This window comes from Accipiter gentilis, chromosome 6 (assembly GCF_929443795.1).
Source record: "Accipiter gentilis chromosome 6, bAccGen1.1, whole genome shotgun sequence".
Taxonomy (NCBI): Eukaryota; Metazoa; Chordata; class Aves; order Accipitriformes; family Accipitridae; genus Astur; species Astur gentilis.
Genome location: NC_064885.1, coordinates 24,249,692 through 24,321,780, shown reverse-complemented (window position 1 = coordinate 24,321,780; position 72,089 = coordinate 24,249,692). Strand labels below are relative to the sequence as shown.

Genomic DNA, 72,089 nt, shown 5'->3' with positions numbered 1-72,089 from the left:
ACATTTACGTTCTAGCCTCTTTTTGTTGCTATACTAGAATAAAGGGAACAAACTAGTTAGATTTGACCATCTCCTCAGTGTCCTCAATCACAGGGGAATTTCATAGGAGATTTAAAAGCTTCTCAAATAGTGGAATGAGCCAGGGTCACTACAGAGACAAAAAGCCACTCTTGATCCCTAACTGAGGCTGTTAGTTGTATCTTAGCAGGAACTGAGGCCTGAACCCATAATAGTTTAGAGGATGCGTCTGCTGTAGCCCTTGCCACGCACAGTCTGGATACAAAGGCAAGTCAGTCTGTCGTGTTTTTGTTATAGCCTACTTTGTTCAAACTTAGCCAGCAAAGCATATTTGGACTCACTCTAAACCCCGTACTAGAAGTCATCACTTATCTGAAATGGAGCAAAAAACCCCAACAGTTTAAGCAAAGCTGAGTACTGATAGCGCTGAACCAAGCAGGTTCAGTAGAAGTGGACCACAATTAACAACAGGGAAAGATTTAGAAAAGGCAAAGCAACTTTGGTCGAAACCATGTCTATTCCAGGTTATAGTTTCATATCTTCTCTGCTGAGAAATTTTCAAAGAAGGGTTCCCAGGCAAGAAAGGAGCACAGAGAATAGCAAACAGCCTTAAGAGTTCTTAGTGCAACTCAAAGTAAAGGGGGAAATGGAAAGCAGACCCTGAGCACAATTAAAAATGCTGTTTCTTTTTTTAACGAAAGGGCTCTCAGAGAAAGGAGCACAGACGTGGCTCTGTTCATAAAATGACAATGTATCCTCCCTGTATTCTCACAGGAGGCTGGGAAGTTCCCAACAGCATTGTGGAGGCTGCCTAGTGTTTCTCATTAGGCTCTTAAGAAGCCTTTGCTAGTGGAATCCCCAAGGAAAAATTAATAAGGCTGCTTTTGGTTAGACAGAGAAATTTAATTCTGAACGGATCCTTCGGTGGTGTGTTACCAGATCTCCTTGACTACAGCTAAGTTCTGTTCATGGTACACCCTGTAACCTATACAAAACTTTTTCTGTATATCTTAGCAAAGATCTGCTAGCAAAAGAAGGCTTTGTATCACTAAGGAGCTGAAGACTGCCAGACTCTTATGCAAACTACTTGGTGATGGAGCTGGACTTAATGCTTCCAGACTTAAGGCTGGTCTTAATGCTGCTTATTAATTTTCTCTTGCTTTGTCTTCTAAAGCACAGTATCTTGCCTGCTTACACATGAAAAAGGGTCTCTCCTCTGTCCTTTCTATAACTCCTGTGGCATTGCTTTCCCACACACTTGTCTACAAAAAAGAGTGGTATTTCTCTATCAGACAAGAATGGCCCCACAGGCCAGCTCAACCCCCTGTTCCATTGGTCTTCCATAGACACAGTAATACCAGTAAGCAGCCAGGATCCAATGGCACATGAACTTGAGGGTTCATACTTTTGGAGGCTCGACTCTTGAACCTGCCAAAGCTAAGACAGCACTTAAAAGGACTGACCTCTGGAGAATTTATTCAAGTTTCTTTAATTCTTCCTATAACTTGTATGAATGAATAAGTTTCTACTGTGTATTTTGCCCACAGAAAGACCAGTAATTCAGGCACTGCTAAAGCTCCCTCCAAAGCACTTCTGAAGATCATCTGTTTTCCTTTTTTCAATTAATGGGTATTAGACAAAGCTATATAGTAAATTTTGAGAACAGAATAAACTTGCCCCTTCCCCTCAGGAATGGGCATCAAAACAAGCCCACTTCCTTTTCCTCATCTATAGACAGCTTACACCCAATTTCAAATGCCTACTGAGTCAGGAGGAAGCTTGAGCTTCAAGTGTAGAAAGAAAATAGAACAAGAAAGCCACTATAAAAGAAAGTCCTGTTATACAAATCCTCAGGATTAACTATATGACAGATGGACCACATCCCTTTCTAGATGTGCACATGGCTACCGAACTGGGCTATGTGAGGCTTTTTTCGTTTGGTTGGTTTGGGGTTTTGGTGGGGGTTTTTTTCTTTTCTTTCTTTCTTTTTTTTTGTTTTGTTTAAGTTGTCATTGCTTATACAAAAAATGGGTAGAATTTAATTCCTTTTTATGTACCAACTATTCCACATTTGGCTGCTGCGCAAGAGATTAGCTGCTTGTTCCTACTGCCAGAGTTATGTGGAGGAGACACGTGGCCCTTAGCCAAGGTCATGAGCAACTACAATCAGATACTAATCCCAGCTGTCTATCCTGTAGGAACAGAGATGGGTAAGTGAAGCCTTTTATTCATGCACATAAGCAATTTTACTACAGACTGTCCTACATTCAGCCAAGTCTATAAAACAACACTGTATGTTTTAATCCACAGTACTTGATCTGATGGCTGATGAGAGAAATGCAAGTTTAATGTGCAAATGATACATCATTAAATCAAAGCTCTGGAGGTCAAGAATAATCAGAATCGACTGTTTCCATTCACCATATCAAATGACTTGTTCGAGCTCCAGCTCAACAGAAGAGAGTGATTTAATACTTTATCTGGCTCTAGAGAGAATAACCTTCAATCAGGTAAGTAACTTCATCACAGAGTCACTGAAAAATACTACAACAGCCCAGCTATAACCATGACCAAACAGCACAATTCCTGTAGTTTAGTGGCTTCAAAGGGGAACCTGTGTTGTGATTAAACTTTCATTTTAAGAATACAAAAGAGGAAGGCGCTACCAAACTCCAGACACTCCTGCAGGGGTCTGGAAGAGACTAGAATCCTCAAATGACACTGTGAAGCTAAAGGGCAGAAGCGGAGGAAGAAAAATTGATGTACAGGACAAATAAACAGTACAGTTATCGAGGTATAGCAGCAGCTCAGATGGCAGAAAACTTTTAGAAGATGGTGGCAACTCTGAATTGCTTGGGAGGAAAATAAGAGAGACATAAGGAAAATAGCATACAGTTACGCAGCAAGCAGCAAGAGAAGGTGTGAGATGAGGTACAGAAGTTAGAGATTCTGTGCTTGCTGTGTTACTCTCACCAGCCAAAGCTAGTCCTGCTAAGAAATGCCAGGCACCCAAAGGATGCCTCAGAATCTTTTAACATGCCAGTGGGGACTGGATGTCCACAAGTATTTGCTCCTTAATGCGAGGGGTCTGGGGTTTTGGGTTCCTCCATGACCACCCCATTTTTAACTTGTCTCTGAAATAGGAACAAATTTCTAGAGGTCAGTGAAAAGTTTCACATATTCAGGAACACAGACCTTCACCTTTCGTATTTGCAGTGATACACGCAACCCTGGGTCACTAAGGGCTGGCTCCAGAGCTGTGCCTTCCTTACGGCACACAGTCCCAGCTCCCGTTGATGCACCCCGTGCCCCTCAGATGTGAGCCGTTCTGGCATAGGCAACCCAACAAAGGCAATCGGCCCCAAGACAGAAATGGGACACAAAGGCCTTTACTGAGAATTCATACATAGGCTGCCGCAATGGCATTTCTGACTTTACACTTACTTGTTTTCAGATTGGCTTTTCCAGTTTTTCTACTTACTGTGGGGTGAGGGAAACTGTGGGTTTGGCTTTTATTTCATTTGAGATTTTGCAGATGAGATTTTCCAAGGAAATGAAGCTCTTCTACCAAAAAAAAAAAAAGAAGGTAGTAAAAAATAGTCAAACACCCCCCCAATCTAATTTTGATTTTAAAACTTTTTTTTTTTTTTACATAGTTTTTACATACATTGGGTGATGCATCATTAAATTTTGTTTGGACAAGAGTCCTATCCTTGCAATAATAAAGAACTATGCACCAAACTCTAAGTGGTCTTCCACGTGGAAATGTTAATGCCCGGACAGTTTCACCCTGATCATTTGGTTTTCTTTCTGTTTTCCAATGTACCAGCATGTCGTGAAAAGTACAGAGGAATCTGCCTTCTTGTCTGTAGCTGAATGAATCATAATCACCCTCAACAAATAAAGCAGGCTAACTTTAGGCGCATAAACACAAACTTGCAATGAATTAATTTACTTGTATGTTGCACAAGATTAAATGACAAACAGAAGAGAATACATAGAAGTGACAATGATTCTTTAAAAGCTTTAAAAGGATTTGGGCTGAGTTGGAAACAACACTGATTCTCATGTCAACATCTTATTTATTTTTCAAAAATGTCCGTATTTTGACTTGCTATAACCCGAGAACTTCTTGTTATGATTTTTTTTTTTTTTTTTTTTTAACTAGAAACAATTAAGTGATAATTTTTTACAATGGTGTGGAAGATTTAGATGACTTCTATATCTGCAGTCTCTTTGGCTGGGTAAATAGTTTTCCATCTCTGCAGGATTCTTCCTCCTTATAAAAAGACCTCTTCCCAGTTGAAACAGAGCAAATGTAATTTGCATCCTGCAAGGCTACATATTTCAAGATTTTCTTAAAGTTGTCTATTTTTATAAAAATGTATCAGAATTATGACCCTATTATCAGACTGGTTTTTTTCCCCTAGAGCTAAAAGCCAAGTGTCAGTGAACAAAGTATATGTATATGCAAGGCTTCGTTACCAGTCTTCCATGCTAACTAGATAAGAACAGATGAAAGTCTTGATCCTAAGATGAGGCAATTAGGAAACTCTAGGTGAATCACAGCTGATCTTTAGCTTGAAGGTTTAGGTGAGTAACTGCTTTTTACAAATTCCTTGATTACTGAGTTACCCGAGGTACAGATCAGTGTCCTGGATTATTTATCAGTAACAGCACAGGCACAGGAGAAAATCACCCACTTCTACCTGAGGTAAGGAAAAGAAATAAGATTCCTGCCAAAACCACCCCCAAGTCAATGCAGAATGGCTGGCAGTTCTTTAAAACATTACTGGATGTAACATGAGTTTAGAGGGAGGCACGAGAGGAAAAAAAAAATAATCCAAAAATGGAATAGCAAGCACCTTTCTTTACAGAGTTATTTCATCTTGTATAAGTATATGGCTTTTCCCCGTCAGTCTTTTATTACCTCCCTGTTCCTCACATTGTCTGGTTGGAATTACGTTCAAAAAGATTTGAATCAAACACTGCATATGAGTCAAAATTATTAAAGCCTCTCTATCCTTGCCGCTTATACTATATAAGAGCATGTATGTCAGCTAAAAGGAAAAAAATGTCTTTTCTTTGCACAGAATAAGTTCTTTACACAACCTAACATCTCAGTGAGTCAGAGACAGGGCCTGGGCTGTCCCAACAATGATGAGCCAAGCCTTAGATATCATGTCACCACTACACATTAGCTGATATAGGATGTAGCATTGTGTGTCAGATCTGCAGCTTATTCATATGAATCCCACAGAGCTAAACCAATTTATAAGCTGACAGTCTTGGTCCATGTTGTTTTTTCCTTCACATGAATACTATAGTATGGAAACATGACATGCTTAACTTAGAGTAGTAGTAGTGAATTGTTTCCTTTCCTGCTTAATATTGAATGGCAAGGGACTGGTCTTTCATTGCAACATTAACCACAATACCACATGATGAGGATGTGCAATGTACAAACAGCAAGTCCTTGCTGGTATCTTAATCTAACATAGCACTGCGGAGATGAAACACTCTAAGCACCTTGTGTTACTAAACGGGTTGACCAAAAATACTAAAGAAAAACAAATGCCTGGCCTAGCCAAAGCGAGCAAAAGGAGCGCCATGGTCTGAGCAGGCATAAGGAATCTAAACACTGCACGTGCAAAAGGTCTGCCCTTCGGCTATGTTACAGGGATGACAGATTTCACACTGAGTGCCTCAGTTGGAGGGGCAGCTGCACAGGGTGATGCAGACCTGAGTCACATTCTGGAGCTGCCCGCTCTCTCCAGTAACTAGGAATCTATGCTCCAAACTTTAGCACCTCCTTTAAACCAGCTGAGGGAGTTGTTCTTCCCCATATGCAGAGACACTCGAATGAACTTGTTCAGAGCCAGCTCAGACACAGTTTCACTGCAGCTTTGTTGGTACAGAGCTCTGTCCTGGCTAATTTACGTTGCATTATGCAGATCCCAAAGATATCCAAGAAACCAAAATACAGGATCTTTAACCCTTGCAACCTTTCTGCCAAGGAACCATGTATGTAGAAATATCCAACTCTGCACAGAGCAGCGTAGACAAACATAATCATTAACAGATACCTTATCTGTTAGCACAGATCCCTTGCCCCAAGTGCCAGGGAGGGGTGAAGAGTACCGTACAGCAGAGCACCCGCAGCAGGGGGGCACCATCTGGAGACCCGCAGCTACTCCTGTAAAGCAAATTATAGATGTGGCTGCAGAGGCTACAGATACTTTTATGAACCACTGTAAGACCCCCCCCCCCCCCGCCCCTAAATATGTGAAAGCATCTTCTGCTCTTAAGAGAAAGCAGCTTTGAAGTTCTAAGCCAGCTGCTGGACATACTCCAGGGCGTAGTGTCACACAGACTTTTGCAGCAGCTGATTGTCAGCACAGTTTTGTGTCCAGGGCTTGTCCCAGGATGACTGACCGGTTTAAATGCAGTCGAGACACAAGGTCCCGCACAGCAGTGTGGAAAGGGGTACTTGTCACCTGACAGGTGTCTTCCTGCAAGACATCTGATGGTAGGAAGCAGCATTCTCTGTATAAAAACAGTAGGATAATGGAGATAGGACATTGGGGAGGCGAAGAGAAAGCTGCAGCTCGTGATCAAGTCTTTGTAAATCACTGTTTCACACTGAGAAAATAACTGAATGGATTATAACACACCAATGTTTTGTTGTAAGTGATCAGACTAGCATAATATCAGAGCTCTGTGGCAAAGACACAGTCCTTTTTCTCCGAAATGCCTGTGCCTTCTCTTCCCCCACTTCTCACTTCCTTCTGATGCTGTTTCCAATGCATGCAACAAACAAGAGAGGCCTCCATGGAGAGCTTGCTCACTACACAAATTGCTTATCTCAAAGCCTGGCTATCTTCTGCACAGAATGATACCAGAGCCCTACAGAAATCCCTGCGGCAGCTATGGAACGGAGTATCTAAAGGCGTCAGCACAGGGAGGTGAATTGAGGTTGTACAGACCTAGTTATAAGAAATGAGAGTATTCAGAAATTTTTGATAGTATTCAAGACATAAGTGCCAATATTTAATAATAAAATTATTGCCTGACTTTCTTCCTACTTTCTACATGTAAAACTCACCACACTTTTCAGAGAAGGGAAATAGCATCAGTCCATTTTATTGCAGGGAAACTGAGAAACAAAGCAATAAAAAGATTTGTCCATAGTAATCCAAAAGACCCATGACAGAGCTGGGCATTATCCTGAATCCTACCTTGTCCTTTGGACATCAAGTCTAGGCTGGGCATGCCAAGAACACTCCGAGTCTCTGGGTTTTAGTGCTTGGCCAGCTGCATCCCGACTCCATGTCCATGCAAGACCTACTGTACACACCAGCCACACTACCGTATCTTCATTTCCACCAGAGGAGGAGGTATGCAGTTCGTTGGGAGCTGTAGGACAACTATAGGCTGAAGATCTCTAACATAGCACACCCCAAATAAGAAATACTGTCAATAATCTCAAAATTAAAAGTAGAAGAAAGCAACAGAATCCTTACTCAGAAAAAAAGAAAAAACATGTTGAAAGTGAAGTCCTGCTGGTCACCCAGGTAAAAATATTACCATTGTGTACAGAAAAGTAGAAATATACTTTATTATTAGCAGTTTCTGGGAGGCAGCTGTGTAAACTTTCTCCTGATTACTGATAGTGGGTTGAGCAACAGTTTGATTTACAACATTCAAATTTCCTTTCGGTTGTCCACTCCATTATATATACATCAGAGAACACCACAGAAAGATTCTGGCCTGTCTTCAATTTAAACTATTAGAGTAATACTTTGACTCATGTCTCTCACACTATAAATGTTTTGCTAATATGATACAATGTTCAAGATGAGGATAAATCGTGTCTGTAAGAAGAATTTGCATTCCACTTCCAGAATCACCCTTTGACTATCCAGACAGCTTTTGTCATGTCATAGGTCACTATTCTTAGTAAAAACTAATTTAATAAATGCAAATCTATTATTAAAACCAGGCAAAATGTAGTATGAAGATGTTCCCTTTCTCCTTGTTTTTTTCATCGTGTCAGGGACAGAACAGAGGCTATGATTACTTTTCTGCTGCTCTGTACACCAGTTTGTTTCACACATTGGGACACTGGGACTTTGAACACCCATGGAACAGGAATCATCAACTGATCATCAGTGATTTAAGCACAAAATTGAAGCAGTCACAAACAGCTGAAAAACTCAAGCTATTATTCAAAGCTCAGTCTTTGTCCGTTTTGATCTGAACTGAAAAAGACAGCTGGTTCTGGGACCAATTCAAAATAGTTTGGCCTAGAATGGTGCTGGAAGCAGGAGCTGGCTTGCTAACAAAACTTGTTTTTCCACAGAAAAAATAAATTGTAGAAAATTTTCCAAAGCTTCTGAATGCATTGCTAGAATAGCTGGATTACTTTAAGCCATTTCTATTATTAACAAACTGTTTCATTAGCTTCAGAAACCAAGACACTTTCTAAAGTATTTATTTAACAACCATATATATATATATATATATATGAAAGAGAAAAAAAAAATTCCTCCCTACTTCGCTATCTCCTATCCAAACATAAACTTAATTTCCCTCCCTGAGTAGTATAGTTTTTCTGTGAGATAGGAAAACATTGGTGGCTGGTCACAAGTTGGGGTCTTGGTAACAGCAGAAGTCAGCATTAAATCATCTGAAAGCAGCTCGACTGACCCAGCTTGAACACATTCATTAAAGATTTATATAAAACCATCTGCATTCAAAACATGAGCCAAAGGTTCAATTAAACTGGATAAAACCAAAATGTAAGTTTACTGAAAGTTATTGCAGAGAAGGAATTTGACTGATTGCTTACATAGGGTGAACACGGCTCCTTTCAGACGCAGGGTCATGATACTGACCTTAGGACTACCTGCAGTACTTGCAGCCTGCAGAAAATCAAGAGAGGCTGGCTTTGATTCTTTAGGCATCTTGGATGAATTTTAGGAACGCCTATATTCATACAAAATTATGACTACATCCATTTCTTATAAAAATATTCAGATATATAGTTTGCCTAAACAATATGTTGGATATTTAAGAAATCTGCAATGTTTTTAGCTCTTCAGAAGAAATTAGCTGTGGGCTTCCAGCAGTGTTATGCTTCAAGCCACTATAGTCTAGTACACGTCCTTCAAATTCCACAGCCCGTAGTGGATACGCTGAATCAGTATTTTCCAAAACATCAAAGTCTTCACTAGAAAGCCTTAGTCCTGTAACAAGTTGACATTACCCACATCAGAGTATTGAGAGAACTTTGCACCCCACAGATCAGATCAAATTGTGCTTTCAACCTGAGACTGAAAAGGAGCCTTTTTTTCCAAGTAGGAGAAAAGTAAACTCAATCCTATCCCTGGAAATTTTTCTGGAAATATTGGGTTCCTTCTGCCCCCTAAAAAAGGCAAAAATACTTAAGCTGTGTTTAAAGAGTACAGCATTTTGGAACTGCCTCTTTAAGCAGGTGCACTTTCAGACACACTAAATATCCACAGATCTAGCTGAAGAGAAACGCCATCTCCTTGTGACATCGTGTTCGCCTTTCACTCCCATGGCTTCACATTCACAGCTTTATCTTTCACCTTTCGGTAGGTTGTTTACCAGTAGGTTTTACTGTCGGCATGGCTTGTGGCACGTGGTCTTCCTAACCAAGGTCTAAAGAAGACATCCAACAGTCATATATTCAACTTGGTGACTTTCAGGCTCAGAACTGAAAAGATCAAGCCAAGTCAGCTTCTTTGATGAACTCCATGCTACAAATGCTGAGTCTCTTAGGAAATCCGAGTACTGGTTTTGGTGCTCAAAATAAGTTCTTTAGATTATCTTCTGTGTGACTGCTACATAGGGAAAAAGTCAGTTTTAGCTCTTAGCATACAATCTTCTAAGTAGATGAGCCTCCAAGTAAAGAAAGATATGAATCATTCATTCTGAATCTAAACATGCTTGGACTTTGGGTAACTGATTGGAAATTAATGCCTCAGATTTATTTCCAATTAAAGTAAGGCTAATTAAATTCCACAGCTCCCTGTGTTTATTCTTCCCAGATCTATGTACAGTGTAGCAAACAGCTACTTTAAACACTTCCAAGTAGCTGTGGTATGTTTGTGGTTGTCTACTGCAGCTCAGAACCATAAAAGGTATAATGCAGATTCTTTTCCTTTTTCCAGTTTTCAATTTTTTTTTCTCTCTGTTTGGCACATGTTAAATAAAGGGATTTTATCTTGCAGTTGCTACTGCTTATTTTCGGACGCATCCCTGATCCCACCACAATTAACTAGAGTGTTTGTTTGTCTTCTGCCTCCACACAGCATGAACAACAAGGCAGGCCCAACAGGAGGAATAGGGAGGAATAAAACAGTATTAAGCAACAAGCTATTTTAAGTGTGCAAAGGGATAAAGTCTTACGTGCTACAAAGTCTTGTCTCAAGGGACTGCTGGTTGGAGGAGAAATGAAATCTTCTTGCACTTCTAGAAGATACACTCAGCAGTCTTGCAGCCACCCATTAACCATGCTGCCACTGAAACACGTGTATTTCGCAGTGGCAGAGCCTGTGCAGTCATAGACCAAGTCACCCCAGTTCCAGTCTGTCTGTAATTCCATACTCCTCAGACAAAGACCATGCCTCTTGCAGGGACATCTTTATTGCAGGCTCAACTTGAGGATCTCTCTTCACAGGAGCTTATCAAGTTGCATTGCCTGCAATAAGAATGACAGAAGCAAGAGTTGGTCTCTGAATTGCAACTTCTTCGAGTGATAAATTTTTCCGTCCTTCATTCAATTTGGAGAGAGAATCTTCCCAAATGAGGCTGTGCATGGAGCTCGTCCACCAACTTCAGCTGCTTAAAAAGAGATGCCAAAGCTCACTGAATCACCCTTAATTTGCTGCCTCACTTTAAGGCAAAAGGATTAGCTACGGCTTAACTGAATTCTAGGTAGGCAGCTGACAGACTGGAAAAGACCCTGTACAAATCCTTTAGGAGCAGGGGGGTTCAAAAGCATTAAACTGTTAATCCAATAAAGAAGAAGGGACTACACTAGTTACACATGCAATCAAACTTAATATAACTACACTCATTTTGAGGGAATGACTAACCAGTGAAAGCAAGGATGTGAATTTGCATGACAAGTGCCTAGCTGCCATCCCTGAGAGAATGGCTGGCTTCACACCTACTGTGTTCCTAGAGGCACAAGAGAGAAGAGCTGTATTTATCGCTCTGAATGTTACTCATGCACACACTGATTTATGGTTATACTTCTTCCAACAGCTTGAGCTATGTTTTGATCCAGGATAGATAGCCAGAAGAAACATGAAGTCAAAATCAACTAAAACTGAATATAAACATATGTTCACAAATGTCTGATCAAATTTATGATTTTCATTAAGATGTACTTCATTTTAAGTCTGCTTTACAAGGAAATTGCAAAGCAAATACTGAATTGTTTAATGTATTTTTATTTTCCATGACCTCCGATATTGCTGCACTGCAAAATAAGGTCTCAAAATTCACCATTTCAGCACACGGGAATCTGAAAGAATTTCACCTCCTTTCCAGGTGCTATATTTAAATACGTATACCCTGCATAATATTTCCAGAGGCAAAAATAGACATTCTCATTATTAATATGTATAGCAATAATGTTTGTATCTGTTTATATTTTTTACTATACAGAGAAAGCAAGGAAGAGTAAAATTGCTTGTAAGTACAGCTGCACAGAATAAATCCTGTTTTGAGGGGATTTTGCAATATGTTGAATCTTGGTTTCATTGTGACTGGAAATTCTCCAAAGGAATGTTTTTCCATAGGAAAACACTGACTCATCAAAACCAAAGGATTTAGCAATAGTAAAAGGCCAACTACAGTGGAAACCTATCTTCTATTGGAAATATGCCTAGGCTCCTGCCACCTTGCCTGAGGCTCTGTGTTGCACATATGGGAAACCAAATCATCCTGAAACTAAAAATAAGAGATTTGACATGGAGATAAGATCATGCAAGGCCCATTAGCTCCTGTTTCCAATGTCCTAAATTTCCAAGGTTTCTCGTTCTGACACAATTCACCCAGAGGATTACTAGGCTAGCAGTGAAGGATTCAGGGTCCTGAGAAGGTAGATGTCTATAGTCCCCAGGGCCAGGAGATCCCACTGCTCCCAGCCTGCTTTTTCCCCGTTTGCCAGCCAGGGTGACAGAGCTCAGGAGCTTTGGTTTATGAGAACACCGTAAAAACCCCAAAGCTCCTACAGAGCACAAAAGATATCATTACCACTACTTCTGAAAAAAATGCTTCTCTAAACTTTCTTTTGCCCCCCAAAATGCTTCCAACTCTGTAAAGCATCACACTGAGATATAATGTGTTACTTCTATGATACTCCTTACTTGGACACTCAGACCCATTCCCTTTATCATTAAATACTTAAAGTGCCAGAGAGAGAGACAGATCTCCCCAAACTGAAGAATATTTGGTATTTCTGTCAAGTGGGGAAATTTTATTAAATATTGAATCAATAAAATTAATTGAAAGGACCAGTCAAATATATCAAAGTATAAGCACAGGTCAAACTACCACAAAAATCCCCAAATTCATACACCAGGGAGCTGCAGGTGCTTAGTCACCCTGAAAAGGGCCCAGGTCTCAAACTTGCCACACGGTTCTGGAAACTCCAAAAGTACAATTACGCTCCTCACCGCCCCACAAACATCAGTGCACTCACTCGCACTGATAGAAATAAGAATGAGACTTGGCTCAAAAAGTTGCTGCTTGAAGCTTTTGTAGTCTAGGAAACTATAACTTCTGGAATAAAATTTACAGAGAAGGTCATGACAAGACAGGTCTCAAAATCTAGCTGACTGTTAATCTAGATAGAGAATCTATGGCAAAGGGCTTGCACTAAAGGATGATCTCCTCTTGCTAATAAATGCAGAAGCAGTGTCCATGTTATGGTGATGAGATCTGCCAGCCAGTACTCAGGTGAGAGCACACCTGCTCAGCAGATCATTATGAACAACTTTCCTTTTACCTGACCAGGTCTTCTGATGCATAAGTGCTTCTCAGGACACTGGGCTGTCACAGACTGCTATTTGGTCATTGTTCCCTGCTCCACAGGGAAGGATTGAACAATTCTCAGCATGCCAAGAAATCCAGCTCTATCTTCCCACTTTATTTAATTTGGACAATTCTATTCAGAGCTGGAGCCAGCAGCAATAGGGGGCTACAGGAGTGCCAAGTGGGTGATGCTCAACCTAAGCAAGCCAGAGACAATGCCAGCTCCTTCAGGTGTAGGATTGCTATTATGGGCATGAGTGTTTTTAAATCAGTGGCAACTTTAGATATCTCTGTAAGACAGGTATTCAGTGCAGATTTCGGAAAGCGGAGTTGACTGCTCACTAAGCAAATCATCTTGCAGGGAGCATGTGACTTTGATGCTCCTGAATTTGAACCAGCTGCCCCCTAGCCTTGGTGGGACAGGAGAAGCATAAACTTTCAAAATAGAAAGAAAAATTCAAACACCAACTAAGGATGGCATACTAATGACTTAACTGAAATTTCCTACAAAAGTTGCAGTTTCTGGCTTTGTTTTGCAATTAGATCATGTTTTATCATTTAGATGCACTAAAAGATGTAATAATGGGAATTACTGTAATGGAATTATACATAGTTAATAACCCACTAGCCTGTATCTGGGAAAGCATCCCACAAGTGTGCAGCTCTCAGTATGAAGCTGAGATATAGGCTAGAAAGTACTAATAAATCCATTATATATCTGAAAATTGCCATATGTATTATTAAACAACTTACTAGTTGCTCCTCCTAGCAATGGGACCTGCAACTTCTAATGTGGCATTCAAAATACAATGGCTTAATTGCCAGTTCCTCCTTTTCCTTTGTATCTCTATTTTTGAGGTAGGCTTTTATGCTTGCCCTGTTCCAGTATTCTGGATTCTTGCCTTTCCTCCCAGACATCAAAGACATTCCCTTATGGCTATCTCAGAGGGGCTGGAGCAAAATATTTTGGAGCTCTTAAGACACTGTGAAACTTCAGACCCACAAGATGACCATTGTATGAAGAATCATAGTCTGCCTGTAACAAAGAAAAGCACCACTGCAATGGCATGAAGCCCTTCAAGTCAATGTTAGACTCCCTCTGTGGCCAAAAGAGATTCCTCTAGAAAACCCTCTTCCTCTCTTAGCCATGTAGTTTTCAACTGAAGAAAAAAAAAAACCACCAAAACTTCTCTTTTTCTCTACTGACTAGAGAATGAGGGAACCCCTATACTTGTCCAGCTGTAGTTATTCTTTGTGAAATTCCTTAGTGGAAGCCAAAAGGATAATGGATATTACAGAGATAAGGAACACTTCAAAGATTCAGGGAATCTTATCAGAATTTTGTGCAGCCAGAACCACACAGTGAAGACTACAGATTTCAGTTTTCAGTTAACTACAGTACCTTCCATGAGAGTTAGTTGCCACTGATCTCTACGAAGAGCACTACTGAGCACAAAATGCTGGGACATGAAAGGGACAATAGCATCTAATAAAATCATAACGTAGGATTTCCACTGCTCTTTTCTAAACTTGTCTTATATCAGAAAGTTTGACCTTTGGAGGATTGCTTCTTGGAACAACTCGTTCTGGAGCACACAGGGGAAAGGATGTTCTGACCTTTGTCCTGAAAACATATGAGCCTGGCTTGGCACAGCTCAAGAAACAGCTCTAGTAGAGCTGTTAATGAACAGTTACCACCATATAATCAAATGCAATGTTCTAGAGGAAGAAATCACCAGGGTGGGGGATATATCAAAGGAACATTCAATCTAGCAGAATAACATTGAACTCTAGAAAGAGAGATTTTTTTCAAAACTTAATTTTGTTAAAGACACCCTGAAGCATAAATATACAAATTGAGGTACATAGCAAAGATTTATTTGAATCAAAAAATCCATCCATTAGAGGAGAGAAATCCAGCCCCAGCTGCACAGTAACCTTAAGTAAACTAGCAATAAGAAATAAATTGACTTATAATTAAGGCCACAGTATTCCACATGACTCACAGACAGTGATCCAGAAGAGTATGATTATCATAAAACTTCAATATTAAATGAAGTTCCCTCTAAGCCTGTAAAGTCCCAAGTGCTAATATCTCCTTTGCTTGTTCAGCTAGGTTGTCCAGGGTATAATAGAGCGGAGCTCAGTTTTACTAGTTATATACTGACATAGGCAAGAATAGCCTAGCAAGTACTTTAAAGCATATGTGAACTTGAAAAGGACAAAAAAAATGAGACATTATCAATGAGTTTATGAACTTGACTCTCATGCATACAATTTGAAAATACATAGTCTAGTGTATAAGAAAGATTTTATTTTCTAAAGCAATGGAAAGTTTGTGCAAAAAGTAGCAAACAAGAAAGGAACTTATTCAGTAAATAAAACTGTATTATAGCCATCTACTAGAGGGTTTCCTCTAAAGACAATCAGATGGTCCTACTATTTGAGACAGGGAGCTAATTAGGGGTGACTACAACTATCTCTTTATGCATAGATGTAAAGATGTGCCCCTAGCATCAATACTTACAAGGACAGCAGAAGGCCAAAAAGCCACACTATCTTGCAATTTTATGCGGGATGTTATGGGACAAAGTTTCAGGTTTCTCAAGGCTGCAGAGTATCTCTTTCTGTTGAGTACAAGATACGCTGATGTCTTGAGATATCTCCATAATCACCTTCCTCTATAATCCTCTTTTACAAAGGTTCATTTGCTTATGTCCAAAGTCTGCTCCGATAGCACACAGCTGTATGACCTTGAAGCAGAGTTCCATAAAAACAGGGAAGGTGGGAGAAGCAGGACTGTTCAAAGTCTCATCTGGGCTTTCCACTCAGGGACCATCTGCCCACTGGACGGAGAGATGCATTTGGACCTTCTCTGAACTATATGATGGGTACATCATACCTGGCTCTGTACCTTGCTGAACTTTCACTTTGCTTTGACTTCTTCACTTGACCTCGGACCTATCTTGTCACCAGACAAGTCTGGTGATCGCTGGACCCTTGTCTAGACGTGGCTATACTCACTGGACCCGCTGTGTCCTCATTCAGGTGCTGCGGGTCTAGGCCGTTGTCAGAAGTTGCTGCCTGCGTGCCACGCTGTCACTCCTGGCTCCCCTTCCTTTGCCAGTCACCTGGCTCCATAACACTTCACCATTGCCATTCCGAGCATCTGCTGAACAGCACCTCTGTACCAGCTTATGTGAACAGCCTAGCATTAAACATCTGCAGGATCGATATTTTAAATGAACTTCTAAGTGTCAATGCTGTGGTTGCCTCATCTTGGGAAAACTAGAGAGAGTTGGACTGATGTTCATGTTGTGATGGAAAGTTCTTTGGCTGACTTTGTGGGGGGTGGTTTCCATCCCTTTGTGGAGCCATGGTTTATTTTGTTTCTTGTTTTGATTCTTGGTAGCTTGCCAGTGTCCTCTGGGATAGATTATTCCTCAGCATTTTCTGAATCTCTGTCAGTATAGTCCAATGCTTCCTCCTCCCAGCTCTCATACATGCAATGACTCAGCCCTGGCTCTCACTTTCCCTTTGTTGAACTTTGTGACAATTTTTTCAGCTGCATTGCTATGTGGCCAAAAGAAGTATGTATACACTGTGCCAAAAAGGAGTTTCAAACAACAGAAAGAGCAAGAAAGCTATTTGTTTGCTTTGTATTAGAAGACCTCTGTGTTTTAGGTCTCAGAACAATATGTGTAGGGACATTTGCATTTATCTACCCAGGACTGGTATGACACATAAGATGCTCAACAGCTGTTGCTAAATCTGCAGAAAGTTTTAGCTGAAAAGTTTTGAATAATGCTTTCTTGTTTCATAGGTCTCATATCACATTATCATCAGAGGACACTAACAAGACACATTTGAGACTTGAAAAAGTTAAGTGATAGAATGAACTGCAGAGATGAAGTCATGGACATACAAAGTGGATTAAGACACAAGTCTCTTTGAATTACAGGCCTAGAATTGATTGCAGGCAAAATAAGTTATTATTGTTGCTAAAGGCAAGGACAACAGAATTAATGCCTAGAACTTCATAGAGAAAGACTGCAAGGAGCTGGTGATGTCCCCAGTGGGGAAAAAAAAAAAAAAGGGTAAGATGGGTAGAAAAATTGGGACCCACTCTAAGACAATTTTCAATTTACCTTTAAATGGATAGAAGTGGATAATAAAGTCCTTGTTCAGATAAGCTTGACCTTCTTTTCACAATTCAATTCCAATTAAAAACATACAAGGAAGGAAAATTCTTAACTAACATGGAATGATGCATGGTACCTTGAGGGGCAGGGAAAGCAATACAAGTACTGTGATAAGAGAAATCCTTAATCCTGCCCCCCCCCCCACAAAATAATGATTTTAAAAAACTGCTATACTGCGCCATGTCACTGCATAGTTATTAAAAGCTTGATACACCAGTGTTTCCTAACATGGAATAATTAACTCCTCTGTGAAAGGGGTCTGAGGCACAATTAAATTCCAAACTGAAGTCTTAACTCTGTCTTACTAGAATAGCCTGAACTTTTCCCAAGTTTCAAAATTTAGGGAAAAACTTACAAATTAAGTAGAAGGATTTGATGAGCTGTGCATGCATTTTTCCTTCTCTTTCTCAGACTAGTTTTGTTAGAGCTGTGCTCTGCTACAATATTTTACTCCATTTGCTGAGTCGCAGTAACCGACATTGATCTGAGTCAAAGCTCTGCCTCAATTGATTTTGTAAGAACTCACAAACCCAGAGATCAAGCCTTTGCCTTGGCATAAGAGCTGGAAGGCTTTTGTTTATTCAAGAATTATTAGTACCAGTTGCTGCTGGCCAAGGGTTACACAAGACCCCCCACCTTCGCTGTATTCTTTTAGACTTTGTTCTCTTGTAAAACTCCACCAGTATTCAGATTCCTAATTCAATGAAGACTTGTAAACAACTCCCCCTATCAGCATCTTTTCTAGGTCACAGTCAGGCTTTCAGAGACATCTTCCCCGAGGGGGATGTGTTGTTGCCATGGCCTTTCCTTAGGATATCACTTATATAACAGCGCGATCTCTGCAGTGACGCAAGCCTCTCGCATTCCCGGCCACAGCAGGACAGTGTGTGAAACATGCACCCTCCAGGAAATAATGCTCCACTTGGGATCTCAATCTGGGGATGGGCCTGAGCTAAAACAGCAGACAGATGCACGTATTCTCTGAAGATCATGCTCATTTGTATGTACACAAAGAATTACCAGGGTTACTACAAGGTTTTTCTTCTACCTCCAAAACAATCTGCTCCCAACTTGCCAGAATCCATTTCTGTGCCACGGTTTAGGCTGCTCAGCCTTGAAAACAAGAACTTTTCCATTAGTACAAATTTCTCTATCCTTCAGGTTGGCTGTGGGGAAGGGCTGGAACTGTGAAGACAGAAATATCTCTGGTCCGTTATTTCACTGTCAAATTGTTTAGGAACCAATAAATACAGATTCTGTTCCTGCCTTCTAGCATTCAGAAAAAAAGTTAAAGTAAATGAACAAGAAGGAGGAAAATGGATGCAACTCCTTCCCATTCTAGAAGCTAGCTAACAGACAAGCTTACATTGTACTTACTGTGACTAAATGGTATGGTTTGTCTCCTTCATATAACCATTAATAGTCTTGAATGGAACAAAAAAAAAAAAGAGGGTCAAGAAACTATGAGGTTTATACCAAAATGCCTTGTTCTTGGTAAAGCATGTTGATTTTGATAAACAGAGTAGTTTCAGTAAACTCCAACATTATATAGAAGCTGTTCTTTTCTGATTTAAAAAAAGTATATTATGATTCATAGCACTCTATACAGTCATCTTATAGCATTGTATGCTATGGTTTAATAGAGATCACATTCAAGGAAGTTAAATATGTGTTTGTTAAGCTATGGATAGGCACATCCACATTAGGCAGGATTCTCTGAATTTTGTCTGATTTTTGGAGTTTAATAATATTTGGCTGGGAGATTCCTAAAATCCTGGGTACCCTATGCACAAGTCAAGCAGGTCAGCAGTTCGCAAACATAAGACCACAGGACTTGGATGAGCTGGTAGACTCCACTCTGCCTCAGTGCCAATCCTGAGCTAATGGATTGGGGGGAGGGGGGGGGGGAGAGACAACAGTGAATAAAGGACTGTGTTAATTACACAGACTGCACACACACATATACAAAAAAAGATGTTTGTGGTGTGACAGACACAGAAATGATACTAAACACTCAGTGTGGGAACTTCTTGTCTTCACATAAAGGATTAATTCTGGCTTCCAGTTTATGCATTAGGAGCATTTGGGGATATTATTAGCTGCAGTTTTGAGGGAGTTGGTTGGGGTTTTTTTTCTAAAAAATCTGATGCATCTTCATAAATTCTATTAGATGATATGAAGAGAAAGCAGAACAAGAAAAGGGAAACTAGAGAGAAGTTAGACTAAGAGTACAAGATGGTGCTATGTTAGGAAAATCATTTATCTTCATCTGATGGAATAAGTTATTCCCATTTAGCTTGAAGATTATTTTCCTCCTAGCTCTGCATAAAAAGGGCTGATCTACATTTTAGGTGACTATTCAGAGCAGATTGGCATCATTTTCAGGCACAACAAAAGAGAGAATGGTGAGAGAAGGGTAATTCTGTTCTATTCAGACATGAAAGAGTTAGAAAAAGAAATCCACTAAAATTTTACAATTTACTATATAAGATTAATAAACTACCAAATAAGTAACATAAAGACTATTACTCTTCTTCTATTATTCTTCTAGGGCAAATTTGGAGCCACTTCAATGATTTTTTACTGAGGAAAGGAGAGGGTTTTTGCAATACAGCCTTGCATGGTGGACCATTTCTATTCTACTCCACAGATTCCTATAAGAAATCAGTGAAGTTGCAACAGGTTTTCTCCAGTACAATGGAGAGCAGAACCTGTTATGACTGTTTTGCTATTCTGTTTATTAGCTTTATACTAGTTTTATTTCAGAAGTGGCAAACAGCCTTTAAGACTTTCACATATGCAATACATAGCTGGTACCTCATTCCATTTTGTAATGGGGAAGCTCAAGTTTTCACATATGTATACTTGAATCTGCCCTGCTTACACATAGGCATTGAGTTTTGAACATAATTCTTACCACATACAATCCAGGAGACTCTTTACAGTGGTCAGCAAGCTACAGAAATTCAAAGACATTTGAAAATCCACATTTCAGTGTTTCTCTTCTGGTTCTGAAAGTGAGTTTTAAAAACTTGGCAGTATAGAGAACATACAAGTGGTTGGTTTTCCCAGCCCTTGCCAATTCACAAGAGGGAGCACAATGCATCAAAGTAAGTATTCCTCAGAGGCCTGTATGGATATCAAGTGAGGTATTGACTCCAGGTAATCTATAGAGGCATCTTCCCACCTAATGCTTATTACAATTAATGGGAAGGATTGCATGGCCCCAGAATCAACCAAAGGCATTTTGCATTTACTTGCAAAGCTTCCGTCAAGAGACACCTTTCTCTGGTTTTAAGTTTCCCTCTCATCATTCTCCTCCTCCACAGCAAGGTTACAGTGCTCCCCAATAGAGGGTCCCACATAAAAATTTGTTCTGAAGACTACAGCCCACAGTAAATTTGCCTATGTTGAGTGGCTTCGATGACTGACAAAGCCAGGAAAAATGGAATAGATCACTACTATGACTTGCCGTCCTCTTTTAGTAACAAAGAACCAGTGATTTTACTGTGTTGGGTAGCTAACATGAGAACTGGCAACCAAGTTACAGTGGCCCTTGAAACCACCTCTGGATATACTGGGCCCCACTGTGATGGGCACAGTCAACAGGCAGACTGTAGAAACCACAATGAGAAACTCTTCCGGAAAGTTCACGTTACAGCAAATATGGGAGCCCAGGGAACTTGTACTACATTGCCAAATCTGTAATTTAATGTTCAGACTGAATTCATTGCACTGTGCATTGGGGAGACAATGTGGTCTGGAGGTTACAGAAGAGGGCTGGGAACCACAAGTATCCTCTTGGGATCCCATCCAAAATGAGCTGCTCACTGCGTGACTTGAAGTAAGTCACTTAATCTGATTTCTGTATGCCTTAGTCAATTTAGATATAAAACCGGATAGAAAGCAGAACAAAGCTGAAATTTCCTCGTGCTGCAGTCAGACCTTATCTATGTAGAATAAGTAAGTCCTTTTGACACAATTCATGATGAGAGGAAATATCAGAGAAGGGAACCCAGAAACAGTCTGGTTTCTTAACAAGAAGCAAAACCAGGCACAAAAACTGGCAGCATTTTCAAATATTGAAGAAATGTATACAAATAGTAGAGGAAACACTACAATGCTCACAGTGCCTGTAGAGTGGTTTTTGAGAGAAAGAGAGAGGAAAAAAGTCTCGGAAGTCTCATTAGCATCATATCACCCATTAAAAAGGTGATATCTGAGCAATCAAATTGGTTTTCCTGGTGCTGAGGTGAGGGTGCACATTTTGAGTACTTCAATCAAGAGTTTGCAGTATCGACTTGTGAGAGAGAAGCAGAGAACATCAAAGCTGTAAGCAGATGTGCTGTTCCACTGATGATCTATGGAAATGGACAGATTAGTCCTACAGGGTTATATGCCTACACAGTATCCAAAGTCACTTTGCAGCTAAGTGAAGTAGATCTCTCTTTAGCCTACTGCCAGTTTGAATGTCCAGGATTTTCTTACTATAGTTGGAATCAGATTATTAGAGGTCTGGGTTTACCACACACAGGGCTTCCTGAAAGCTGTTAATCTCTTTCAGCTCTGAATTTAGAAGATCATGAAAGAAAAGTGGTTTCTACTCAGGACGGAGGAATAGTTAGATAGCTATGATTTTAAAGCAAACAAAGCAAGCAAGCAATCCTAACTACCCACAAAGTGGCCTTCATACTGAAACTTCAAGTCTGGATCCACTTCTCAAAATATTCTGAAAGTTTAAAGGGGTTTGGACCAGAAAACATCTGACAAGAGACATGTGGAGCTATCACTCCAAATACAAATTCAAGAAGTAGAGTCAAGCAGAGGAATTTGGTTCAGGCCCTTATTTTGTACAAGAAGCATTCTGAACGCATCAAAGCATACCGACAGCTCATCATCAGATGTAGATTTTAGCCCCTGGAGTTTCATTTATTCTACATTCTAGCCCCATTTTCTTTCTCCTGAATACAGGCTCCTCAGCAGAGTAACACATACCTGTCTGTGAACAGAAAACATTACAGCAAAGCTGTGGTGACTGGCAGGGAGACGTTCAATGTGGAAGCTGTGCAGGATCCCAGGCATCATCCAAGGAAATTTTACTCAAGTAAAGAATCCTGGACAGAGCTTAAAACACACCAAATCAGTTCATCTAGCCCAACATTCTCCGAGAGCTGCACCAGGATCCAACCAAATTAACTGACTATACATTGAGCCAAAGAAAAGAAAGTCTTAGCTACAGCAAGATTTTCCCCTTTCAGTTTAATGTGTAACATATTGTCGCCTAAAAACCCACGTATAATCGATTTTAATTGTATTTTTATTATTTCTATGTTAATTTCTTTAAAAAGCATACTTTTTAATACTTCTTTTAAAAGTAGTGTAAAAAGAATACGATGGGAAAACATTCTGCAATAAGTATGCATTCTCCCTCTGCTCACAAATGGCTTATAAAATTAAACAGTAACATTTTGGCAATCAGAATTATTTACATAGGAGACAGATGACTAGGCATGGGAAAGCAGCCTTTTGTTCACATCAAAGGATCACATACGAATTCTCACATGGTACATATACTCATTTTTATTTACACACAAAAAAGATTGAGAAACTTGATATAAGCAGGAATGGTGAGAAGTACAGTAGCTTGAAAGAGGGAGAATGCTGCATTACTTGCACAGCATAAGGAAAAGTTGTATTATTGCATCATATAGCAAAGTGTTGGCTCAGAGTTCAACCTGGGGGCATGAAAGCATGGCTCGTGCACCTTCTGCTATCGTTAAGTGTCCTGCAGCAAAAAGGAAGTTAAGTGACATTTCTCAATTCAAAAATGTGTCCTACAATACTACTAAGGATTTCAGAACAAAACAAAAGCCATGAAACAAACAAACCTGTAAACCAAGGACCTCCACAAAAAAAAAAAAACAATAAACCAAAGAGCCTGAGACAGGAGAGAGGCTACAGCTATCTCCTATAAAATCTACCTCATATCAATCACCTTCTTCATTACAAAAAGCCAATTTATTCAAGGAACAAAACTGGGCCTAATAACACACTTTTAAATGTTTGGAAAGAGGTACCTCAACAGGGTATATTGTGTTTAAGAATTTCATTCTGCTGCACTGAGCACAGCAAGCTAGCAGCTCCAGATTTACTAGTTCACACCTCCAAGGCAACCTCAGCTTGACTGAAGAATTTTTAGGAAGCTGGTTTTAAATACATGTTGTAGCACATGAGTGCTTTTAGTGATGGATAAAAGGACCATTAACATACTACCTGATAACATAAATACTGTACATGGTACTCTTTTTTTTTTTTTTTAAACTCTGCCTTTTTTTTCCCCTCCCCTCAAATGGTTGCTGTTGGTTTTGAATAAATTTTGTCCTCCCACCTCCAACAAGAATTGCATCAATTTCTAAACAGCTAAACAATTCTTTCATGGCAACAGAATGTAGTATGAAGACATTTGTTGTTCACAAATTGTGAACCACTGAAAGTTACACTAGCAAATAGTGAGCACTGACAGTTCAAAATCCATGGTAATTTCAGCAGTAAACTATCACCTCTACATATGCACGCCTGTACATGTTAGTGTGATGTTAAACAGCGAAACATGCATTGGAGGTATTATAGTCTCAATACTTGCCTTCAGACCGTCCACGGCTTATGACCAGAATGTCTAAAAGGTTATTTAACTCTTTAAGAAGGACTGTGGTCAACATATTCATTCCTCAGGCATGCTGGAGCTCTCTACGGTAAATGCTAGAGTTCATCTTCTCTGGAGTCAGAAGTCTGTCAGGGACCACAGAGAAAATTCCCCTAGGAAAGCAGAATCATCACAAGGGTCACTCCTTCCTATTTTGACCTCTTTTCTCATTATTCCTTTTTTAATACAAATGCCTAGCAATGTGCATTTAGTAAGGACAAACACAACAAGACACTTCACATCATAGATGTCTCCCTCTAGGAAGAGGATAACAGACACACTATCACGTGGCAGATGGTAGTTATATTATTTACCATACTACTGGAAGACACTGAGATATTACATATGGTAGGATAAGCTATGAAGGGAAGCATTATTACAATGTGAAATGAAAGAGGTAGAAACCATTACTTCCTGCAAGATCATTCATTTTTTCCTCCCTAGATCTGGTGTAGTCCCATGTGCTCTGTTCTACTGACAAACCAGCACACATTAACCCCGGTCCACAGAACTGACTTTAAGAGAGTGACAGTTCAGACTTCTTGCCCACTGAATTGCCAAATTCTGTGGCCATTATTTGTCTGGTATGGATCTTCCCCAGCTACTTAGGCATAGTCCAAGACTACTGAACTCCTGACAGGTACAGTCTGCTTGATGACAGCAGTTCCAAGCACTGACCACCTGCTGTATGCAGACTATAAAGCTACAGCTTATTTTCTGACTTATCAGCAATAGTAATTTTTATCTATTTTACTTATTTTACCAACTGTAAACCAACTTCTCAAAATAAGGTTAAAAATAACCTGTGGCTTTAAATTCCACGTAGATATTACGTCAATATTTTTTCAGATAGTTTGACCTTCTCTGATCAGAGACGAGTGACTTGTGGATGGGAGGAGCATTTCTAAAGCTAAACATGCATTTAGAAGCAATTCATACAAATTGTTTACCAATTGAAGAGATGTGTTTACTGTACAGCCAATACTACTTGATCTTCTTAGAGGAAAACAGCTTGTAAGGAAGGAGATTAAATGACTCATTAGAAGTTGCAATATGCATTTTTTCTCTTCCCAGGGAATAAAAATTTCTCTTATTTTATGACTGATACACAAAGTTCTGGACACACATACTTCTTTCTTTGTTGCTAAACTTTTTTTTTTTAAATGCAGGCTACTGATCTGGGAAATTAACTTTCTATCTTTACTACATAGATGTCAGTATCTGGAAACAGTCAAACAGTATCTCAATTTCTGATAAAGAAACCCCTCAAAAGTAGAACATTTTTCCAGGTATCAAATGCAGTAACAAGGTACAACTGTTGCTATAGAATCTCTTTTATCAGATAGAAGATGCTGCTTTATATGCAGGTCACTTATTTGCAGAACAGTTTTGACTGGAAAAATGTTTGGAGAAAGTGGAAGGCTAAACTTGCTTTTTTCACATTGGTGATTGCTGGAAGTTCAAGGATTAGCTAGACTGTTCTGCCACCTTATAAGGGACCCATGTTTAACTTCTTCAACTGACTGAGGGTATCTGAACTTCCAGAAAAGTTTCCCAAACATTACAAATTATTCTACACCTCCTTCAGCCCTTCCCATAGCAGCCATGTTGCTTTGTGTAACATACTTCAAAAAACAAAAAGAACATAATCTCTTGGTGGGCAAGGAAGCACAATGTATGATTTGAGCTCAACTCCTTCGGGTTGTGAAGTGAACATGAGTGGGTTGGACAAAAAGGGGAATAGAAGCTCCTTTTAAGATCTCCACAACCATCACAGGCAGACAATTAACTTAGTCCTTATTTCAGAAGTGTTTTCATTTGAGACCTTTGATTCAAAAGGAAGAATTTTAATTATTGTCTTGGCAAATAAAAATCAAGATATTTTAAATCTAATTCGATCTGTATAAGAATTCTTTCCAGCTGTCAAACTTCAATGATTCTTAACACAAAGAAGAATGTCCTTTACCCATTTAAGATTGTCCTGCTACTGGGGCAGTCCAGGCGCATGTTAAACAAAGTTTTCTTAGACCTCAGAAGTTGTTCAACATGAGTAAGTTAGCCTTTCCTCTAGCTTTACAAGAAACTTAAATTTGTTCTCTTTGCTTGGCCTATGTGCGCAATACTTTTGTCTTCCAAGACCGGGATTTGAGCACTGTGCTGTTGCAAGTCTGGGTAAATTCATAACAATAAGTGGACTCAGGCTTGTTCAAACCAGCTGAAAGTCTGACCCTTTCTCTGTGCTAGTAATTTGAATTGAGATTAGGTAGTGAAGGTTGAGAAGTTTTAAATCCAGAAATAATGCCTGATGCAATTTGAAACTGAAGAGTTATGACTCAGTGCATTACTGGAAAAAAGAGATTTGGAGATGCATCTACATTCCAGTGTGGGAGGACGATTAGGTCCAAGATTCTCATTTTCCCTAAAATTTCGTAAACGTCTCTGCTTTTGGCATGACAGTCTTCAATAGTGCAGTGCTTCAGCTTGCTTGCTCTAAGTAACTCCATTGGCTTCCACACAGGTGGAGGAAGGTACTTTTTGGCAGCAGAAAACATTTTCCTGGCTGAGATAGGTAAGTTTGACAAAACAACCATCTCGACCTTTCATCAAGGAGTTGTATGTAACAAGTTACAATGCAAACATTTTCCTAAACAGAAAGGTTTCACAATTTTGACACTGAACAATGGTATCGCTTACTTTCTCTTGCTCAGTGAAAACATTTTATGCAAGAAGGAATCAAAATAAAAAACTACAGACAGGAAATCAAATGTTAAATCATGCTGACAGTTTAGTCAATTTTACATACTTTCACTGAAAACAAAGACACTAGCTACTTACTTAATTCTACTTAAAAATAAATTAATATGCTAAATAAAACATGCATCCTAAGATAAATAAGATATAAATAGAATTTCTAGGGTAGCCCAGCCATTTTTTTCTATCATTTAGTATTTTTATTGATATTTTTTTTTCCTGCCAGCTATTTAGTTCTGTTGTATTTCAGACAAAAGTTTTTTTCCTGCTTTCTTCTTAAGAAACACTTCTTTTAGGTAATCGCAAACAGGGATTTGAAGAAATTTGCTGACAGATACCAGTAGACCCAACGTGAAAATCTTTACTTATTTCTGCCTTAAAAAATATAAAATAATGTGAAAACATGTATGTACTTGATCAAGAAACATGTAAGTCAAACCCTGTTATTGATTCAGAGTTGGACAGTATTGTGATCTTGCCTCAGCTGTATTTAATACTAGTTTCAGCTAAGCCTGAAAGCACAGATAACATGAATATATAACAAGGAGTTTCCATAGTGCTGCCCGATGCAACCATTCCCCTTAGTTAAATTCTTTCACACACCCGAGCCCACGCACTGTTGCCAAAGAAAATATTCAGAAACCAGCTGGAGTAATTTCTTAACAGAGGTGAAATTTCCTTAACTGGTTGAGCAGTGAAGTTTTGCTATTTTATCCTTAATTTTTAGATATTATCTCTGTCTATACTATAGAGAAAAAAGATATTAAAAAGGCTATATCATCCTAGTTGGCTCCTCTGGATATACAGTAAGCCATCTAACTCAAGTTAAATATTAGTTAAGACAAAATACATGAGTTAGTGGATTGCATTCAAGGTAACAGGGAGGCAGATTTTGAACACTGGCAATCTTACCTCCTCTGCTAGTTTATCAAAGACATTTTCCCCTGTGCAATGTGGATACACATTTTCATTCAGATTCCAAGCCAACAGAGAATATGCAAATTCATTCACTGGGGGCCAGCTTTTTTTAAACTATTTTTAATTTTATTACTAATTAAGCTTAGAGTCTAGTCATAGACTATGACTCCAGATGGGTTAGCTATCACTGACTAGAAAAAAAAAAGCCTACCTGAAGACTTCCGAACTGATGAGCACATCAAGATCCAGCAGCAGGGTCCAAAGCACTAAGCAGAGAGCAACAACTGAACAGCTTTGGGAAGAACATTCACAGGCAATGAGGCACCGAAAACAGAAGAGAAGGTATGTGTGAAACATCTGGTTTCCAAGTCCACAGACTATATTGATTTCCTGCTAGACAAAAGTTTGATGACTAGTCTAATTCAAGACAATATAAAAATAATTCTGCTTTCTTGCAGAGCAGCAGATTAGCTCACTCCACTCCCACCTTTCTCCCATTTCCACGCGTATGTAACATGCTCACCACAATTCACAACCTGATTAGGTTGTGTTGCTGACCTGCCAGATCAAGTTTAAATCTGGTAGCTGGGCTGACCCCCCAAGGAATGCCCAACACAGTACCAGGGCAATTATTGCAAATGCACTGACTACTTACAACTCTTCTGAATGACAGTGTCAGTCTTGGGGTAACCACGGTTATGTGAGACTTTTGAATGCATAGAAGGTGCTTATCTTGTTTACTCTTCGAACTTCACCTTGAGTATGTGCATTCAGCCTCCATAACACACCTGTCTGCTATTGAATTTTAGGACTCTAGTGATTATAGTTACAAGCTTATCCATACTGCTGAGAGGTCACACTTTTGGAAAATAAATATCAGTGTTTTCCTCCATAGATTAAACAAAAGGAAGCTGTTCTTCACATGAAGAAGAGTTAAGCTAAGGAACTCCACTGTGGAATATAGTGGATGCTAAAAGTTCACAAGTGTTTAAGGGAAAACTGTACATGTTCATGAGAGAGATTTATTGAATGTTACTAAATACATAGAAGCTCTGCCTGGCCCAGGAAGTGTCAGAGCTGAAAATGGTGGGAGCCCTGGAGAGCACTCACAGGGAAATTGTGCACGTTCATTCTGCTCCCACACTCTTCCCTAGAGAGTCATCCATCTTCACTCACTGTCAGAGACAAGATGCTGGGCTGTGTAGGTCTTTGGAATGAAACGAAGGTTCTTATGTTCTTGTTTCTTGTAGACTTGGATTTCTTCACCTGCTGTTTTCTTAAACTGTTGTTTACTGCCATTATAAACTTTCAAAAACTACATATGTCTCAGACTTCTGCATTTACCTGTTGGATATGTGATGACCACTGGGTAGATAACTACAGTATATTATCAAACTATTTTACAGACCTATACACAAGTTCCAATCAGGAAATAATGAAAAGCAGTATCTACAGATGTTATTCCTGGACTCTACTTCAGACAATATACACAATACAAAATTATTCATGTGCCTTTCCAAGACTGCAGAAAATTGAGCTAGCTAATAATGAACAATTCAGCTACACAATGTCTACCATAAAAGCTAGACGTGTTTCATGTCTTGCACAGTACTTTAGTTTATTATGCAATTTTCATTACTATCACTGTAATTCTGCCTGAGAAGCATCAAAGTTCAGTCTAGTTATCCCTGGCAAAAGGCACTGTTCGATTCATTTCACAACAACTGTTTATTTCTCCTCCTTCCTAATAGCATCAGCTGCTTTCAGCTCTGTTGAATGATGTAAATTAGTTATTGTGTGCTAGAAAGTCAGTGAGCAAATTGGCCTTTGTTTGCAACGGCCTCTCCAGCAGGAAACATTTGCCAGAGATCATAAGATGAGCAGCTAATTGTGGCTTTCTAAAATGCCTTTCATTTTCTCCATTACAGAAGTTCTATTTCTGCTTTACTTAACTGATAAGCACTAGCAGAACCGTCCCTGTGGAGATGGGGTGAGCTTCAATGCATTGATGTGAGCTTTCTCAAAAGCTCGGGCATTTTCCAATCTAAGATTTTGGGTTTTTTTTTCCTTTGCAGATATTGAAGTCAACTTCAAAATTTCAATCTTGATATGCAATATTTATCATATTTAAAGCATTTCAGAAGCATTTGGGGATACCATAGTATTAGGCAACACGTTTTCTAAGGATGACAACAAATCTTCCTAGTGGAGGACGTCACAGTAGTTTTTAAAGAGTTACAGAAATCAAAGAAAATGGATGCTTCCATCAGTGCCATAGGTTATCTCTTGTTTGAAACACTATTCCTATATAGACCTTGCCTACAGTATCCAACTAAAGTATAGGTCAAACTCAGTCACGATAGCAAAAATGACCCCAGAATGGCGCTGAGGATTAGAGAGGCCACAAAGACTGACAAGATCTGGAAACTCCGGCTACGTCTGTACAGATTGGATAAAACTCATGTGGTGGCATGATTCAGAGCTTTAAATAAGCATAGAACTAACCTTTTAAATAACCTCAGAAAACTCATAAAAAGCAATTCTCAAACCAGCACGAGATCTGGTTCAAGCCAAATCACAGAAAAAATGCTGTTTGATGACCACAATATAGTCAACTCTGATAACATCATAAGAGAGAAAACACTTCAGAATTCCACCACAGGAATATGAAAGTTTATAAAGAAAATTAGAGAAAAATGGAAATCATAGTTAAAAGAAAATTCAAAAAGCAGCTGCAAGAGTAGGGTGACTGCATGCAGCAGAGAGGCTATTCAAAAGTATTACATAAAGGTTCTCTGTTCACAGCCACCTCACAGAAAAAGACTCCGAAAGCAGCAATAAGAAGAAAGATTATGTGGTTAAACATCTGAGTAAGTTCTGCTATCAGAAGTAAAAAAGACATTTCGAAATGTGGAAGATAGGGCCAGATCAAGAACACAGAAAAAGGAATTAATTCTGTCAAGTTACAAGTAAAAGCATATTAAAAATCTTTTCCTCATTGGCATAAAGTACAACTTGCTATAGGTATAAAGACTACCAATAAAAACTTTTCAAAGTACTGGAAGCCAGAATCCTGCCAGAAAGTTTCTGAAACCAACAGATCATAAAGATATAAACACTTAAGATAAGCCCATTTCAGAAAAGCTAACAAATTCTTTCCATTTGTGTGCAGTACAGAGGAGGTCAGGCAGGTTCACCAACTAAGTCAGTCTGCCCAAGGAACGAGTCTAAGGAACTGCCTCAAATCAAAGTGTTAAAGAGACAGCTTTTTCCCAGCTCTGTAAAATGAACAGCCATAAATTGCCAAGACCAGAGAGTATTTACCCAGGAGTTCTAAGGGAACTCTAATATGAAATTTTGCCGAGCTACTACAGCGCGTAACTTGTCACGTAAATCTCCATCACTTGCAAAGGAGTGCAGTGGGCGAATGTCTCAAACCTTGTAAAATGGCTCAAGGGTGTTCTTGCAAATAACAGACCAAGGAATTTAATTTCTGCTTATGTACACCAGTAAAATACGTAGTAAAGGTCAGAATCAATAGATACTTGGATAAACGTGATTTAATGAGGAAGAGTCAATGAGCTTTCCAAACACAAAGTGATGCCTAGTAAATCTTTCAGAATGTTTTGAAGAATTTATCAGTGTGTTAATAAAGGTAACCCACAGTATATGTCATACTAGGATTTTCCTCCAAAGATGCTGACTTAGATTTCTGAACAGCTTTGACAGCAACTACCTTTCTGTGGGCTCTCCGACTTTGCTGTAGGATAAAGCAGTGTCTTTCAAGAATTAGCAAGTTGTTAAATGATAGAAACAAAGATTTAGTTTTCAGTATGAAAGAAGTTATAAGAGGGGTCCTCCAAGAATCTGTACTGGGACCTGTGCTACTCAGCATTCTCTTAAACAATCTGAAAAGTTGAAATGGGGAGATAAACAGAGCAAGACAGTTTGCCGATCATAAAAAAAGAGAGGAAGAAATCCTCATTCTGGATAGTTAAAACCTAAGTCTAACTATGAAGGGACACAAATTTCCCAATGTTAGCTAATTAGGTCATTACATGGAAAATAGACTTTATTGTCAATAAAGTAATGCACATGGGGAAAAGTAGCCTTAACTCTTCCTGTGCAGTGATGATCTCTGTTTTTGCTGTTAATATTCACATCTGTTATCCAAATTTTGCTGCAGGTAACACCTAAAATGGCAGATAGATTGTCAGAAAGTAGCTAAAATACCCAATCAAGCATTAGAAATTTTTTTGACATAGAGGTAGAAAATGTGTTCTATTCAAAACCCACTGTTCAAGTTGCATGTTATATTTAATTCAGTATTCTCTTTCCTTTTTACTCTTCCCATGTCAAAAAAGAGACAGAAGAATTGGAAAAGGAATTAGAGAGCATTTCAAGCAAAGGCTCACCCAATATATGCCTTGAGGGAGGGTGGGTTTGGTTTTTTTGTTGTTTAGGGTTTTGGATTTTTTGGTGCTGGTGGTTTGGTGTTTTGGGTTTTTTGTGTGGTTTTTTTTTGTTTGGGGGTTTTTTTGTTTGGTTAGTTGGTTTTGGTTCTTTTTACTACTTCCACAGACATTTATTCCCTCCAGTCAGAGGATACCAAGGAAGGGAGACCGGTTCTGGTTCTTCATGGCAGTTCCTATGACCTGCTTTTCATTTTCTGGATCATGCACGCAGGTATGGCTGCATCCACAGAGTTGGTTTGGCCAAATACATCTTGCAGGTGAGGTGGGGGGGTGTCAAGAAAGGAATTCTTCCTTTTTCCTTTTATTAATGCATTTATGTTATTTATCAGATTCTTATGTTAAGGGTGACTGAGCAAACCAAAAAATGAGCTTCAGTACAAGGCCTCTGACTCAAGGCACTTCCAAGCCAATAAATATACCTCATCTACTATGAGATTAATAGACTCCACTTGCACTGCATTTAAGTAGGTACTCACTGCTCTGATATAATCTAGGAATTTGATTATTAAAAGAAGCAAAGGATGAATTCTCTCCTCATATATTAATTTTGTACAGGTTCTAAAAAGCCTTTTTTCACCATACCAAAATTTTGCTTATGACTAGGGCAGACAGCCAGAGTCTGTAGCCTTGTGAAAACATCTCTTAACATCTTTCTGCGGTGGCTGCACTGTTGAATTCACTGGGACTCACAGATTTTATTTTTTTTTTTCGGGGGGTGGGGGTGGGGGTGGGGTGTGTGTAGATGTCTTTATATATAACCAAAGATTTTCTGAGAGGTCCTCGGCAATATCAAAACCAGTGCATTTCAAAGGTTACCATCTTTTACACACAAACTGCAACTCACACAGCACAGAGCCAAAAGTAGTTACCATCATCTCTGTGGTAGCAGTTACCACCATCTCCAAACAAACCAGCTCCTGGAGCATTTTGGCATAGACAAACAAAGCAGTGCAAGGCACTAGCCAAAAAATCTTGGAAATCACAAGAGCACTCCACACAAAAGCTCTAGTTCCCTGAACAAGCTCAGCATTTCTAATTCATAAGCATCTTTGGACAAGGAACAAACAAGAAAATCTTAAGTAGGGGAAAGGGAACACAGCCCTAATTTTGGAAAGTCACAGCAGTACAGCAGATACATAGATAGCTTGCACTTCCCTCAAATAACTTGGCAGCAGGCTTTCTAGCTGTCCGCAAGCAGCTACCCCTGAGCCACATCACATCACAACCTCACTAAATCCTGCTTAAAGAAGTACCAAACCACGCGATCCAGCCCCAAGACAACTGTTTGACCACACCACCAAACGTAACTGAGAAAAGTCAGATTTCTTATGGTCCTCAGAGACAATTACAACTTCATTCCTGCCCTATGAGCTCTCCCATACTGGAGCCAGAAGCACTCAAATTTGAGCAAAACCTCAAGTGCTTAGAGCCAACTTCTTTCTTCTCTCAAGCCTCTCAGTAAAGTCCCAGCTCAGCCAGGTCCAAGCCACAGCACAGGTACAGCAACTCTGAGTGACAGTCCCTCTTCATATGAAGTTCTGTAAAGCATCACTTTTTTACACCACCAATAGAGTGAGTCAAAACATACCAGAGTTTCCTAAGCCAATCCTTTTGCCAGACTGCATTTTAATTTAATCTGCAAATACTAATATAACAAAGGTGCAGTAACACAGAATACATCCAGCTTAGCTCCCTCCCCCTGCACACCAAAAACAAGAGCGAGACGGATGGCAAATAGGAGTCTTATAGCTAAAATACACCTCAAATCACTGAAAGACATGATGATTGGGATATAAAAGTCTGAACAGATTTGAAACATGAACCTTGTGTTCAGGCGTCTCATCAAGGGTCTGGTATGACAGTATGTGGGGTGGATTGGGAGACAGTAAAACACAAGGATGGGCTTTTTGCTGGGAAACTTTTGTTTGCCTTTCATGTAATCCCTAGATCTGGAGGACTAAAAATGGCCTTTTGCCAGCTCTTTTGCACAGTTGTTTACCCGTGCAAACGTGATTACAGCCAACTCTCTTGCACCACCATGCTTACCTACTGGCAAAGCAGGATTACAGATCAGTCACCTCTCCCATCCTTTGGAGAGGTACTTGCTCCCCCTTTCACCTAGCCAAATGCAGGAGGGAGAGCTATGAAGAAGCAGCAGCAGCAATAAGCCAGGGGCCACAGCTCTTGAATTTAAGACACACAAATATAAAATGTGAGTGACTGACAAAGGAGACCAGTATCTTTTCCCTTTACCTTTCATCATGCAGATAGGAAGATGGACACAAAGAAGGCGAAACTGTCCATTTTCCCCCAAGGTGCGCTTTGTATGCAGACCGTGTCTCAGGGTACAAGCAGAAGTTTCATGCCATAAATACACCTCACTAGGGAAAACAACCTGCAGCTTGGGTATCTCCTTAAATAAGGATCATTCTTTACAAAACCCTGTCAAATGACCAGTGAGGAGATATCACTTAGAGATGCTGTATAAACAAAAGCTACACAAAGTAAAAACTTTTAAAGTTTGTTTGGCTTCCCAAAGAAAACCCTGCTCTGCTTGATTCATTTCCCCTTAAGCTCCAAATCTGTGATATTTATAATTTCAGTTAGAAACCAGCAAGTAGAACATTTCACTGCTAAGTCAGTTAATTTCTGCGGTGGGTGGTACAGTCAGGCTTCCCTAGTTTACACCTGCCCCGAGTTTCCATGGCCTCCCACCCAAGAGGCGGGCACAGCACATACAGCTTAGCCTGCCCATTCCAGATCAAGACCCCAGGCACAGAATTGGCCCTTTGCAGGTGAACACAGCTTCCAGGCAACAGCACCTGAAGGCTGCCATCTGAAGGCACAGTCACATCCTGAGCTAGTCCACACAAGCAATCAAAAAGATATTCTCTTCCTGTTGGCTAACATTCTTTAGAAATTTGGAGTATTTGCCCAGGGGAACTTCAGAAAAAACAGCAGTAGTACAGATTTCTTCAGCCCCACTCCAACCAAAGTATCAAAGACTACCTGGGACAGGTGCCACCAGCCTGGAAAGGCAGCACAACTACCACACTCATTAAAACTCCTGCTCATTGTCTTAGCTGCATTCCCATCAACATCATGCTGAGCATTCAAATGTATAGTAAATTAAAACCATGTATTAGATTCTGTTCCCAAAGACAGCAGAACCAATTACTCATCTGTTTTTGATTTCCACAGCTGTTCACCAAGTTTCTAACCAGAGCACAGATTAATTTTAAGCTACCAACGTAAACATTTTCCATATGACATCCAACTACGCAGCTTGGATTATTTTAGTTTGAAGCTGGAATATTTGAATATTATTAGGGTTTTTAGGAATAGCACATAAGAAATAAGCTAATGTCCTCAAAACTCAGGGACAAAAAGCAGTCTAGTTAGTCACCTGCCTCAACAAATCTGTGTAACTAGTTATCACTAGTGTGCATGAAAACATTAGAAGTAATGGACTCTCAGAAGTCCCCACTGTGCTACATGCTGCTATCATGTATATAAAACCACCATTACTGTATAAAGATTGCAAAATCCCTGTGATTACCCATGCTTAACTTTGCTCAAACAACCTTTTTTTGCTGAAGTTTTCCGTTTTTGGATATTGAAGTGGAACTTTTCCTCAAAAGTCTGAGAAAACTTCTTTCAGCTGTTTCCGAAACATGTGGGAATTAAATTCCCCTGTTTAAAAAAATTAAAAAAAAAAAACAAAAACCCACAACACATCCACACCACCACCCCAAAAAAACACCCTAACCCTCAAACCACCACCAAAACAAAAAAAAAAAAACAAAACACAGACGCTCAACCGCCTACAAAAATACCCCTTTTAAATTACACTGGATATAACACCAGCACCATAAACAACTGAAGTATCTTACATACCTTTCAGTTAATGGTTTAATTAAGACAGATAATGAGCTTTTGTTATGTTTGTTGTGCTGGGCCTCACTCCTAGGATATACATCTCAGCTAATCTATAATTTGGGGATAAATAAATTTAAAAATCAGCTGCCAGCATACTCTCTCTTAAAAGGGTACATTACTGCAGTAAGCAAACATGCTGCAGGAGCAAACTGAGAAGCAAAGAGGTCAGCTGTGCAGCTACTGGACTAAGGGAAATTCCACCAGGGTTGGACTATTTTATCACATTGTATTAAGAAACCAAGAGGTGAGATGGACTGCCTTCTTTTGCCCTGATGTGTGAGGAGAATGGCAGAGGACACTAAAAATCTCTTGCAGGGAATAAGAAAATTGCTTTTACTCTCTTATCTTTACATATGTCCACAGGGGCCAGGCTTTCACAGGGCAGAAACCTGGAGGAGGACAGAGGCTTCCTTGGAATATACCAAGGAGATTCCCCAGCAACACTGCACATACAGGGTCAGGTCAAAGATCCATCTAATCTGCTGATTTTCCCCTGCAGCAGCTGGGATGCCTAGAGAAAGTAGCACAAGTATACAACGCTATTTCCCTAGTGTATCCTCCCAGCTCTAAACTTCCTCAACCAGAGACTGTATCTAGTGTTCAGGAACCCTTCATGGTTTTTTTCTTCCATTGATTTGTGTAATCGTGGTTTGAATCATTTGGCCTTCAAAACATCCTGTGGCAAGACATGCCATCATTTAATTAAATTTCTATGGAAAAAGTAAGGGGTCTTTTGTTTGTTTTAAACTTGTCAGCTGATTATTTCATTACGTACTTACAGTCCTCATGGCATGAGAAATATTGAATATGCCTTCATCAGTCACCTTTTCCATACCTCCTCTGGTTTTATAAACTGCTGTAATCTGCCTTTCCCACCCTCTCACTCACATCATATCTTCAGAGTTTAAGAATTGCATGTCACCACTTCCTACAACTTCACATAAACTTCTGAACACTACGAAAGGACCAAAATCACACAGACTAAGCGAGGCTTACTATGAAGTTAGTGGCACCATGATGCCTTCTATTTTCCTAGTATTTTCCCTAATTTTTTTGCCTTTTTTATTACTGCCAACTACTCCACTGTGAAAAACTAAAGCTTTACTCCCAACTCAATCTCGGTGAGGAATTTTGAACATATGTTTTAGGGCTTTTTGTGTGGTTTGGTTTTGGTGGGGGGTTTTGGGGTTTTTTTGGTTTTTAAGAAGTTCTAGTACTCTAACATAAGTCAGACTGAGCCTTAGCCACTTAACTATTGGGATCTTACAAAAGTATGATAGATGGTAAGCACGGCTTCTTTCTGTAAATGCTGCATGAACCTCTCTTCTCCAGCATATCCATATGTCTACTACTACTATTTATTATAATTGCCTAATAGTTTTCCCCTATAGAAAGTCATCCTTACCCATCTTAAGCTTCCCAGATCCCCTTGAGAACTGGCATCCATTTGCTATCTGCTATTCCTTTGGCACCAAGGCTAATTTAAGTCATATATTATGCACCACAGTTACCAGCTCAGTAATTGTGTTTGAATTCCTTCAAAACAGCTGGGTTATACCATTTGGTCTTGACAATTTGTTACTACTCATTTTTATGGATCTGTTCCAAAAACTTCTACTGATGTCACAATTTGAAAGCATCACAAAACCTCTGTGAGAAATAGTTCAAGTCAGTTAGACCATGTCACACCAGCTCATATGCAAGAAAGAGCGGATATTGTCCCACAGAAAAGGATATGCAGAGAGGGCTTGGAGCCATCTTGATCTATCATGCAATTAAAAGACAACATAAACCTTAGAAGTGTAAATGCCAAATTTGGAAAGAGGCAAAGATCTTTCCCTTCACCCACACAACTATTAATGCTGACACCATTTATAACTTACCAGAGGATATTTCCAAGCTGGCTGGTAAAATTTTTGCTAGGGCTATGAGCTATAAAGTTTGAAGACTAAACGTTACATTTAGCTATAAGCAATACCTAGTAAAATCACATTACTTGTGGATGCAATTGGATGCAACAGATTGGATGCAATAACTTTCCAAAGGTAAGCAAACAACAAACTGTTTTGTCCCTCTGTGTTTTGTGTTTGTTTTGTTTTTTGTTTTTTTTTTTTTTTTAAAAGGTTGCTAAGCTTAAACAGTGTGTTACTTAAAACAATGTGGCAAAGCCAAAGACCACACAGTTTCAGGTCTAAGTCTGTGTTGTAATATAAATGTCATAATATGAAAGCAAAGTTTCTTAAGGTTATATAATGAAGGTTATTTCAGATAGCAAAAAAAGCACTCTGTCCCACAGGCATCCTTCTTTTCCTCACACTCCATTCTTTCCACCTCTCCCTATTTTTCATTTAAGTTCATTCTGTTTACAAACACATCTCAAGATCATCTCTTTTGCTTAGTCATGGGGTTTGGATAGAAAGAACCAGCACAACCAGAGCAATGACTATACTTATTGCAGAGTTTTAATCAATGGAATAATTCCTGTTAGAGCTCCTGTTTTCCCAACAGGTCCTCCAGTTTAACACTCCAGTTTAGTGTTGTTGCCACCACCAAAAAGGACTGTGGTGGGTTGACCCTGGCTGGATGACAGGTGCCCACCAAAGCCATTCTATCACTCCCCCTCCTCAGCTGGACGGGGGCGGGGGGGAATATAACAAAAGGCTTGTGGGTCAAGATAAGGACAGTTTAATAAAGTGATAGCAAAGGTCACGCGCAAAAGCAAAGAAAAAAATTTATGTTATTGTCTACTTCCCATCAGCAGGCGATGTCTGGCCACTTCTTGGGAAGCAGGGCTTCAGTACATGTAGTGGTTGTTCCGGAAGACCAAAAATGCCCCCCTTCTGTCTCCCTTTACTTAGCTTTTATATCTGAGCTGACGTCACATGGTATGGAATATCTGTTTGGTTAGTTTCGGTCAGCTGTCCTGGCTATGTCCCCTCCCAAGATCTTGCCCTGCCCCAGCCTGCTATTGGGGGGGGAGGGCAAAAATGTTGGAGAGAGAGCCTTGATGCTGTGCCAGCTCTGCTCAGCAGTAGCCAAAACACTGGTGTGCTATCAACACCTTTCTAGCTACTGATGCAGAGCACAGCGCTATGAGGGCTGCTATGGGGAGTATTAACTCCATCTCAGCCAGACCCAATACAATGTTTTAGTCACTTACTCTGGTAGCTATCATGCCCCTCCTGGACAGGCATGGCCCTTAGCTCTGTCTTTGTATGAGACTAAGAAAAAACCTAATGAAGGCAACCTAGCTAACAGATAATATTTAAGTATCTACAAGCAGTGGGGTTTATCCCTTAACCTACATATTTGTTCTCCAAATGTCATAGTATCCCTGCATGAGGCAAAACCACTTTCAAGCACTGCCCCTCTGTCTGATCCCACAGCCAGCAATGCCTAGTCTTCAGAAGGTGTCTGCCAGGAAGGGCAGGGAAGAATGAGTTGCCATCACTGAATAATCCCTTCTCAATAGATCACCTTAAGGATCACAAGTAGATCCATGCAAGAAAAACAGAACAAACAAAACAACCCCACACAAACAAATGCCAAAACTAACAAATGCCAAAACTATCTTCACGTGCAGAAAACTTATTTCACTAAATCCAAAAGTCTCAATCCTTAGCAAAATAACATTTCACTAAGGTGAAGTGACATTTGTTTGCCCACAGGGGAGGTTGAGAAAAGGGAGGATTTCACATCCTCCGACTTATATGTCAGGCTGAATTTGGTCTTGCCCACATCATCAATTCAGACAGTGAACACCGAGAGCTCCAAGGGAAAGGGAGCCACACAGTTCACGAGAAGAAAAAGGATCTTTTAAACATGAATATCACCGAATATCTCATCCTATCAGGCATGTACATATGCTAAAGTTATTTACCATCCACAGCCTGATGTAGCTTCCTCTGAACTGCTGCTGCTTAAAGAGCACCATCTCCTCCCCTAGTTCATACACTCTCATTGTCTTCTCTGGTGGGTTTCTAAAACCTAGAACCCCAAATAAACTGCTTCATATAAGGGTTCACAAAACCCAGAGCTAAAGCTACAAGCAACTCAACACTAACCAACATCCCACCACCAAACATAATCCATCTCCTCTATCAGAAGGGCTGTAAAAGACAACAGCCAGGGAATACAGAGTGCAACAAACCAACAAGACTTACTTCTTGTTGCACTCATGTACCAGGCCTGGTGAACAGAAGGCTCAAGTTTGGCTCTATGAGCATTATGACAACCTGAAGAGCTGCCATCTTACAGCTCTACAGGGACTAGTTGGCAGCATACGGGTGATCAGGCCATTGTTTCAGCAACATGCATTCCCATGACATGCACAACGCACTTCTCTGTCCCTCCCTTGGGAAATCAGCGGTCAGACCAGGAACTGAATGAGCATGGGAAAACCAAAAATACATTTCTATCCCAACCTGGAGATAAAAAAAAGCATCATCCAGCTTCTTTTATTAGCACTAAGACTCAGACCTGCAAACATGTTATGTGCTTAATTGCTGTTGAATTCTTTGTAAGTTAGGCATTTAAATAGCTACAATCAAGTCTTAAGTGATCTATAGTTTTTTGTTAGACATTTAATCAAGTTCCTGAGTCATAATACAATAGAATAAAGAAAGAAAAACATATTTACAGAGACAGTTCAGTTTTAAAAGGCAGCAGGAACTAGCAATCCTAAAAGCAGTATCCATGCCAATGAAATAAGGCAGCAGTGTCTCTGCACCTATTAACACACTCTTCCATACTGAAAGATAAAGCTACTAGGCTTTTTAAAGTATTTTTGCTCAGACTTTCTGCTCAGCTAAGAAAAAGTCAAACAGGTATAAATTACAAGAATCTTTAAATTATAGCCATAAAATACATCAGAAGTGCAGCTTTGTCTCAGGACACACAAATCGCATCACACAGGTTAGCAGGATATAAAGTCTGTATATACATAGTCCACTATGTGACTGCACAATTAGGCCATGTGGGTCACTAAGAATAAAATGACCTGAAGGAATTTGCATAGTCAGAGAAGAAATGATAACAGTGTAAGGAACTTTAACAGACTGGAATTCAAATTTAGAGTGCTTTGGGATTGAACCAGAATTTTAAGATTAGAACTACATTTTTAAGACTCGATAGCACTGCAGAAAATGCATGTTAGTGTTCCCTATCACTGGAGAAAGCAGAGCACTGGGAAACTAAAAAGAGTTGCTCTCTCAACATTATCCTTATATTTCACAGATCTGGTCTTTCAATACCACTTATTTATAGAGAATACTAGAGACATCTTAAGAGGGCACGGGGCATCCACAGTCATATACCTGACAAGTCAGAAAGGTCGTCTTCACTGTGAGTGCAGTCAGCCTGATTGCTCTCCACAAGCACTGAAAGTCTGAAGAGCCTGCTTTGCTACTCATGCGCAGTGACCCCATGCCACAAGAACAGGGAAACTTGGTCTTTGTCAGATGCATGTTAACAATCAGAGCCACTCTTGTCAGGCCCAGCAAATTGAATTCTTCGGGACTGCTGCACAGGAGTAGAGCGATTTCACAAGCACTGGCTTTGGGGCAATTTTAGAAGTACTAAACAAGTACACCAGGGACCTATAGCATAAGCCTTAAGTTTCTGTTAGTGAAGATCACTTTGAGTAGCCTTTCCCCAGTTCTGCCTTGTGCTTACACAGTGCACAGTCAGTGCATCCTGCTTGCTTGGTACCATTTATACCCACACAACAATAAACCGTTGGAGTTATCCAGAGGTTGGAGAGGTCACAGCCACCTAAATTCAGCCCCTTTGCTCACCTGAGAGCCTTCCCAGAGGACCACACAGAACCTCTCTCAGCATGCCATGGTTTGCAGCGGTGCCAGGACTCACCAAGCACTTGGCAAACAGACCCAGACTACATGAAAGTTGTGACAGAGGGCAGATTTTAGCAGTGCTTATTGCTAAGGTAGTCTGAGCAAACCAAGATCTTCTAGAAATAACCTGACCTGCAATTCTGGAGCCTTTGTGGAGGCAGAGCTCCTTAAATTCTGTCCTTAAGCAGACCTGAAGGTTTTGACTGTAGCAATATAAACCCCTTTTATAGCAAAAAGATAGATATCTAGGTCCTTTGTTTACATACACATGCGATACACAAACCCAAACAATTCTCCTTCATTTTTAAACAATTATTTCAGTCACACAGAGGGCAATAAGCTTCAGCTATTCCTTATGACTTGCATCTCCAGGAACTGACCTATTTCTGAATGTGGCACATCACAAGGAACCACATACCTTTTTGGAAAACAGTGACTAAAAAGGAACTTAACAGTTTCGGCAATCTTCATAATATAGACAAGCTAATAATCAGTTCTTAACTCAAACAGTACTTTTCCCACCTCTAAAGCTCTTCATCTAAAAAACCTTTATCCACAGGCCTATCAGCGGGCTAAACTCTAGCAGTGTCACAGAGTACCTGTGTCCTAGTTTTGCCTGGGATACAGTTAGTTTTCTTTCTAGTAGCTGGTATAGTGTTATGTTTCGGATTTAGTATGAGAAGAATGTTGATAACACACTGATGTTTTCAGTCGTTGCTAAATAACGTTTAGTCCAAAGTCAAGGATTTTTCAGCTTCTCATGCCCAGCCAGCGAGAGAGCTGGAGGGGCACAAGAAGTTGGGAGGGGACACAGCCAGGGCACCTGACCCAAACTGGCCAACGGTGTATTCCATACCATGGGACGTCCCATCTAGTACAGGAACTGGGGGGAGTGGGGCTGGGGGGGGATCGCTGCTTGGGAACTAACTGGGCATTGGTCAATGAGTGGTGAGCAATTGCATTGTGCATCACTTGTTTTATATATTCCAATCCTTTTATTATTATTATTGTCATTTTGTTATTGTTGTTATTATCATTATTATTTTCTTCCTTTCTGTTCTATTAAACTCTTATCTCAACCCACAAATTTTGCTTTTTTACTTTCCCAAGTCTCTCCCCATCCCACTGGGTGTGGGGGGGGGAGTGAGCAGCTGCATTGCACTTAGTTGCTGGCCAGGGTTAAACCACAACAACCTGCTTTTACTACAAGTGTGACTTAACTTTTTTCTCCCCATGACCTGTTTTTTGTTACATCTGCACTTCTGTATACCTGCAAAAGGTCAAACTGAAAGTCATGGCTTGCTCACATAAGCATTCATTTGTAAAGCCAGTAACAGCTTGCCAGTCTCTGGCTCATGCACAGCAATGCTTGCACGAGCTACTTTGTTCTAATGGAGATACAATTTTACTGCCTCACATGTGCTGAGCCTTCAGCCTTTTTGAGAGTGACTCAAAAGGTCATCACTCTGTGTTTCCATGCATATCAGCTCAAGAATTCCAGCCACCAAGTTCTGCTCAGCTTAGCGGTACCACATGAAGAGTAAGTGTTTCCCTGCACTTCTGCAGAATAGAAGGATGCAAACTGCACTAGAGGAGAATAATCCCTTTAAAGTCCAAGTATAATACAATAATGTGATTATCCAAGAAATTTTAGCAGCTTACAACATCAGCAACGCTATATCTTGGTCAATTATTGTAGATATTTTAATAAGCTTTTTCTGTGTAAGTAGTTTCCCCCCGCCCCCCCAGATATGTCCATAAAACTTAGGAAGATAAAAACAGCTATTACTTGATAGACCAGAAGAGCCACCTAGCACAGTATCTCCAAGAATATCCTATAATGGATCCATATGGAAGGGAATAAAAGCAAGGGAAGCACAGAATAATACTTGCCCAGAATAGTCCCTCAGCATCCTTATAATTTGTTGCTCAGCTCCTTTCTCAGCCAGAGAGCACAGTGGTCAGCTTAACTTCAAACCTTAATAAAAATCAGATTACAAGAATAAAAACAGGGAATGTGACCCTACCAAAGTGGGATTTCAGCTGTAATTATGGTTCCCTAAAACTATGCAGTGCCTGAAAACATGAGGAAAACTATGAATACAAGTCAGGAGGAGCACCAGGACCTGCATAGCACCCAGCCTCTGTGAGAAGCATCTCCTACTTCAGATGGGCAAAATGCCAGCCAGGTCTGTGCTGCCATTACACAGCGAAAGGGACAGGGAACAGGGAGGTTACAATAGCAGCAGCCAATTTTACTAAATCACGTCTAGCATACCTTGATGCCAGCTTATACCTGTGCGAAGCAGCAGCTCTCCTATCCACAGGGACTCAGCAGAAACGTGGTTGGCACTGTGCTTGCCCACACCGGCAAGGTTAGTACAGCATATTCCTTTTACCTCCACACACCGCTCCAGTACTATGGCAACATGAGCAACAAATAAAAAGCAAGACAATACGAACTTTGAGCAGAATTTGCCACTTTCATAACTTCTGACGAAAAATACCTTTGGGAAATTTTTTGTGAATTTCCACATTTCCTTGAGCCTCTTTTGCCAGTAATGCAATAGAACCTGGGACTTGGTCTCTGCCTATGTGTTGCTTTTCACAGGCAGATCCCCAGGTAATAATTATGCTTTGACGTTTTTTCCAGGGAGCTTTTCCTATATCTTTTATAAAAACAGTACTCAAAGGCCAATCCACTGATGATGACTGTTCTTTGCAATTTCTCCCTCCAGTTCCAGGTGGTGGCTGCTGCCCCGAGACAGCAAGCAACACAAAAGCCTGGGAAGCAAAGCAACAGAAAGGGCCCATTAATATGCCCCATAGCTTCCAAGGAACAGATACTTGAAAATAAAGCTAAGCATTCTTTCTTCCTTCAGTTTGCCGTATCTTGGTGTCTCTCCTCATTGTGCTCCAGAAGACTTTTGCTTCCAACACCTCCCAAAGGCAGCATGTACTAGAGACTCAAGAAATTTGCACTCTGCCACAGAACTCCCATTCTCAGACATTGGTGTTCCATATGAAGCATCAGAATAAAGCACCACCTTGGTTCTCAGATCACCCTTCAGCTTTTTGATGCAACCTTCCCTGCAATCATAGGTTTTGTTCTTGCACCACATGACCATACATACATATAGACGAGTACACACACACGCATACACAAACACACATAAGTCAAATCTACTGAAGAATCTGAAATCTGACTATAACACCTTTCACTGACTTTTCTGCTTAGAACATTTAATGTCTTTTTAAAGACTATTGAAATATTTATCCACAAAGCCTCTGTCCAGGTTTAGTGATGAAAGCAGGAACTGTCAGTGAAAGGGAATTCTTGTCAGTGAGTTCATATGTCTTCCTGGCTTTCCAGGAGAAAAACCACAAACAAACAAGAAAAAAAAAAAAAAAAAATCACTAAAAAACCCCATTAAGGTTTATCTTCGATTTCTGGAAGGTGGCCTTAACCTAGCACAGTTATGGCAGCAGGATTATTGTGCCGGTGTTGTGTTATCTACAAATCTGCCTCCTGCTCCCTCTTTTCCTGCACTTCACTACTCAACCAAAGCAAACCTCAGAGCTTTGAGTGCACCACCACCATTGGACACAAACCTCAGAGCTTTGAGCGCACCACCATCAGATATTCTGGCCAAATCAAGGATTGAAGCAGTGAACCACAAAGCTCAAAAGCATGAGTTCTTCCAGTCTCTCAAGCAAATGCATCCCATATGCACACATCCTCTGTGAACTGGGCACAGCTGGGGATACACACCACATAACACTCCCACACACTGGTCCATAGGTCACTCAGCAAATATGCAAGACAAACGACTGAACACAACATTTGATTGTGGTGAGTCATATCACAGTTTTCAAACCATGGGTTTGCAGCACAAAGAACACATTGCCATGCAAAACACTAGAAACTTCCCAGCCACCCCAGGCAAACCAGCAGCAGAATTCAAGTTCCATGATCTCCTAGGCTTGACCCACCCTAAACAAGCTACCAGGTTGACCCTTTCCACCCCCTCTAAGCAGCCCACAAGACAGAAAGCACATTTTCCTGATGCGTCACGGGCATCTACAAACATCCCTAAAGCCAAGCAGGACAGGAAAGCTCTTACCCACAGAGATAGGTTGTTACCTGCTAAGATACCACAATATAATCTCACCATGCTTACAAATTCCTCCATCAGAAGAGCCTGACTGCTTTCTTACTGCAACAGGGTATTCCAGCCCACATAAGATAAAAAATAATTGCAAGCATAGGATACAAGAACAAACCAAAACCACACCTTCTAGCCACAGTAACACCTTCTTCCCCTCCATCCTCTGAGAGCAAACATGAGGGCTGTGGGAGTAGATCTTACAGCCCTGAGGGCACTAACAAGCCTTAATTGCCCTGACCAACCTCACCTGGGGCCTCACCCACACCTGGCATCCATGGCCTAGTAACTCCCTTGCAGCCTAGGTTGGGGCTATCAGTCCCTGAGCACACCACAGGGACAAGCCCCCACAGTTGGCCCAGGCTGTCCAGGTCCCTGAGCCCAGCACCCACAGACTGGCCCAGAGCTGTGCAAGGACTGGTGGTCCCAGCCAGGGTTGCACGGGGGGGGGGGGTCCTGGGCAGGGGTGGAGGGTAAAGCCGCTGTGGAGACTTCTTGGGGGGATGAAGGGTGATTAAGTGCCCTGGGGCCCTGGAAGGAAAAAAGCAGCTGTGGCCTCTGGAAGACAAAAAGGAAAGAATCTCATCCATTGATATTGTCTCTGAGCCATGTGTCTTAGTTAAACTCTTCTGTTGAGACTGATCTTGTTAAAACTCCCCTTTGACTAGCTTGTCATTCTAGGCTTCTCTTGAATTAAAAAAAAAAATAAAATCCTGTGCAATCTTTGTGATGCACCTGTGAATGACTTGTCTAACAGGGTTTGTACTTTTAATCAGACAGGAATATTAGCTACACAGTGCTAGCAGGTAAATGTGCTTAGTGAACTTTGACACTTCTGCGGTGCCATAGGTTTGGGGACTGTCAGTGGTCTGGCAGCTCATAAACCAAATCACACGTGCGTTTGCTCACTGAATTTATGAGAATATCTCCAGAGCAAGCTGCTGCTTTTCTCTTGCCTATATTTGTTTACAGAGAAGTCCTGGAACTGCTGATTATGCTGGCTCCTGCATTCTCTCTGTCAACCAGCAACTAAAGCAAGCCGCGCATTCATTTACGGCTACAAAACCAGAATATTACACATTCCCCTTCAAACATCAGCACATCCTAACATACACAGGAATTAGAGTTCAATGGCTGGGCATTAACCTGCAACAAATCAGAGGTAGCAAATAATAGAGATCAATTACTATGCAAAATTCAGGCAGACATCTGTGTGCATGTGGGGAATGATTAGGCACCTGCTATTTCCACTAAGGCTAAAACTGTGTAATAGTTTCCTTGAAGACATTCGTATGCAAAATACCCAAACTGATGAGGTCTGGACCATCTTAGTATCTCAATGAACTGTCTATGTCAGATACAGAGCTGTTACTGTATGCAGATGGTTCTGCTTCTGACACATACAGATGACCTCTGCTTCTTGTTAACATCAAGGACAGAGAAGGGGCTGTTTGTTTAAATGGGAGTCTACTTCTGTTGGCTCTGGTTCAACTTCCTGGTTTCTCTAGTGGTCAGACTTGACTTTGATGAAAGACTGAGATGCTTCAAAGTCTCAATCCAAGATGTCCAAACCAAGATGACCCCTTTTTGTCTGGATCACTACAGCTTCAAACTAGAAGGGTCAGCACTTGTATGGGAGACCTCAAAATGAAGCAGCATATTGTCAAATGAGAGCAGATTTCCTAACTGTTCTCACACTTCTGCTTTTATGTCATGGCCCACTGCCAGTTCACAGCCATGGGGTCCACCTCCTCACAGGTCACAGGTGCCCAATCTTCTTTCCTGAAGACCCAGCTCAGACCAGTGTCTTCCTTTCTATCACGTGGTGAGATTGAGTGTCTTTGTCCTTCATACAGGGATGTGGAGTATGTAACCCACCATACAGTGTCCTGTTTGCTTTGCTACCATGCTCTGGGCCATTCTGCCTGTCCTTAACAGTACGATAGTGTGCAGGCAGCCTCTGCAGGGATGCAACAGTCCTCTTAAAATCTGAAACTTTGTGAAGTTTCCATTCAGCCTCTACCACACCTGTAATAGGGCAACGTTTCAGATGTTTGCTGCATGGATCAGACTGGACAGGGAAGAAAAGTACTAACACTTCGAGATGTTACTGCAGTACTATTAGCTGGCCCCATTAGCTAACTAGAAACACCTGTAGAGGTGCATCTGAAATTCAAGCCTTCTTAAAGGTTATGTCCAGTATTTTCATTCTTCCTGACTTTGAATTTTATTTTTCCCACTAAAAACAGATGTATAAGGAAATGAGCAATATTACAGAGACTATTGTGAGCAATCTCTCTTTCCCGAACTGGTCCAAAAGCCTGTGCTTAACAGTTGGTGTTTCATAGGATTTTTCCCCTGATGCTCTGTCCACTCTACCTTCCCCAGTACTAGCAACTACTAAGAAAAAGACAGGACATATTCTCATCAAAACTCTTAGGTCTGTTTCCAGTCAAGGGTGCAGTAAAATAACATGTCATTTATAAAATCAGATGGAAAAACCCAAAGAACAATTTAAAGACAGGCTGGTTTCTTCTCAGAAAAATAAATGTGAGCCTAGCCCCACCTTTTCTTCTATACACAGGACAGACTGAGAAGAAAAGAGGTCAAATGGTTCTTTCTGTCTCATGAGCTGAATATTTCCCTTATACTTGCACCAGAAAAGTTTGTAGTAGCTAGCAGCACCTTTAACAAGTACATTGAGGCAGTGAGTGAGATCCAATTATTGTCTTCAGATTGCTTTTAAATATTAACACAGTTGCCAAATGACTAATATCTGCCTATAGGCCGTTGCCTGCGTGACCCATGTCACCCAAACCGCATACCAGATTACTTTGTCTCATCTCTCTTTACCACATCTCCTCTCCTACACTGCAAGCTCTGTGAGTTGAGCTACTTTTTTTATCCCTTCCTTTAGCAGCTAGCAAATGAGGGCCAACCTTAACAGATTCATGAGAGTAACTGCTTTTAGTGAAAAATATGATTTACAAATTTAAATAAGTTGCTGTTCCCTCACCAAAGTAAGCAAAATCAACATGGCTTTGACTTGAAACACAGTTGTTTCAACAAAACATTTGTGTCTTATAAACAGCAAAAGAAAAGGGAGGATAGGGCATTTAATTTCCTCATTAAATCCAAGAAGCAGTGTATGCAGGCTGATTTCTACCCAGGCTCTGAGAGAATCCTCATCTCATATGAGAGCACTATGGCTGCCAGGCTACAAGACAGCCAAATTCTAAACTGTTGTGATGTTCTTGTACAATTTTATACAAGTTATAGTCACCGGAGCAGGAACTGAAATCCAATATACTCTTGCCTCTGTGTATTTGCTAAGGACTGGGCTAGGGAGTATTTGTCATTTCTTTTTCTCTGGCTCAGGAAATACATACTTTATACTGTGGGGACACAGGTCCAATGGGAGCAACTGCGGGTGTACTGCCCTTTCTTCCTGAAAACTCAAAAGTGCTGGTAATTCAGTGGGACTGGATTATCCAGCTCCACCCAAGTGCACACTGGAATTGGCTGAGGGATTCCCAGTTTCTGGGCAAATGCATTATTTTCTGAGTTAAGTAAAAGGGAAAAATGACTGTGAAGAAAAATCCACTCCCAGAAAAAAATAAAATCCCAGGAGTAACTAGTTAGAGAAATTGACTTGAATTAACAAATAGTTATGGGATGAGCTAAATATAATTTTCCCAACAAACTTAATATTCACGAGAATTTTTCCTTCTGATTTTGCAGGCCAGTTGGCTCATTTGGGGTACCTCACTGTAGGCATTAAACAACAGTAAACTTAAGAAGGTAAGGTTTTCTTTTTATACAGCTTGGATAGAAAGGAAGTCACTATGGACTTCCTTAGTCCACACTTATAGTCTGGTTTTCCAGACTTTCTCACAAAATTATCACTGCGAGGAACGCAGCAGACAAAATGACCACAGTCATCCTCAAGAATGACATTCTCCCAAATTAAAGGTCTGACAGAATTGCCCTTTTCATAAGCCACTGGAAATATTACAACTCCTGAGAAAAGAGGCTGACATGGTATCATCCTCAGACACAAAGCAAAATGAAAGAGCACCTAATTAGAGGTTTCACAAATATTGACTAGGCAAAGTTGAAGCAGACCTCAGTCTGTGGGAAGAAATTGCTTTTCGATTACCCTGTGATTGAGACCACAGCTGTGATCGCCACCACAACCACAGGCTGGCCACATCCCTCCTCCGCCTCTGTGGGCACAGCCACCAGGCAGTACAACCCCAGTAACAGTGGGAGGCATTCACCAAACTTCTCCGCACTAGTTTTTATGCTTCAAAAAGGAGCTTCGCAAAGGACGAGTACGTCAGAGCTATTTGTGTTAAAGATACAGCAAAGATAAAATATCCATTGGATAAACTCGGTGCATCTTTCACCAGGCTTTTCAGAGCTGAAAGGCAAATGCTATCAGTTAATAGGGCTTGACAAGCCTAGCAACCAGGGACGTTACTCGGTCTGGGGATATGTAATTAAGCAATAAAGTGTACCATGCTGTGGCTGCTGGGGAGTAATAATGTGCCTCAGGGGGTATGAACAAGCATAAAGCTGTGAGCAATGGCACCTGGGAGGTGCAATTATGAAGGAAATCACAGGGTTTGTTATTCTTCTTGTGAGCCTGGCGGCTGGTGGGCCCGCGCAGCGCCCTCTACCCCAGCCTGGCCCGGCCAGACCTTCCCTCAGCCCCATGGGGACGCCTCCGCCACTGCCCCTCACCATGGACTTGGGCCCACCACTGTTCCCAGGCTCCCCCAGTGCAAATGGCCTCGGGTGGAGACATTGGGCTGCTGTTGGAATGAAAAACCACTGCCTTGGGCTCCCCCCGCCAAACCTCTCAGAGACCACCCAAGGAGGGCTGCGAGCTCTCTGCGGCACTCGCAGCCCCTCATCGAGCTGCACACCACTTGCTACCCTTGTTTGGAGGCAGTATTTCTCATTTTATGGCTTTTATCACCTGACAGTTTCTTCTGAGAGTCTATCAACATAATTAAGAGAGATTTTTTCAATAACTTCCAGTCACTCCACATATGTAAACAAAACAGCCGGCAGGCCGCATGGAAATACTGTGGCAACCACGTAGCCATGACACGTGTCTGCCCTGTCTCTGTAATGGTTTTCTTCAATCCTGACAGATTCATCCCCCATGGTGGGTGGAAGGGGGTGTTGGGGCACCTCAGGGCCCCCAGTCCACCCTGCATGGGGCAGGGGTCTGGTGTCAGGGCAGCCCGATCCCTGTCCTGCTGAGCCAGGGCACGGTGGGGAGAAAAGTGCATAAAAAAGCATCCATGAAAGGCAGGTTAAAGGCAGGCTGCAGCTTAACCCACCCTCAAGGACATTTGTGACTGAAGGCAAGGAAACTGGTGTGAATTGGACAAAACACCCCACCAGGTTCAGCGTGAGGAGACCCCACCAGCATGCCTGAAATGCTGGGGGGGGTCCAGGGCCACTTGAGCCTTTTTGGGGCCATTCATAGGGGAACCCTCTCCAGTGAGACGAGCCAGTAACAAACCTGCTACTTTATTGGGTTGACAAGAATTATAAAAAGAAATATATTACAAAGAAATAGGTTTTCTTTTCCTACTGTATTTTTACTTTTACTATTATACACAGAAAGAGACCATGGTGCTGGGGTGGGCAGGGGAGCCCATGGAAACTGGAGTACTGGGGCGAAGATGCTGGATCGAAGGTAACGGAGCGAGTGGTTACGTGCGTGAGGATGAGCTGTCCTAACAAATCTTCAGAGCTTCTATTTTAAACCCTTAACCAAAGAAACCCATTCCTAAACAAGCAAGCTGTGGCATTACAACTCTAGCATTCATTTTCCAGCTCTGTCTGTGCTTTAACATGCAGGTCCTGCGATTGCATGGGGAAACAGTGAACTTCAGCCAATTTTCAATAATTAGGGGACCAATGACAGTAACTGTGCATGTTAGCTGCATAGCTAATCTCACAACACTTGGGGTACATATGTCATTATTTCCACAGACAAAAAAATATCACAATAATGAATCTTGTGAAAAAGATCAGGAGAGCAGGGGGAGTAAAAGGCTGAGGAGGGTAGCTGATGTTAGAGCAGGGTGCTGTTTTCACTGTGTCACAGCTCAGCTGGCTGTTTGCAACCCAGTCTTTCCCTAGGGCTTTGTAGCACAGTCACTTTTATGGATCCGTGCTCAAATGGAACAGTTTGGCCTTCAGATGCAACAATAGCTTACGTGCAGGACTCCCTAAAAGCGCTGGTCCCTGGGGAGGAACATGAGGATGTCTACAGGAATGAGCTGGCTGTGGCCCGAAACAGCGGAGCAGATTTGTGTAATCCTATCCCTTACAGACCAAAGAGAGGAGTTAATCATTTTCCAGGCAATGCTTCAAATTGGATCACTAGGGATATCTGTGAGGATTCCAAAAGAAATGTTCCTGACGGCCATTAATGCGTTCCCAGTGACGTACAAGATGCACACACATACACACACACACACACAAAGCAGCAGCTAGCCTGGAAAAAAAATCAGCTTGTGTGCAAAGGTACACTTAAAGCAAATTACATCACAAGGGACTTATTAATTTCCAGGACAAATAATGACTCCTACTGCCCTTTCACGTGTGCTCCCAGCGAAGGGGTGCAGGAGCTGGATGCAGGGCATGTGTATAGCCCAGCTTCCACCCTTGAAAACTCCAAGGGGCCACGCTCTGTTTCCATAACACTTTTTACATGCTTACTTTTATGGGTCTCTTGATGACAATCTAAATCCTGCCTGTTCTTCAATAAACCATTAATCTTCCAGATAGAGTTCAGGGAAGTTGCTGTGTAGCAATAAAGTGCATGTCTTCAGAGCCCAGAGGGAACAAAAAGAAAAAAAGAAGTGAAAGGGAGTGACACTGGCTTTGAAAGACAGCTTCCTGGCTTGGAGGGGGTGGGGGGCATGCCGGGTTATCTCCCCAAATCCTACCTGGAGCCTGCCCCTCCCCTCACCAAAGGCTGATGCCACTTTGCACGTAACATTTGTGAGAAGAAGGTCCACCCCTCAAAATCAGGGTCAGTGTAAGAAAGGGGCTCGTCACCCTTTGTACCCCCCACCCTGATGGCCCAGGAGCCTTTTGTGAGTGGTGCCAGCTGGGACTGTGCTTTGGTGAGCAAACACCATCTCAGGAGAGTCAGTGCTCAGCGCTGCTCCCCCCTGCCCACCAGACCTGGCTTGGATGTCAGTGGGGCAGGGGCTCCACTGGCTCCCCACCAGCCAGTGATTTCAGTAGCTAACTCACATCACTCAGTTTACGGGCTTGCTGCTGCTTTCGCAGACTGAAGCATAAAATGTCTCCTCTTTGTCTTCATACTACTTCCTTGTGGTGTGCTGAGGGTACCAGCGTCACAGAGCCAGTGTCACAAAAGCCATCAAATCCACACGCCAAGCTTGCCTAGTCCTGTCCTGGGTTTGCATTTGAACTGGTGACCCACAGTAGAAGTAACAAATTCTATGCCCCACTTTATAACGGGAAAAATTAACAGAATCTCTTGCTCTTCCAGGCCCCTATAAAATTGATGTTAACCATATGTCAGTGTGTGATTTGTGTATAGCTGTTAGGAAAGCATGTACTGCGCTACTCAAAAGAGATGGTAGCAGTCAGCATCAGAAAGTGCCAAGGAACAGAAAAAATCATGTTCAACCTGACTTAAGTGCCCTAAGCTATGTCTCTTATGCAGAAAAGAAAAAGAAGATAAGAAGAGGCCTGAAACAAAAAAACCCTGGGGCTACAGTCCTGTAGAAAAATGGTACTAAGGGGGGGGGGGGGGGGGGGGGAAATAGCCACACCAGGAACACACATACAGATAGAAGTCCATTTATTGGACTCCCCCAGTTCAAACTGGCACAGCTCTCAACAGAAAAATGAGGGGAAAATCACTGTCTAGACGTCATAAATATAAGGACTCAAAGAGTCTAGTACTTTCACTCTAAACTCCTGGGTCTGTGATCCTTCCCTGGCACACATGTATCTCACAAATATTCCTATACAGGACACTTTTAATCCCAAAGCTCTGCCTATTCCATATGAATGTTATGTTCTCTTCTTTCCATATGAATCTAATGTTCTTGTCGTTCCTGATGATAGTACTTCACAAGACAAACTAAAGGTCATGGAAGAGAAACTGTGGAAAAAATTCTTTTCACTGACAAAAAGAATCCTGTGATATTTTGAATGTGCTTCATGAGTTTTATTATACTAGTAGTACATAACTAAGTATGTAAATATCTACCCAAACACTATGTACAGTATCTATAGCTTACCTGAAGCAGTAAAAACCTTGAGCAGCCAGCCCTAAGGCAACATTTTTGCTTGCCACTGCAGCACGATGACCACTGATGATGGTTAGCTCTGTCAGCAGCCCTTTGCACGTCCCTAATGACGGTTCCCTGCAGACACAAGCTGCACAATCCTTTTCATCTGGTGTTTCATTCTTGACGAATATAGGAGAAAAAAAATTTGCAGTGAGAATCCATTTGAGATACACATCCTGGCCCAAGAGCAGCTAATTATATGTGACTGAAGTCAATTATGTTTAACATGGAACAGCTAGACCCCAAGCAACAGAATGCGACAGAGCTGTTGCTGCTGTTTCCTTTGGTGAAGGCACAATGAGAAGTTCCTTGGTAAATATGGGCAGTGTTACCATCACAACACCCATGTGCCCCACTGTCATTCCTTAGCTAACACTCATCCTTCTAACCAAAGTCAACAGCATCCTTTGGTGTAAAATCCTGTGCAACTGATCAAAATTAACACATATGCACAGGATGCGTGCACAACCCCAGAGTTTCCACAGTGCTGTGTGTGGAAAGTCACATCTGGAGAAATGTTCCAGTGGTGCTTGGGCTTTCAGCAGTCCCAGCACCTCTCCACGTTTCTACAAGCGTCAAGAGTGTTCCCTGCTTCCCAGTGCAGCAGAAGCACAGTACTAGCACACTGGAAAGCAATTACTGACACTTGTTAGCCTGCTGTTGCTGACAGGATCAGCAATAGCAACAGGTCGTTTTGTATCATCAGGTATTTGTAAGGAAAATGATGAGATGGTGCTCCATTAACGCCCTGAAAAAAGCACCACTGGGGCTTGTCTGTGTAACATTCAAGGGTAGTCTGCCTGCTACTACGTAGCTCCATACTTATTATTAAAAAATAGTAGCAGCAACACTTTTTCTCTTCTCTCTTACAGAAAACCTTGCTTGATCAGTTTATCATGTTCTGAAGAGAGAGAAGGGGGACATACATCTTTAGAGGCACACGGTTTACATTCCTCCTGAAGAGAAGGGAAGTCCGGTCTTTTGTGTATTCTCTGGGTCGGAATTCAAAATCTCTTGCGAACATTGTGTGTCTCACATCCTCTCACCTGCACTGTTCAGCTAATATTTTCATTGCTGGGATGAGACACAGCTGTCCCAGGGAGGGCTAGGCTGGGGACCAGCATCACAGCGGGCTTGCTCCAGGCCTAGCATTCATAGGTAAGCTGCAGGGGATGGAGGCATCGCATGCTGGCACCAGCTAAACAGCTGGAGTTCACACCAGAGAAAGTTCTTTAATTTTGTGGTTCCTCCTCCGAGTACAAAGAGTAACAACTTGTCTGTCTTTTCTCACTTTCCATCAGAGCTCAGCACCCTGAAATTCTCAGTGTAGTTATTCTCACATTAGCCTTAGGCAGCAAATGTGCTCTTCTTTATGGCTTATAAATGAGTCTTAGCCAAAGCAAGTGATTTTCCAGAGTACCACAGTGAACCTGGAGCAGAAGAGGGAACTGAATTTAGTCTTCCACATCCCACAGCTACTGCCCTGCTCACCAGCACCTCCTCTCTCATATCAACCAAGCGAAAAGGCCCTGTTACACGGCTTCTGCCCACCTGAGGAGGTCCAGCGGGATGAGTTGCATTCTTCCAGATAGTCCCAGATGCCAGCAGTTGTCATTCGTTGCCAGTGGTGACTCTAACATCTAATAGTATTAAGGAGGGCAAAACAGTTTGCTGTTTCTAGGTGGGCAAATGTTTTGTATTCATACCATACCTTTCATCTGAGAATCACAAGCATTTCATGTCTATCAAGAACACGTGATGTTCTCGCAGACAGGACTATAAATAGCATCATCTGATAATCAAGTGAAGCACAGGACAGTTAAAGAGATTAGCCAGGGAGAGAGATGGCAACATAGCCTGTAATGTACCATTCAATAGCCTTTATTGTCCTTCTTTTAGTCACTTATTTGGATGCCAAAAGCCTCAGTCTACCTGGCCTAATACAAACTGAAACCCTACCCAAACCCAAACTAAAACAAAATTAAGCTTTGAAAAACTCTGGTACTCATTGATTTTGTATTTTTTTTCCATTTTCTTCCCTGGTTGAGATGGATACAGAAGTGTCAATACACTAAGAAGGTGGCTAATCTCACAGCTCTTTTTGGCTGCCTGCAGTAGGAACTGCAGAGGCATGTGAAAATGGAAAGAATACAAAAGCAAATCAACCAAATACACAGAGTCAAATATGATTGGTGCTTAAAAACCAATAGCTTAAACAATTTCAGTTAACTTTTATGCCTCTTAGATCCAAGCCTCATATTTTAAATCTAAAATGCAACTGTGAACTCAGGGAGAAATCATCTTCCCACTAGAACAACAAGGACCAAAATGATAGTAATGCAAGCATGGTACGTTGAGAACCACAGGGTAGCATGGTCCAGCTTTGGCACAATTGCATCTGGTGCAACCAACTATACTGTCCTGCACCCCGCTTTGAGCATCTCTGAGAATGCTCATCTATCACATGGTGGAGCCTCCTTTGTCTTTGCAGGGTCTTGAAATTTTTAGATGAAAATTAAAGGCAGGTGGTTTAATCTTCTCTTGGTTGAAATGGCTGTGATAGAAGTCCAGTGTGTGTTGGGGACCTCTGTGCTCCTTGTCCTCGAGCGGTACACCTATCCCTGTCCAACATCATGAACTGAGGAGTTAGAAACAGAAATGACTGTTAGAGTTTATCCATTTCCTTCCTTTCCAACCCAGTGAGAATTGATTTGATTATTTGGGTAGGTGTGGGCGCATGTCTGAGAAAGGGACAGATCCAGGGGAACCCACTGTGAGAAGGACAAGCTGGGGAGAGAAGTTTTGCAATGAGTTGTAACATACGAGGCTCCTGGCCTTGCTTACCACGATCTGTGACCTTCGCTCTAGTCCTGGGAAAGTGGATTCACTTGTATGTTCCTTAACTCTCCCTCCCTGATTAACTCTTTCCCTGGTCCAGATCACGGCAGTCCTGGGAGAGACTGGGAGATCCTGTGCCTGGGGAAGAGATGAGTTCTGCATTTCTGCTTCAATTATTCAGCAGGTTCATTCTGTTGAATAAGTAACCTCACAGTGCCTCTTGATGTGAACCACAGGTAGGATTTAGGATTGCAAATCAGCCAGTTACTATCACAGATCCCAATGTGGTAATCTTGAGAGCTGGCACTTATATTTACAGTAGGTCCTGGAGGCAGACCATGTCCACATGCAACATGTGGCCATCTTTTTCTGTTCTATCAAAGGTGATATGCATTAACTACTCCAGCAAACATATAAGGTATAGCACTGCCAAGAAATGGGAGCCTAATTGCCAGGTTCTTTTAAGAAAGAATGCATTTGTAAAAATAAAATCATCTCCATTCAGTCAAATAACAGTCAATTATCATTGCTCTCAAGCCAAGATCTATTACCTCTGAATATGATTCAACTCAGTTACTGAAACACACTGGAAATGTCTGTCATTTTTGAAAAAAAAAATAATAAAATTATTACCTTTACTCCTCAGTAGTCAAAAGGATTTTGAAACAAGCTTAATGTGGGCAATTTTCTTCCTTCCATCTGTAGCTTTTCAAGATTAGCAACGCTTCTTTTATTTTGGAATAATAGCTATCTGGTGGTCTTGGGTCACTGGGCTGTCTTCAAGGCATCATTGCACTCAGCTGCACATCCAATTAACTTTTATAGCTAAAATATATTTTTCCTTCTTTTTCTTTCCTGTGGTGCCATCAAAATACTAATTTGGACAAAGACAAATGCCCTAGGACAAAGACAAATACATACCAAACTATCACGCATGCTTTCTCGAACCCCATGGGCCAAGGATAGCTCCATCACAGTCTGCAAGAAGGCGGCCACGCTTTCGTGCTTACTAGCTCACTTCAGTGTAAATAGACTCCAAAGCACACAGTGTTTCCCTTTATAGCAGCTCAATTTAACGCAAGAAGCTGCTGGAATAAGCTTGCTTTTTGATCCATAAAGCAGAGCTGTAATTTACACTTTGTTCTGTTTTTCCTTCTTATCACCAGTGCTGTCAGAAGTCTCTTGATTCATTATTGTGGCAATGGAAACACTGAAACAGCGGCGTGGGTAACCGTGGAAGATGCAACATTACTGACCCGCTATTCCAGGACACTGTGGGTGTCCCAAGAGATTACATTGCTGGAGGGAAATGCAGTCTTGCTGATGGGTAGCTTTAGGTCCACAGAAGCCTGTGAACAGGCCCCAGAATTATTTAATAGGGGGTGAGTGAAGAGACCAGAGCACAGGGGAACAGGTTTTGTGGGAAACTGAGCAGGTATAACTTTACAGCAACCTGATTTTTTGAAACATCCTCGAATTACCCCCTGCAAGTATGTCTCAGCCAGTGCCTGTGACCCTGTACATACTGTCACAGCTTGAAGGAGATACAGAAGTGCAAAGTTGCCTCTAAACACTTCTGCCCTGCATTGGGAGCCAGAATCCCAAAACCTCCCATATCCCTGATGCTGGAAATGACAGAGCAGCAATGAGACCCGGGGTCAAAGCTTGTGACAAAGCCAGCTACGTATCATGGCCAAGTGCTGGAAATCCAGTGGGAACAGAGACCTGTGTCAGATACTTGCCCATAACCTCAACCCTAGCCCACCCGATTTGCTACAATGCAAACGTAAAGCCAAACCTCAAAATGCAGACTTTTCAAGAGGCTGAACAAGTGACAAAAATGTTTTCATAGCAGCTTGTCAGTTTTGCCAGCCTCCCCAATAGCTCGCCAGCACCCCTAGCTCTTTGCAGGAGGACTCCGGGTATCCCTGCGACCCTGCCTGCACGTGGGCAGGAGCTGAGCGCGAGGAAGAGCCAGCATGGACCCAAGGCAGATCTGAAGCACCTGGCTCAGCCCGCAATGCTGCAGTACTGTCAAACACAAGGAATCATTTGAAAGAAGAGGCTAAGAAAAGGATCCTGTAGACATTTTGCCCAGTCTCGTTACTGGAAATCTATTTGACGTAGTGAACAAACATGGAAACTTTTCCAGGAAACGTGTTTCTTTATTTAAATAAAAATTTGTGCCAGTAGAAACAATAAACTTTAAATACATGAGACAATTATATACAACTCAATGTTAGGAATTATATACATCGTTTTTTTACAGATACAAATACATTTATACCAAAAGTAAAACGACGAAGGAGAAAGCAATGGAAAATGTGACAACTCGTGCATGTCAATCTCATTTGGAAAGTTTCAGGATTCAAGTGATTCCAGGCAAAGTGCCAAACTTAATTTGGCTTCTTTCAAACTTAAAACAGCCCCTTTTGGAGTAAATCTACCAAAAAGCTTTATATGGTCTGATCCAAAGTTCACTGAAGTTGATGGAAAAACTCCCACTGCCTTCAATCTGAACCGAATCAGGCCTTTCTGAGCACAATGGAGCCTTTGTTCTGCTGTGTTTAGAGAGAGACAGTGATACCTCTGTAGGCTACATCATATTAACCCTCCAAGTCAAAAGCAGAGCTCTCCCTTCTAAATGGCAGAAGTACAGCAGACTCTTGCCTCAGTTCGTTCCTGCTGTTCAGCGTTCATGTTTTTCAAGCTGTCTCTCAAGCTCTAATGCCAGTGGATAAATCACAGAGCTATTTTAGCACAGGAAATATGTGGAGGCATTTTGCAAACATTTTGCCGTGCAATGCTTTAGATTCAGGCTCTTCAGCCCTCATGCTTCAGAACTAATCCAAACACTGTAATAAGTTATTATAAAATATAAGTTATGATTGAAATATTTATTCTTTTACTTTTATGCATTCTTACATTTTTAACAGTGCAAAAATTTAGTAACTAATTTCACGAGCATTTGAAAAAATCACAGTACCATTAAATTAGGGGAGGGAAGTTTGTGGTGGTTTTAAAAACTAGTTACTAATGACTTTATAGAAATGCATGTGTCACATGCGAGCTGATTAAAAAAAAAAAAAAAGATGTGATGCAATGTTTATCTACACTGGCTTAAATAGAGCAGAAAGTCTAGATTCTTTAATGATGTAAATGGGTACGGTTGTACTGACCTCAAATGGAGAATTTAGCTCCAACAGAGAAGCACAAAAATCTTGTGCATGTCCCCTGAAGTCAGGAGGACTCAGTTGATGAATTCAGTAGGGCCAGGATTTCACCCCTGCTAGGTTAAATTCTATCCCGAATTCCACCTATTTTTCAAGGGGGTGTAACAAAGCAGCATTTGTTCAAGCCTTTCTACATCTTACATCTTGTAACAAAGATCTTTTAATGTCTTCTTTAACTTACAGATCTTTGCCTTTAGCAATCAAATGTACATATCTTTAAAAAATACAAAAGCGAAAAATAAAACCACTTTTCCTACTAGTAACTCGGTCAAAGGCTGCATTGCAGCAGAAGTTGGTGAACCTGATCCAGCCAGTACAGGTACAATTTAAGCAAAGATAGATATAGTGGCATGGATCTGAAACTGGGCTTTAAAAACCTCCTAGAAATTCAGTGCATCTTTTTTTCTTCTTTTTCTTTCATTCTTTCTGTGCCTAAAGTCAGTTTCCAGCCATACTGCACTCTCTCTTCAACTACAGCATTGACAGATTTTCAGCTTTTGAGGCCGCATTGAGCAAATCTGCTGTCGGCTGTGGTTTGTTAAAAGAAAAACACAGTAAAAGTACTTCTAGTCTATCACAGTTTAGTGTGAATGAGCATTACCCATCGTCTTTAACAACCAGGCACTTGCGTTAGGGTAACTTCCCTAAACATTTCCCAGGTATTTGCAGAAACCTGAAATATGCAGAGACATGCTAGTAATAGTTACCTCATTAGAAAAAATATATATATATTCTCCTCATTCTTAGCTCCTACGGTAAGAAATAATAATAACGCAAAAATTAAAATTAAGCATTCCAATTATGTGCAAGTTACACTTTGGAGTTGGGTACCACTGCTTGCTTGTCCTGCCAGCTCTCAGGAAGACCTCAGGCCCAGGGGCACAGATAGCTGTTCACAGTTCATTGGAGAGCAGGAAAGTAGAACCACAAGTTCTTAGTGGGAGCTCCACTCACACTCTGGCAGCTGATCAAGGGAGCCGTGCAAGTGCTAGGAGTTCTTGTGGATGTTTTCCGCAGATCCCTCGCTGCTCTCATTGAGGAGCGTTTCTGACACTTCCCCCAGTTCAGCATCCAGCACTTCCTCCTGGATGGTGAAGTGGACGTCTGGGGAGGAGGATTCGGAGCTCACACTGCTGCCTTCCATCGAGCAGATGGTGCAGGACAGGGATGGCACCATGCTCTCCTGCAGCATGTTCAGCATCATGGGGATCTGGACAGATTTCAGCCCCGATATGGTTGGTAGAGGCTTCACAGCTTCCCCCCATTCTCTCTCCTCATCTTTGTAGAGCAGAAGCAAATTGGACTTCTTCTCTTGTCTTTTGGATTTCATGTAGCCAAGCATTATCCCTATCAGGAAGATCCCGTAGAAAGACATGACGATCAGAATGTAAAAGTACTCATTGCCGTTGTTCTTCTCCATGTTGCGGGATTCAGCATCAAGCATGGCTTGGGTCATGTTTGCATGGTCCATCTTCAGCATGGGAAGTGTTTTACTACAGCTAAAGCCTGGAGGAGAATGTGTATATATATGTAAGCTCAAACTTCAGATCAAAGATGTAAAAGAAACATCTGGAAAAAGATATCCCCAAACTATTCCTTGCTACTTGTAATTTGTAAGCTTGCAAAACACTCACTTCATTGAAGCTTGCAGTCTATCATGCCTCAGCATTAATATTGTAAGTGAATGAACTGTTATTCAGATACAGAAAACATTAGAGGAAAGAAAATATGTAATATTAAATCATGTTGAGTTCTATGCTGAATTATAAAACTCCCAACCCACATGATTAAAGAAAGAAAACTATACAGAAATAACCTGCTAGGCACTTAAACATACTTTTGTGCTATTTGACCGTGTTTCCATAGGAGGGGAAAAAGTTAGAAGTATTATTTTATTCAATGATGCAGGAAAAAAATCAAAAAGCAACTTACGTCGGTATGCAAATAATTCCTCCTTTTGCAAAGCTCAAGAGATCTTTCCTCTACCAAATGCCGGGTGTTCTGAAAACTTTCCTCTGCTGCAGTTGGAATAAATAGCTCTCAAGAAATGTTTCATCACGTGTTTTAGAGGCACAGTTTATAATAGTTTTGTGTTGGAGTCAACAGATGAACTTGAAGGATTGCAGTTCAACCCACTGAACTCTTAACAGCTGTGAAAAGAAAAAGAGTCAGGAATTCAGATTTTACTCTTTCCTAACCAGTTCAGCACTGGCTCTTTCAGGCTGTGAATCTGTTCCTTCCACTGCCATCCCAATTGCTAAATCTGACCTGTTACCCTGAGAGCTGCTATGCAGAATGAAAAACCTGCAGGCCATTATACTGTGCTTGTCATAAAATATAGAAAAATATACATGCGAATTTTATAGTAGACACTATCAAGCTGTCTCCATGTGTGCTATACATAGTTTTCCCTGAAGAGATGGGGGAGGAAACAGGTTATTTTCTTTGCCTGGGACTAGTGACAAAGCTTTACAAATGTGTGCAAAACAAAGTGGTGACTTTCAACTCATGCTGCAGCTCCACTTTGCCACAAGGTGTGGGGCTGTGGAGAACCGGGCCCAGGGTCTCAGGTGAGTTTTGGATGGAGGGGTGCTGATGCCTCTTAACTTCGGCAATCAAAGCAGCAACTATGGGATTTTGGTTCCCCATATAATCAGTGGAAGGGTGCACACTCCTCCAGGGAACAACTCGGAGGTCCTGAAGTTAGCAGCCCCCTTCTCCCACTGTTTGTAGAAGCAGCCAAGAGCTACATGGTCCACATGCTCTTTATGCATAAATAGACCAGGATCTCTGAGTTAATGCAGATTTCAGTATGAAGGGACGTTAACAGCTTCTGGGCAGAGGGATGCTCCCTGAGTGACTGCTGGAGGCTGTTGCAGCTGGCTGCTGGGCTGAACAGTACGCCTCCCAGAGCGCTGGGGAGGGCAGAGTTAGGATGCAGGCTGGGTCGTGGGGCCCACAGAGTTCCCAGTCATCGGCTCAGTGGTACAGGAGGCTTCGAGACCCCTTTTCAACACGTAAGCAACAGTACAGGCCATGGGAAGAAGGAGGCCCAGCTTGCACCTTGGGGATTTCACTTCCTTATCCTCTCCATCCCCATTCTTCACACACAAAGCCCAATTAGTTAGGCCCCACATGTGAATGTCACCCCTTCTGCAAAGCTTCAAGGATGTTTATGTAACAGAACACTCCACTTCCAGAAAGTAGTCGACTGGTGCTGGAGTTTCCCAATGGTAGGTCTGGGTTTTTTTCCCTTGCAGTCACTTGTGGATTCTTTGCATAGACGGCAAATTCTTTTCCAAACTCTGCCCTCACAATCCCTCCGAGGTAAAGGCAGATAGGATTAACCTCTCTTCACGTGTAGGAAAAGGCAAGAGAGAGAAGTTAAGCAACTTTAAATGAAGTGAAGAATTCAAGAAAAGCCAGAATTGTATCTGTGTTTGGAACCAGCATTTTCCATTGTTTCTCTGAACGACTCCACAAAGAAAAGAAACATTTACATTATCCAGATTCCCTTCTCTGCTCCTTAAAATAGAGGATCCACCCTTTAGGATGTTGGTTTTATCTCCTTGCACATTCCCATGTGATAGCTCAGGAGCTGTTGATGCTGGACTAATGTCTACTGGGATTTCATCTGACAAAATCTGTCTGCAGCACCAGCTTGCCAAGTCTGGATTCTTCTTTCCCATTTCCGACAAATTACTGAGCAGGCAGCAAGAGCATATTAACTGGTAGACTAAAACATAACCCAGAGCAAGTATCTGGATTTTCTAGCTAACTTTGGGGAATTTTTATTTTATATCTTTCACAGTTCTGTGTGATATTTGTTCCCCCATCCAGGTCTGGAAATTTGGAATTTGAAAAAATTAAAGACAACATGTCAGGACCTTTTTATGCAGGACTTCCACAGAACGGTGAGGAAATGCCCAGCATTGTCGGGTCAATGAAAATGAGCTCAGTACAAGGAGAAATCCCTTCTCTGTACCCATGACACCCTATGAAACCAGCTCTGAAGCTGCTTGATCCTGGGAACAAGACCACCTAAAGCCTGAACTGCTGCCTCCTGTCAGTGTTACATACAGGTCATCACTCACCTCGACATGAAGAGCACTTTCAGTTGCCCAGAGGCACCCACACCCCACAGCTCCCACCAGTGAGCCAGCAGAGCAGAGGCAGACCAGCCCTTCTGCAGGTGCCTGCAGGCGTGAATAGGGTCTCTTATTTGCTCCAAAGCCTCATGCTCTTCACGTAGGTGAAGCTCTGTACAAAGTTACCACGATGAACTGCAGCACCCACAAGAACACAGGAAGACTGATCAGGTACATCCCTAGATTTATGCAATCCCCTGAAGTTCATCTGAAAGATGACTGAATTGCATAATTATGCACAGTTCTTGCCGAAAACTCTTTGCAACTATGTTTACTTTGGCTAGCTGATGACAACTCTTCTCCATCTGTTAGCCCATGATTCTGGAAAACAGTTTAATTTTAAAAAGGCCTGGAAGGAATCCCTGAGCCTTCTACAGACACGAAGAGGAGGGATAGGAAGACACTGGGGAATAAACACCTGAAAAACATATGCCACTTGCTTACTGGTGCCATAAGTCAGCTTTCTCAAGCTGTACCCTGTAGAAACTATATTTTGTCTAAAAACAAGACCAAGAAAATTGAAAATTGGAGCCTTTTAGTTTTATGTTTCAAAATTACTTTTGTTGCAAATTATATTGTAAAACCATTGATCGTGGCAAAAATACTTGCTTGATTTGAAGTAACTGGTTTTTTTGGAGTTAAAGTTACTAGCTATTTATTTTTTGAAGTTTATTTCTTCCTTTCAGATCCATTTTTTCCCCACACACTTCACAGAATTTCCCCTGAAATTTCACTTACAGATCTCTTATGCTTTCAGTGATTGCCTCTCAGGTGTTCCTCTTCACCATCTTTGCATCAATCCCAACCTAGGCTATAACATTTAAGAATAATACTCATGCTGTTGCTCCCACCTTCCAGATTCCCCCTTTGGAAAACATTCAGAGTAATAAAGCAGAGCAACAGCCAGGGACTCCAATGATGAAAAGGTCACAACATATTTGTTGATGCCAGATTTTTTTTCTCAAGGTCCCTGTCTCCTAGAGAGCCTTTTGTGGCAGCAACCTCCATCACCAAAGGACGCAGAAGTTGAGGCTTGAGGCATCCCATGGGGCAGGAACTCTTCACAACATGGCTTAAGGGATAGTATAATGTGAACCCTTTCTCCAAATAAAAATTTGAGTACAGTCAGAAAACTGAACAAAGACAGAATCCATTATGAAGACAACATAAAATGACCTTAGAGACTCAGATGACTCTCTGCAGGCTGCCATGGAAAATATATGCCTAACCCTTCGTTACAGGCATAATCCACGATCTGATGCTGCATTTATCTTTCTTTTTTCCAGTTAGTGAGTTAATAAGACTAAAGATACAAAGCATAACTGTTAAAGGGCTATCTCCTATGGGACACTGAACCTGTTTGATAAGTGTAGGCTAACCGTATCACTCGAAAAAGTACCTGAGCATGTGCATTTTTGGAGTAACCATCTGAAAATCTGGAAAAAATGGAAGGAAAAGAGCAATGGGAAGGACAGAGGATTTAGGGGTGGGGTGGGGGTGCCTGCACATGGACCTTTAAGGGCAATAATGGTTGGGAATTTACCACTAGGAAGAAAAAGCAGGGAGAGTTTTTCCATGCAAATATTGACTTAGTTATTATTTAGACCTTCCACATGCTGCAGTTGGGAAAGGACAGCAAAGATGATCAGTATTTTTCACTCACATGTATGATTACAATTAAAGTAAAATTAGAGATGAAGAACTGTGTTTGACACCATAAAGGAAGACACAATGAAAGGGATGTTTATGCCCTTGATTTGCTCTTGCGTTTAAAGACCTGCCATGCTGAGATGTATGTACCGACTTTTGATCCCACTGCAAAACACACACCTTACTGAGCACCTGATACTTGAAGTCAAAGCCCCTTAAAGTTAATGGCAGTGACTCACCTCAAGCAAATGTCAGATCATGAATGGCACCTGCTCCTTTCAAGTTCTCTGGAACTCAGAGTCAATTTTCAGTGAAGCTTGTGAGTGTGTTGGAATAAAAGAGCTAGTTCAAAAGCAGCAAGCAAGTCATGCACTCATTCCCGGAGTAGGGTATGAGTAGCAGCCCAAAGCAAGTCACGTGCCTCCTTGCTAACAAGCCTACTTACAGTATGACATTTATGAGCTTTACTATATGCTTTTAACGCTTCTACACCTCAGTTCACCCACTTGTGAAATGAATCTAATAATACCTACAAATTACATGTGCTGTGAGGGTATAGCATAGTAATGCACTTGCAGATCACTACCTGAAAATGTGTGCTCCTAAGTGCAACGGCATTACTACATGGCTGGGCTGGCATCTGAGCAATTCTTACACAGCTCTGGGTTCAGTGTCATTTTCCATCACTCTTCATCATTTTTCATACTGCAGAAATAGATGACAATTTTTATATACTTCACATAAGCAATTTCTAGAGGAAGGTGGCAATTTTCTCAGTGTCATCCACAATATACCATGTTACCATCTGGATACCAAATGGAAGTAACACTCTGCCCAGTTATTAACTGTGAAAAGCTTAGTAAAATGCTACAGCTCTGCCTTGCTACCTTACAGTCTTCTTTGGTAAAAACATGCAAATATAAGTCCAGAAGATGCATGCCTTCTCCCCAACTTCAGGGTTTAGTTTGCTTTAATTCAAATTTTATTTAACCTTCATAGCAGATCCTCATATCATGAAATGTAAAGTTTCTCAGGCGTTCCCTGCACCCAGAGCAGCAAAAACTTTATATTTTTACCAATAGCAGCAAATATGGGGTTCAGAAGCTCCTCATAGCCAAGGTGGCCATCTGCTCTAGCAGTGGCAAGAGATTTCCCAGAAGTCACATCTGGAGTATTGCAATTGCCCTCCAAGCACACAACAAAGATCTGTAAGGCAAATTGGTTTCTGATCCTGAGAGATGACAAGCAACAGAAAACCTCAATGATATCTGTAATAACAGTTTACACTAAATTTAGCATTTACTGTAGGGCACGTGTTGTAGAACTCTTGAGTGTTGGGATAGGCATTTCTTTTCAACCTCTAAACTGAATTTCAGAAAGCTGTGAGTGACTGGAAACAAATAGAGTGCAAACAGGTAACTCTTATGATAGAAATAACAAGAAATTACATTTAAAAAATACAGATTTTTCAGTGGCTGATACAAGAATCTGAGTCTGAAGTCATCACATCATCAATTCCTTTTCGTGTAGCTGAGAAATATTACAAAGTTATTGTATCAATATATATTTCTATACAACAAAATGAAACAGACTTCAGATTACCTTACCTTTTTCCTTTGATGTGGCACAGAGGTTGTAGGTATGTTTGATTTGAAAATGCTTTTTCTTTTCTTTTTCCTTTTTTGTTTTTGGGAGGTTTTGTTTGCTTGCTTGTTTTTGGCTTGTTGGTTTTTTTCCAAATAGAATTACCTGTTGGGTGCACTATCTTTAAAAACAAAATAAATTTAAAGCTTTCTTTGCTCTCAGTGTCAAATGCTAGAGTCAGTTGCATTGTATGTGATCAACTGTGTTCGACTTGCTTCTATTTGGGATTTAAAACAGTTTGCAACATAGTAAATTTTGGATGCCATTAAAAAACAAATCAAGAACCTCTAAATTTGATTAGCAGTATTTAGAAAAAATTCACTGACAAATCCAAACACATATTTCTGCTTCTTCAGTGAAGAGACAGTGCTTACTCTTCCAGCTATGGAAAGATGCCTTATATAGGACCATTCATCCTCTCTCTGAACTGCTTCTGACTCTAATCTGCTCAGAACTAGCACTTTGATTACATTAGAGAAGGCTTCTAACAAACAAATTGTAGGTGAAGTGATATGAATGAATACTTCGAGGTTTTTTGAAAAATGCCTCTGCACACAGCATGAAGATCTCTCCTCGGTTTTCTATGTTTTTTGTTCATTTTAAGATTCTTCATGATCTGAAAAATTCAGCATATGCCAGTAATTGATAAGCATAAGAAATAAAGGGGACAAACCCAGTGAAAACATTCAAGTGCTTGACTTGAACCCTCACCTGACTTCAGATCAGAAATTAGAAAAAGATCTTTGGGAAAGTTAAGAGATGCTTGCACAACATAAGGCAGAAAGCTTATAGAGACATTGATAAACATCTAGCTATCCAGTTAAACATCACAGAAGAACAAATAGGAAAGCATGCCTTCATTTTCTCGTGCCGGAAATATTTTGTTAGGCTGCATTCACTTTAGTTGGGACTCCACTGCCTTCTTCACAAGGAGCAGCTACGCACTACCTACTGCCACTCATGCAAGTTCATGTCTCCCTCCAGTTAATCTCTTTCTGCTTCTTGGTTTTGGTGGCTACATGGAAGCCCAGCACAGTTCGGTTGTTTCGCTTTGGGCTTTTTTGAAAACAATGTTTAGAAACCAAGCAGAACAGGGGAGCAGGATGCTTTCTCATGAAATGAATGGGGCAAGGTTCACACACCCAGCGACTTCAGTGGCACTGGCACAGGGGTGTAACAGTTCTCAAAGTCCACCACACTTCAAAGAATTCGAGAAGAAAAACAAACAGACAAAAATTTAACCACTAGGGAAACCACAGACTCTGAAGTCAAGGAGACAGTTGTTGCTTAGTCTTACTAAGTAGTTTTAATTTTCATATATCAAGAAACGGTAAAGACCCCAACATTTAGATAAGCAAGTTCTGCCTCAGATACATGCTCAGAACTCCCACTGAATCCAGCAGGATTTTGGTGAGTGTGAAGAATGCAAGCGCTAATACAGAGCAAGGTACCAGTCTGGCCTCCTGCATGGACTGTGTCTAGGTATCTGCGTCAAGATTAAAGTACCTGCCACTATATAAGGGGTATTTCATATTAATTTCTAACACAGCTCTTGAGGATGGGGTTTAATACAGAGTGTTCAAAAGAGATTGAAAAAAGGGAGGAAGACCATCGTGACATTTACCACAAAAGCAATTCTACTCCTTTAGGAACTTGCAACAGCATACAAATACAGCACAAGTATCTCTGATCTTCCATCCTCCCAATGAGAGAAAACACATGCAGAGGTAAGTTCACTCTCCTCTCCCAGAAACAGGTGTAGAGCAGAGATGAAAGGGACAGATAGTGCTTTCTCAGTGGCACACATCCAGCGCAGCTGAAGTGAAATCACTTGCAAGGCCTTAGAGGAACAAGCCACATTTCTCTTCATTATTATTTTTTCCAATCCCGGAAAATTTGTTCACAAAGTAAAATGCAGTCCATGCTGTTTCACAGCCATGTCAGTGTAGCATCCCAGGTCACTGTGACCTTCAGTGCATGAGGGATTTTTCACTTTCACATGGATACCAGATGTTAAACCCTCTCTCCCTCTGATGTTCAAGGCCCTCGGGCTTTTGTACAACATCAGGCACTCAGCATCATGTGCATTTGTAACACTCACTTCGAGATTGTGTTGTGAAACCTCCACATTTACTGTAGCTGTTGCAGCAAACATCACACTCCATTAATTTCTGCTCTCAACCCTGTTGACCTGAATCTTCACAGGATTGCAAACACAGTTCAGATTTCATCAGTGCCTTTTTCTACAGCAGTCCCCTTTCAAGCTGAAGCAACTCAGACAGCACTTCAATTTGATTTATTATATCTTGGCATTTGTTACCTGTACTCACTTTTAGAGCATAAAATACACAGAGCAGCTATTTATATTCTTATTCCAAAAGTCTGCTTTGGAAAACACAACACAAGACATGCAATAGCAATCTGGGGTGTAAATAGCACCAGTCGGATGAACCTCAGGTGTACAGCAAAGAGGACAGAAAGTATACAAAAGAGGCAGCAACAGCACATGCATCCTCTCCAAAGGGAGGGATTCTGCACGGCAAAGGAGGGAAAACACGAAGCTGTGATTTCTGAAACCCAAGGCCGAACTCCCAGACTCAAATGATGAACCCATCTGCAGTTTGCCTTTGGTCTCCGTAAGGTCTGGATTTCCCCTTTAGTGCCTGGATACAAGAAGTTAAGATGATTCCTCTAAAATGAGTTGAGATCTGTTCCTGTATTTTGGTATTACTCCATGGAGCCACAGCTGTGAGTATGGATGAGTCCCTAAATGCATAATGCAGAGAATGGGTTGTACACAATGCAGGGTCATGCCAGCTTTAACAGAACAGGATTTCTTCCTTCTCAACTGATAGAAAAGCTTCATTTCTTCCAGTTAACACAAGCACTTGTAATCCAGCCTTGTGTGGACAACTGATGGAGCTCGAATGATGTAATCTTCCATTACCAGGATCCTGACTGTTACAACAACTCCCCCACACTCCCATACCTTCTGCATGACAGAAATTGCAAAAGAGCTCTGAGACACATGGGAAAGCCCAAGGACAAGCCTGGCGGGAGAAGCCCTCCTGAGACTTCCCTCACCAGCACAGCAGGTTCGCACTCGCAGATTAGGTGCACCCCATGGGTGCACATGGCTTCAAACTGAACAGACAGAAAGTGTGCAGCTCTCTGGGAGCCCCTGTCATGCTCCCCATGGGGTCCACGGCCATGCCATCCCATGGAAAACTCCTCTTGTGCCATGTATTGAACAGAAAGAGGGGAGAGAGCACACATCGACAGTGCAATAAGGTTGATCAAAGGAATCAAAATTAACTTCCGAAAATAATTTTTAAAAAGTGATACCAAAGAAAAGAAACTTAGTAGCATGTAAATGCCTGCCCTAAGCAGGGGCAGCTTACTTGCCAATGATAAAAGAAACCGGAGGGGATGTATTTTTCAAGTGCAGGCATTTATATCTCAGTGGAGAGACATCATCCCTTCTTGAACTTATTTTGTTAAAGCAAAGACAACCATTAGTTTGATGGAATTATGCTTTTAGAACTTAAGGGAAAACACTCTCCTCTCTTGGCTGCTCATAACGTGAATAATCAGCCCAAAGTAAACAACATGTGGTCTTGTGTGGTCTTTTTGCTCTTCATATGAGGCTGGTATTTCACTCGAATCCAGGAAGCGACAGGAAGTGGGGAATTCTGCACAGATACAGGAGATACTGTGCTTTCCTAAAGAACTCTGGAAATGTAGCACATTTGGGGAAAAAATTATTGCTGTTCCAGATGGGAAATACAAAAACCATACATCTAGACACATAGAATGAATTAATACTCCTTTGAGTCACATAACTAAAGAATTTTGATGCAGCCATATTCACAAAATTTCCTGACTCTTTCATGAGCATTTGAGCGTTCAAGCGTCAGTGGAGTGACTACTAATCAATTTTTAAAGTGTTGAAGTGTTCCTGAACACTTCCTGAAGTGTTAAAGGAGTTCCTGAAAGCAACACAACTACTGTATTATTTGTAAATACAGTTCATGGTGTTTGGTGGCTGCTCACATACATCATCCACTTCTGGAAGAGAAATCGTGCTCCGGCAGATGAAAGGGCTCAGCACGGCA

At 41.2% G+C, this 72,089-nt stretch overlaps 1 protein-coding gene across 1 annotated transcript; it reads right to left on the bottom strand.

Moving 5' to 3' along the window:
• Window positions 1-59,495: 59,495 nt before the first annotated feature.
• KCNE4 (potassium voltage-gated channel subfamily E regulatory subunit 4) lies at window positions 59,496-62,586 on the bottom strand. Its single transcript, XM_049803702.1, has 2 exons — window positions 62,465-62,586; window positions 59,496-62,038 (listed from the first exon to the last, which is right to left on the bottom strand). The coding sequence occupies exon 2, from the start codon at window positions 62,010-62,012 to the stop codon at window positions 61,521-61,523; it is 492 nt and encodes a 163-aa protein (XP_049659659.1). The 5' UTR covers window positions 62,013-62,038; window positions 62,465-62,586; the 3' UTR covers window positions 59,496-61,520.
• Window positions 62,587-72,089: the final 9,503 nt, after the last annotated feature.

Bases quoted from the DNA above. Each gene is read 5' to 3' on its own strand.
- KCNE4 (XM_049803702.1), bottom strand. From the start codon at position 62,012: ATGCTGAAGATGGACCATGCAAACATGACCCAAGCCATGCTTGATGCT.